Raw genomic sequence first — 68280 nt, forward strand, 5'->3', positions numbered from 1 at the left:
GCATGCAAAGCCATCCTCAACGACGGCCATCTGTAACAAGCAGAGGATAGTGTGGTGAAGGCTTGGTCGCTGGAAGAAAGCTCGCCTGTCATGGTCTCTAGACAACTTTGCCAGATGGGGCCACTGTTGGATTTTATTCGTGGGATGGAGCGTTTTCCTACAATTTTAACGACAAGGACGGACGGCGTTATGATTTTGGGCGGTATACCAAGTGATCGCAGCTGGGAAGAAGTTGCTTCTCTCTCCCCCCTTTCCGTGTTTCTAGAATTGCTCATTGGGTTCTCTTTCAGCAGCGGCGTTTGGTGGGTTCTGCACTAGGGATCTCTCGCTGCTACCTGTGGCAAGGTAGTAGCGAACGTGTAAACATATGAAGGATGCGTTGCGGATGTAAGACGCAAAGGATGACAAGTTCAAAAAACTAGATCTGCTAGTTCCAGGTCATGAAAGCATAGGTAACGATAATCAAGTTACCCCTTCCCCCGGCATGCCACGGCGAAGAGATGCCATCCCAATCTAAAGTTGCGAACCGTTGATTGTGAGGCACATGAAATTACAGTTTACTGTAGGTATCTAGAGAGCTAGGGTTAGCTGGGGTTGTACATATGGGACGGCCGGTGGGTCTCTTGTTTTGCGCATCCAGAGCTACCCCCGTCTGCGCCGCCGTCTGCGGATTAGCGCCGCTACAACACTTTCACGCGATGATGACGTCGTTGTCGCCAGGCCAGTTTACCCCGGATTTTCGCCGTGACCGCAAGCACACTATCGGCGCCGAGCTGACCTCGGTACTACAGAGCTGCCCCATTGACCAAAGGGGATGCCGTATTCAACCTTCATGCTCATTCATTGCGGCTCTTTGCCACTTACATTATAGACGTCTCGCATTGCATGTTGACTACACAGACCGAAGAGAACAACAAGGATCTGCCGGATTGTGCCGACCTGCAGTATCTACCACTTCGTCGCATTTAGAATTACTTCTGCAAAACCTCTTCTTCTCATAATTGAATCAAGTTGGTTCGTCCTACCAAATCGTATACTACTCCTCCATGACCATGGCGCCCGCAGGCGTTCTCGATGCCTTGGGCCACGCCCTCGCAGGCGCCCTTGGAACTGCCCTCTCGACAGCCGCAGTGTATCCCCTCGACCTCGTCACCACACGCCTCAAAGTCCAGCGGCAGCTGCGAAGCGAGGATGCGATTTCCGAAAAGGACCAATACAAGGGTGTAGTGCAAGCCATGAGAGCCATCACGGCGCAAGAAGGCGGCATATCGGCGCTCTACACGGGTCTCGCCCAGGACGTCTTCAAGTCCATCGCGGACTCGTTCCTCTTCTTCCTCTTTTACGAGTACTTCCGAGGCACACGCCGGCGCTCGCGTGGGAAACGGCTGTCCGTCCTGGACGAGCTGGCCGTGGGCGCATTGGCGGGCGCCTGTGCGAGAGCCTGCACGACACCAATTGCGAACGTGGTCGCGAGGAAACAGACGTCGGCAATGATCGAGGGCAAGGAGGAGGGCGGGGACGCGTCGGTATGGGAGATACTTTCGTCGATCCGCGCAGAAAACGGCGTGGCTGGTCTTTGGGCCGGTTATTCCGCGTCGTTGCTGTTGACCATCAACCCAAGCATCACATTCTTCCTCAACGAAAAGCTGGGAAAGACCCTACTCCCGGACTCGGACGAATCCTCACATAACACGCACACTACGTTCCTCCTCGCTGCTGCGAGCAAGTCCATTGCGACCATTATCAGTTACCCCATACAGACCGCCAAGGCCAGACTACAAATGCGCGGTACTGCTTCGCCGCGGAGGAGCAGCGATTCCCAAGAAAGGCCTTGTCCCGAGGACCTCAGCAAGGAGCCTTCTAGCCCAGGTGCGCTGGCCAAGACTAAGGAGGCGCTTGACAATAGCGTGCTCGCCATCGTCTTGTCCATTGCTAGAACTGACGGAATATCGGCCTTATACGCCGGGCTCCAGGGCGAAGTGCTCAAGAGCTTCTTCAGCCATGGCCTGACCATGGTCTCCAAGGGCGTCATTCACACATTTGTAATTCGCCTTGGTCTTCTGTTGATGTCCTTGTCACGGAGACAGTCGCGCGATGTTAAGTTGCAGCACCTGAGACGAATTTTCCTCAGACTTCGATGAAAAGATTTCTGTTCATTTTCTCGTCGTTCCATGGCTATGATGGTTCAGTGCTGCGTGACTGTCTCTGAGAGCCTACTAGAGCATACAAGACAGGCATGCCAATGACCAGCGTGTTGGCGACGCCATATCCAATTCATATGATCCATGGTAGGCAGGTCATGAGTACGACTGTATTAGCATTGGAAAGCGACGCCGCTCCTCTCAACTTTGCTTGCTCCCCGGGCGGAGAACCCAGTACCCTCGGATCTGAGTTCTATCAGCCCAGCAAATTCCTGTTTAGGCTCCTTCTGCTTGCTGTCTGGGCGGGCCGCGGGAAGTCTTGCATCGCAAACATAGCATGCGTTTTCTTGTGGTGTCATAAACTTCACAGCGCAGTTGCGGCAAATGACGTGGCCGCACTTTTCGGCCATGAGAGGTCGCGAGGCATTGCCGAGTGTCTTGACACAGGACGGGCAAATGCGCCGCCTGGAGCTGGTTTTGGTGTCGAGCTCTTCTTTGAATTCGAGCGAAGTGAGGCTCTTGAGTGAGAAGGAGTGCCGGGAGTCGTCTGCCGAAGCCGGGCAGGTGGGTGCAAGCTTAATCTTTTTGGGGACGGCTGCCAAACCCTCCGCCATACGAGCTGCGTTCGCATCTGGTGTTTGCCCTGGTGTCCAGAAGAACGGTATACTCTCCTTGGATGCCTAGATAGAGTTAGCTTGGCATAGCTGAATAATCGGGATTTAGGGCAGATGGTAGCATGCTTTCTCGTCTTTAATCAACTTTTTGGCCTTCGTGCGATCCTCCTTGGCAATTCTGTCCAACTCGTCCTGGTCCAGCACAAACTTCCTCTTGGTGACCTGAATGTTTCTGGTGGTGTCGGGGCCGGCTCCCTCGTCCTTGGCCGATAGACTGGATGATGTAGATGCCGTTGCCGCAGCCGACGGTTTCAGCCCTGCCTGGATACTTTCAAAGTCCTTGACAGCACGTTCTTGGGCTTCAACATCCTGTTGTGCCTGCACCTCCAAGGTCGCCTGCTCATTCTTCTCCCGAACTTTTTCTTCGCGCTTGATCTCCTTCTTCTGCGCGAGTAGATTGGCCACAGCGCACTCTCGGCAGAAGATGTCGCCGTGACTACACGAGACTGGGTCCCTGGCCATCTCAAGGCAGAGGTAGCAGGAGCCAAAGGGGAGGAAAGAATCCCGAGACAAACGGGCCGAGGTGGACGCCCAAGCAGCCTTAGCCATATCACGTTCATAAGAGGTGAAGACGCTCCGCGACGTGTTTCGTTTGCCTAGAGGTAGTCAGTACCATGAACAAATGCACATGAGGGGATAAACTTGAAGGTTGAGGCTTACTGTGTGCCATGGTGTTGATTGTGACAAGGAACTTGGCGAGACAGACAAATGCACCAAAGTTGAACAAAACAAGAAGCGTGGTATGAACGCTCTGTTGTTCGATGACTTTGGGTTCACGAATTGATTGGTTTAAAGGATGAGGTGGTGGATTGTGAAGAAGTCAAGGAGGTACTTCGTATTAAAGCAAGGTCACGAGATAGACGAGTAGGTAAGGAATTTGAGGCAGGTCAGGAAACCATTGTCCAGGCAAAGCAGAAAGACATCTCGAAGTGACAGGGAACATGGTCCAGGCGCTCTGAGCCATATCCGCGGTACGGATACATATGCACGTATCGAGCGCGTCTACCCTCTTAGCGAGATGATTGTTCTATAGCGACCCACTCTAATGTAAGGCAAAGACAGCTTTTTTTTCTCGATTCTCGTCTTGGATCCCAATCGACAGCCAAACTCGGAGTGCCAATGGCCGATACAATCTTCTTCTTACTGTGCATACACAGCGTGTGAATTTTTTATCAATTACCTTTCCTAATCACGTGTTTGTCATTGGCCCGAAGAGGTGGGTTTATGACGCGGTTGATTCGCTCCAATCACCGTGTCATCTACTGTCACCCGGTCACTTTCATCCCTTTCTCTCATTTCACCAGTCCGGGCCGGCGAGGTGGAGGACCGTCTTCCCGCGCGTCACACTCGTAGAAAAGAAACATGACGGCTTTGGAGGAGAGGCCAAGTGAGCCAAGCCTATCATGGCGGATGGCGTCTTCGGCTATAATGGGCCTTACTGGTGCCATTTCTCGAGCCTTCTTATACACCTTTCATGACGTCCAGACAGAGAACCAAGCTCGCTTTTTAGAAGTTCTGGACAAGCGTCGAGCCGAGACCCCTGAACGTGGTCTCATCACTGGTACTTTATCCTTGTTGTATTCTCTCAAAAATGATGAGCTTATAACTGACAACTACGGATTGCAGTCTCAAATCACATCAGCGTGTAAGTTTTTTTTCCGGTTTTTTTTTCCTCAGTAGAGACCCGTCTCTCCGAGCTGATGAGTCTTGAACCAACAGTCTAGATGACCCCTTAATATGGGGTGTGCTGCCGCTCAAATATAATATGTACCCCCTGAGTGCGAGATGGGGTCTGGGTGCTCATGACATCTGCTTCAAGAACAGGTAAAGACTACCGATATTTCAAATGGACATTGAGGGCCCTCCCCTGACAAAATTGCAGCGCTTTCAAAACATTCTTCACCCTCGGCCAGGTCTTGCCGACATATCGCTTGCTGCACTCTCCCTATGGCGGCTTATTCCAGCCTACTATGACCCAGGCGATCCGCTTAGTATCCGGCCCTGGAGCACTGTTCCCCTTCAAAGCCGCCTTTGAAGCTGGAAACAACGAAGTGTTTTCCGCGCCCACTTACTACAGAAGCAAGCACGGCGCGTGGGTTCACGTGTTCCCCGAAGGCTGTACGCATCAGAATCCCGAACGGACCCTCCGATATTTCAAGTGGGGTGTGTCCCGGTTGATCCTTGAATCCGACCCGGCTCCCCAGCTCGTCCCCATGTTTATCGACGGATTCTCAGACATCATGCCAGAGGACAGGAAATGGCTGCGATTTCTCCCACGCATCGGTGCCAAGATCCGTGTCTTTTATGGCGAGGCTCTCGAAGTGGGCGAGGCCTTCAGAGAGCAGCGTCTAAAGTGGAAACGCATCGTGCAGAAAGAAGTGGAGGCCCGAGGCAAACCGTTGAGCGTCGGCGAAGTACCAGAGTCCCTGAAGAACCATCCTGAAGCGATTCAGCTGCGTATAGAAGTCGCTAAGACTGTCAGAGATATGGTACAAGAGCTGAGGATAAGTGCGGGATATCCTCGTGACAACCCGGCATACGCTCTTGCTGAGACATGGGAGCGGGAACCCAAGGACAAGCAGTTTAAGAGTCCTGTAGATGACAGCCTGGTCAACAAAGAATAGCGTCACTTCGACTTGGATGGTGGCTCATGGAGGGCACGCCATATGTACAATCTTCTACACTTTGTAAATATACAATAAGCGGAACTCTTGGATTGCATTGTTTACTACTTGGTTGCGAGTGATACTCGCGACTGTCATAATCACTCTCGATCCCGCAACGATCCCGCATACAACGCCAAAAGAAGCGAAGTCCTCAGTAACGCCCGCAATGCCCCTTTGGCAAAGCTTGCCAACAATGCCATACCCCCCACCATGAAGTTGCCACACATCGCTGCCGATGCCAATAGCGCATAGCAGACACCCGTTGCTGTAAAGGCATAAACCACATATGCATGCGGGCGCCTAGCCACGGTTCGAAGCTCGAGTTTCAGTAATTTTCGTAAGACCCTTGTCCCGGGTAGGCTCTAGCTTGTGCTTGCAAAGCTTGCTGCTGATGCTGTTGCATGACGATATCGTTGAACCAGGGATGCTTGAGGGCTTCGTGAGCACTGATGCGAAGTTCGGGGCGTAGCTGAAGCATTCGCTGGAGCAGATCGATGCCAGTAGGGTCGATCTGAGGAAGAATCTGACGAAGGTCTTGAGTGGCGTACATCTGGAAAGTGGGCTTGTACTCGGGGAATTGCGTAATGCCAGTCCAGGTTCGTTCGGTTGGGGTTCCCATGATGCGGAAAATACGAATAATCTGGTCCTCGTTTGTTGTGCCAGGGAACAGTGGTCTGCCCGTGTACATTTCCGCCATGATACATCCCGCAGACCAGATGTCAATGCTGGTATTGTACGTTCTGCTGCCCAAAAGGACATCTGGTGCGCGATACCACAATGTGACCACCTCGTTCGAGAACGTGTTGACGGGAATGCCGAAGGCACGAGCAAGGCCGAAGTCGCCAAGTTTCAATTGTCCCTTGCCGTTAATCAAGAGATTCTGGGGCTTCAAATCTCGATGCAAAACTCTGTTCTGGTGGCAGAAGTCGATGCCTCTCAGCAGTTGATACATGAACGACTTGATCTGGTGAGGCTTGAGGGCACCTCTATCGCCATGGGTGTCCATGTATTTCTTAAGATCTCCATCCATGTATTCGAACACCAACATCAGCTTATTCTCGGTGTGGATAACATCGTGGAGGGCGACAATGTTTTCGTGCTTCAACTCCTTCATGAGCGAGATCTCTCTTATCGCCGTCGAAGGGGTGCCTTCTTCCGAGTCCAAGTGGATTTCTTTGAGAGCGACAAGCTCCCCTGTTTGCCGATTGCGACCTTTGAACACCTACCAATTAATTAGTCAGTCTCTGTGCGTATGAAGTATAGAAGTAAAAGGGCATACAGTAGCATAAGTGCCCTCGCCAAGCTTCTCAAGCTGCTGGAACGAGCTTGGGTGTCTCTTGCCGTCCATGTCTGCTGAATGGAGCTGGCAATGATGTTGAGATTGTAGGTAGTGCGGAAGAAGTTCGCCGTGGCAACGTGGCCAACAAACAAGATTCCGAGGCTCGACTTGGGATCGTAGAGGCAGTCGTCGACGAGGCTGACTGGGAGAGGAGAAAACCGAGAGCTGCGATGCGCGCCAGCCCAAGACGTGTGCTACGATAGGGGCTCGCACAACAAGTAAAGTTGCCTAAAAACTCTGTATCCGGGTTGCTTGGGATGGATGGCTTGCTTTGCGTCCGACAGCTAATGGTATGACCAAGTAATAGTGCAGTACGGATAACCAAGTGTGTGTTCAAATTGCTGTCGGAGCTGAAAGAAGTGACGACAGAAAGTGGTGCGGATGCGGCGTGGTTAGTGTTGGGTCGCATTCAGCCTGTCGGTCGACCTTGCACCTTGCGGAGACTTGAAGAGGAGACCGGGACCCCACCAAGTACTTCCTAATTTTTGCTACCTACCTTATGCCGGTCTAATACATGGTTTCCAAGCTATAATCGAGACAAGAGTACGAGAAATCAACTTGATTCACAGTTCCCAACAAAGGAAAATTTCCCCCCTGGTTATGCTATATAGTGCTGAATTCAACATCGCTTTTTGAACTGCCAACGTGTACCTTTTTTATGAAAGGCTTGGCGCGCGTTAATATTATACCTTGCCTACCTAGGTAGGTAGGGAAAAAAAACGGCTCTCACTTCAGGTTCGGCGTGGGCAAGGGACTGGTGACCGACCAGCTGCTTCCCGTCGCCCCCAGTCTCCATTATCACCCCGCACTAGTACAGAAGTAGACACCTGCTCCACTTGGGCCTCTTATCGCCTCTCCACCCTTGCGGGATGACCTTATCGCCATCAGACCCCTCTCGTCTCGTCGGTCAACGACACGACCGACCTTACCTTATTTACCTACTCTACTCACAATCTCGGCCTGGCCTTCCGTCAACGTTACTAGATGCATAGGTGGCGCTTGAGTGCCCTACTACGAAACCATTTCCAAAACCAACGTGAACCACATATACGCTCCAACTAATAACGATCTGATGATACTATCGCGTCGACATGCGACCCTTAGCTGGATGCGACTCGCTCCCGGGGAATCTCTCCTCAGGTGATGGGGCCAACGAAAAGCTCGCTTCGGCTTCGCAGAGTACCGCCTCACAAATGTCCTTCATCCTCGCCGACGAAGCTACCATGGAAGCCTCCTTGCCATCACATTCCTTTTCTGCTCCTCGGCCGCGCGAACAGCGGAAACAAGCTACCTCCGCGACCCCCGGTGACGGATCAGCGCAGAGACGTGAATCTGGCACAGCTCCACCACCCACTTCGCGTTATACATCATCGTTGCAACCCCATGATGTCGTATCTCATCGGCCAAATTGTACTAGCAATCCATCGCCGGCGTGGATACAGACGTCTCCTCCACCGTCTCTGTCTCAACCTTTGACACCCATACTATATGGCGTATCAGGACCATGCTCCGCTATCAGCAGTTCTTCGTCGCGGCCCAACTCGCTAGCTGGATCGCTCTCCGAATACCAGGAAAGCTTTGTAATGAGTGCCTTCGGAACCTCGGACGCTGGTCGCCCCCAAAGCACATACAGCGGCGAAGTTGCTCAGCAGTTCATTATGCCCACCATCAACGTCCCTAGCCGGAGACCCTTCACAGAAGCTGGGAAGGGCCTTGGTAGGCTCAAGCTACTCGTAGCTGGTAAATCAGGTATTGAATGATCATTTGCTCCAAGAATGAAGCATTCGCTGATAAAATATGTCTTTTCAGGCGTAGGGAAGACCGCTTTGATCCGAACTATAACACAATCTTGCTCGCACATCGTACACGTTGACCCTACTGTGCCAGTGGCAATGGCGTCTAAAGGTTTTTTGCCAGCAAAGACGATACCGAATAGCCCTCCAATATCTCAGGGCACTTTCCAGATCACAGAGACTTTAGCCAGCACCAAGCCGTATCCTTCCTGGTGGAAGGATTCGGCCTTTTTATCCACTACAACTACTCCGACTCAACCAGAGGACACAATCTTAGATAGAAACATCTGTCTGGTTGATACGCCCGGATATCAAGAAACATGTCGCGTATGTCATACAAGCATTCACATCCCTCATGAGACACGAACGAACTAATAAAACCATAGCCAACGGACACTATGTCTCAAATCTCACAATACGTTGAATCATACCTTCAAAAGAGCCGTCTCGACGGTCTAGAAGACCACGATGTTCTGAAAACAATCAGTGGAAGCGGCGGCTTGCTTGTTGATGCAGTGCTCTACATGATTCCCTGTTCAGGTAAGAACTAACGCTATCATGAACTGAAGGCACAAATACTCAAGTCATCCTAGGTCTGTCTGCGACTGATATACATTATCTCCGTCAACTGGAGGCACTGACAAATGTTGTACCACTCATCGCGCATGCCGACACTTTGACATTAGAGCAGACAGCAGCAACTAAGAAGCACATTGCCCAGCAACTTGCTGAGGCTGGCCTCGGGTTGTTCTCTTTCGATACGTCGACGGATGGCGTGGGAGAACAACATATATATGCTGCTTCTAGCGAGTTGGGATCGGATTCAGAGGTCATGGACGCCAGTTTACTCATGAGCTCCGAATATGTGCAACCTTTCGTGCCCTCCGATCTCTCGCAGTTGTTGGAAAACATATTTTGCGTGAATGGCGCAACATGGCTTCGCCATGCTGCGGCAGCAAAGCTTCTGGGTTGGCGCACTCGTCATCCTGGGTCCAGTAACGTCTCCGGCTTCGCCTCAAAGTCTGAAGGCTCGACGGATATGTGGTTGATGCGTCCCCAGGCCGGATCACCGACTCCCCTTGCCATGAGTCGCGCTCCAAACTATGCTACTTGTGATGAACGACTCTGCCGAGTGCAGCTCACGAACTGGGCGGCAGATCTACAACGCAGCTTGGCCAACGAAAAACGGATGCAAGAGTGTAGGGCATGGGAGCAGGCGGCTATGTTGTCGAGGGAAGCTTGGAGAGATGGTCGCTCTGCATCGAGCGGCGATGGCGCAGATATGGCGTTGACGAGAACTAGAGGACGGGGAGAACGTCGGCAGCCCCACCGTAAGAGGAGACACAGTACAGGCTCTGGCCTAGATTGGGGGCTTGTAAGACACCAGGATCCTTTGGGTCTGCTTCAGCTTAATGCCGACTTTAGATGGCAGGGTTGGAAGACGCTGGAAATGGTTGGTGGCATTGGGATCTTGGGAGGTTTGGCGTGGTTGCTTGTTTAGAGTCGCCGCAGTACCGAATCGACAGTGGCATCTGGACATGGCGTCTCACCCGAAATGATGGCAGCTATTGGGCATACATACCCTATTCGGCATTCGTATGGAATGTAGAAATATTATTCACTCTGGGCACCTTAGTTGATGGGATTTCTCGAAGTTATGAGCTGTAGAGATTGCGTGCACTCGTGCTGCTGCGGTGAGATCCGCCCAGGGCCTTTTGAGTCCTTGACAACCAAACATTGACCGGCACACCGGGCACTCAGTGGCCCACTGTCCAGCATCGAAAGTGGGTGGGTCGGTTTCCCTGTCATTCATTGGCTAATTGAGACCAGACTGCCTTAGGTCTGTTCTCCACTGTGCAAACGCGCCTGCTTTCCCGGGCCACCACTTCAACAACGGGACCTTGCCTGTCTACCTTACCTTACCTACCTATCCGTAAGTTGCCTTACCTTACTCAGACCTTTGTGCCTCGCGTCCCAGAGGTGAAAGGTACTAGGCCTCCAGCTGCGAGGTACTTGGTGACCACCCACTTTGGGTTAAGTTATCAAAGCGACGCCTACTCCGGCTCGGTTGTTTTCGCAGTGGAAGCTTCTTCCTTGACAACCTTTTTCTTTCTCTATTACATCTTGTTTTCCTATCCTCCTTCCATCGCCAAGTTCGCCCAACAGTCGCTTCTTCGGCTAGGCCAGTCCTTCTGTGTTTACTTATCGTATCTATCTCTTCCAAAAGCAACAATCAGTCATGGCTAGCGAGGAAAGACCGTTGGGCGTGACGCCGCCCATCTCTACTGCTCTTCCCACGGAGGCGGAAAATCAAGCGAAGGAAATGCTCATGCAAGAGTTGAGGAAGCAGAATACTTTTGAGAGCGCTGCGGATACCGAAAAGAGGCAAGTTGTCGAATCAAGCCCCCGGGCATTCCCGGTCTGTTCTTGCTAACGGTCTGCGCGGTTGGCCATAGATATGAAGTCATTAAGCACCTCGAGCGGATATGCGACGAATTCGTGAAACGAGTGGCCCGGAAGAGGGAGGCAGGCAACGAAGCTCTCATCAGAGACGCTAGAGGAAAGATCTTCACCTATGGCAGTTTTCGCTTGGGCGTCTTCGGCCCTGGCTCCGATATCGACACCCTCGTTGTGGCTCCGAAATACGTCACACGCGCCGACTACTTCGAAATCTTCCCCAACTTGCTGAAGGAAATGGCGCCTCCTGGCTCAATCACGGATATGGCTGTGGTAGCCGACGCTTTCGTGCCGATCATCAAATTCGAGTTTTCCGGTATCAGTATCGACCTGATCTTTTCTCGCATTGCTATGCTTAAGCAATTGAACAAGGACTTCAATGTACAAGACTCCGGCCTTCTTCGAGGGCTGGATGAGGCCGAGCTTCGGTCGCTCAATGGCACACGGGTTACAGACGAGATTCTTAGCTTGGTTCCCGAGGAGAGCACCTTCAAGCTGGCCTTGCGTGCCATCAAGCTTTGGGCGCAGCGTCGGGCCATCTACGCGAATATCATGGGATTTCCTGGTGGTGTGGCTTGGGCCATGCTGGTAGCCCGCGTCTGCCAACTATACCCCAAAGCCGCGAGCTCTGTCATCGTCAATAAATTCTTCCACATCATGCGCCGCTGGCCATGGCCACAGCCTGTCCTTCTGAAGCACGTTGAAGGCGGCCCTTTGCAGGTCCGCGTTTGGAATCCCAAGGTTTGCTTTCCCCACTTCCCTGGCCCTAGCTCCAGATGTGCTAAATCAAGTGCATAGTTATACAAGGGAGATCAGTTCCATCTGATGCCCGTCATCACCCCGGCCTACCCTTCCATGTGCGCTACGTACAACATTACCCGGTCGGCCATGACTGTGATCCAGCAAGAACTCGGCAGAGGATGCGACATTACTGACAACATCATGTTGGGCAAAAGCCCTTGGGAGCGATTTGTTTGTCAAGCATACTTTCTTCACCAAGGGATACAAATATTACATCTCAGTCATCACTGCTAGCACAGACAAGGAAGCACACAAGATCTGGTCAGGCTATGTGGAATCCAAGGTCCGTGTTTTGGTTCAAGGCTTGGAACAGCACCAATCGATAGCTTTGGCCCATGCATTCAACAAAGGTTACGAGCGCCGGCACAGGTGTGCGAACGAGGGAGAAATCTCCCAAGTTCAAGCTGGCAGTTTCTCGTTCCTAGCAAAGGACAGCGACGTCCAACAAGAGGACTTTGAGGAAGTGGTCAAGGTTGAAAAGGTTGAAACGGCTGAAACGAAGCCCGACTTGAGCAGCATCCCAGGGTTCAAGACGGAACCCACTGACGACGTACCTGGGCCCAAGACTGAAGAAGATGAGACACAGCTAGGAGTGAAGACGGAAGGGGTCAAGTCGGAAGGCGAAGATTCCAACGCTCTCAGCCAAATTCCGAAGCATAACCCTTATACCGACGTCTTCACCACCACGCACTACATCGGGCTGACCCTGAGCGAAGGTAAGTCCGCTGCCGCTAAGGAAACTGAATCCAAACATTGGCCCTTTATGTTTTTACTTCCAGTCTGGGTCAAAGTAGCATGGAAGCTAATTGTCCAGGCGCGAAATCACTTGATCTTTCCTATCAAGTCGAGAACTTCAAGGCTCTATGTACGCAGTGGGAGAAATACGACGCCGCTCTTAACTCGTTGAATGTTCAGCATGTGCGCAGGTAGGCGATACGGACATGTTCCCTTGGGTGAAATTCGCTAAGTTCAGGACAGCTTCAACCTTCCCGACGACGTCTTTGAACCCAACGAAACGAAGCCTCAGAAGCCTCAGAAGAAGCGTGTCAATCCGAACGCGAATGGCGCGGCTCAGATCAAGAAGAGGAGTGCTTCAGAGGTACTGCACTGGTTTAGTTCACGGCTACGCTTGAGGGCTCATCGCAAGACTAGCGAAGCTTTGGTAAGCGCATGGCTGACACGTCGTATAGGAAAACCAAGAACCACCCGCCAAGCGCCAGCAAGCTTCTGTCACGGCTGCCGGTTGAGTATGGCCTTTTGGACCGAAGCGTCCCACGCCATCGACTCCAATAAGGAGTCATGTCTTGCTGCAACCTTTGTCAGCATTGGTAGCATCTTTTGCCTCTGATCCACTGACTAATAGGTCACACCGCATCTCCGAGTTTGACGTCCTCCAACACGGACTGTCTCGTCCCGTATCAAAAACTGGATAGCACACACCCAGAGAGAGAGAAAGCGAAATAGACGCACCAAAAAAAAAGGGAGGGGGGAAGGGAAATGACAGAAAAAAATCCATCGACGATCTGGCATTTCCCTGATGCCAGTGTATCCGCACTTTACCTACAAGAACCCCCTTCCAAAACCGAATTTTGGGTGGAGATCGCAAAAACAAAAGCAACAACATACCCGGTATGTCTTTGTGGGCTTTGGTAGGTTGCTCGTTCTGGCCTGAGACGAGCGGAGACTACTAAAGAGCATCAGGAACAATACTGTCGCCCGCGAGGATGCGCTTTGGGACACTTACGCTTTGTAATGCAGGGCGGATTCATTTTCTCTGTGCTTCTTTACGCATTCACGGGCAGGATCATTGAGTCAAGGCGAAGCCAGCTGTATACTAGATACCATCGATTTAGAGGATTGACTATGCTTTGTCCCCAACCTTCGCCCTTGCCTTGCTCTGATATCTTGTGACTTCATGAGTGCCAAGGCGACCAGAGGTATCTGTACCTATGTGCCAAATCAACCTATGAGTGCTGATGTAACTGAGGCGATGCAATGTGAGACTTAACATCTGAGGTTTCCTCCATCCTCCAGCCCTTTCGCTTGACGTACTGACTAGTCTCATTTGACTAGAGCTGACTCAAGCTACCTCAATCATCGTCATCATCGCTACCACTCGACCATCCTTCTCGATATGCCTCGGCGAAGTCGGCTAGCTCATTGCTAATGTCTTCTCGGTCCTCCACACCAAGAGAGGATGCGACGGTAGTGCGCAGGGCATTCAGCGCGGCAGACACTGAAGTATCCGTGGAAAGACTGGTCTTGACGCCAAATGAATCGTTCAATGGCTTGCCGCTGCCGTCCAGGTAGATCTCGGGGAAACTGTCGAGCATAGGGAAGCCCCTATCGGTGAGATACCTGCCATCAACAGTTAGTTGTCAAATCACGAACAAGCCTTTGAGAGGATAGCTATGGCTGTATTTTCTGAAATACCTTTGCGTGCTGGTCTCTATGAGCGCAGCCCTTGGCCGCTGCCTGCCATCGCCGCCTTCGCCATCGTCGTGTTCCAATACTTGCTGCGAGCTACGTGTAGTGATTGTCTGCCCGAAAAGGTGAGGCTTGCCGCCTCCGCCATTCATATTCCTTCTTCCAGGAGTAGACTTGGGTCTGAGAATGTCAAACAAGTCCGTGTCCAGCTTGGTTACCTCGCCAGGTTCGTCCTCATCCAATCCTGGCTCTGGTGCGCGGATGTCTTGTTTCGTTTCCGAAGCTGGGTCGACGATGGTCATTTGCAGACGGCTCATGGTCTGTCTGCCGCGTAGATTCAACCCACTCACCAGCTCGCCGAGCGTTGCCTGCAGACCACTGCCAGAGCTGCTTGAGTTGAGCCGGGAAGCGATCCCAGCTGTTTCCATGGCCGTACTCAGCAGGGCCGTGGTTTGCCATGGAGATTGCATGTCGATGCTGATGTTTGGGCTCAACCGTGTTTGGGGGAGAGCCATTGGAACCAGCATCGAGGCGTGCTCACACATGTCCTTGAATGTCCTTGCAGTATTGGCGAGCTGGAGGCGTCTTTGGTCCTGGGGTCATCATTAGCTAGACTGAGGGTGTGGTAAGCGCGCAAACGAATGTTCAAACTTACGATGCGGGCAGCGGGTACAGGAGTCTGCAGGCCCCATACCCAGATCGTAGTCTTGCCATACTCATCCCGCAGACGCTCTACATAATCGGTCGCGAAGCCTCCCCAAGCGTCGTCTATAGTTGTCACGATCTGGAGGCCTTGCATCTGATCGGCCTCCTCTACAAAGGGACGGAAGTCTCGGTCGACAATGTCATGTTCCTTGTCTAGAGAATCGAACAATTCCCTTCCCAGAGACCACTTGTCAAAGGGCCTGATGGAGGAGTTGATCTCATAGTCGTAGAGCTGATTGAGAGACTTTGGGTGGTAGTAGACGCGCGAAAAGTCGGACCAATACCGCACGTCGGAGGACTTGAGCTTCGGTGCAGGCGTGCCGAGGTCAAGACTCTTCTGGTAGGCGCTTGGCTCTACCGGTGTCTGTCTGTGTACTTGCGCAGATCCTTCCCTGAGGTCGACAATGGCATGTTAGATGGCCGGTCTAGGATACTTGAAAAAGCCGACGGCTGGGCCAAACAAAGATGGGCGCGTTACGGACCATAAGTGAGCTGGTGCCTCTTCCTGGCTTGCGTCGTACAAGGCGTTGATCTTGCGAAGCGAGCCGAAGCCGCCCTTGAGATCATAGACGACAGTACGCGGGAGGAAGGTCTCGGAGCCATCTAGGGCCACACCCGGACGCCAGTGAACGTCGTGGTTCACCGGGGACTCGTCCTGGTCAGAATAAGTGAAGTAGGATTCCTGGCAATAGGTTCAGTGTGTGTTTAGAATGAAATGCATGGGGTTCTTCGGTGAGGAAGCTGAACGTCTGAATACCTGGGTGTTCCAGAAATGAGTTGCGGCATAGTTGCTCAACTGGCCTAGCTGGAGAGTGATGATTTCGTGCATACTGTCTTGTTCTAACCTGAATTACCAAGGCAAGCACTCAAGACGGTTTCGTCGGACTGCACCAATCATAGATGGTTCGGCAAGGTGAGCCGGGGGAGGGGGGATTTTTACGGACGGATCCCGACACTGGTAGGGAACGGGACGGGACTTGGACTTTGCAATCTCAGTGCCAGGTCCATTTTTGGCCGTTGAAGTGCGTCAAGTGAATCCGGTAGTGGGGTAGGTGTTGGGCGTGGACCGGGCTTAGGGCGGCCGGCGACGGCATCCGACCCCGTCAGGGAACGGATGCTGATGTACCGTCCCATCTTCCATCTACCAGTGCATGCACTCCGTCTTGCGATACCGGCTTGACATTGATCATTGCTCAGGCGCGATTTCTTCCCCAAACACGACTAGCCATTCATAGATGCCCATAAGCAGACAGGTACTTGATTTACGATCAGCTTGTGAATGAACTAATGGTCTTTACCACCAAGGGCGAAATCATGGTGGTCCTTATTGAAAACAAGGGAGCGTTAGCAGAAACTGAGCTGAAGCACCACCCGCAGGCATCTGGGAAAGTTGACTAGCTTGACTGGCACGCATCCAAGTTGTCTCACAGCACGGAGGATTTTAGATTCCAGCAAAAGGAGGAATACGAAAATGGCAGCAGACATTCTCTCCCCCTTGAGTGGGGGCCAATCGGGACTCCCATTTCGAGGTCAAACACAAGTCAGCAGGCGGTCGTGTACATCCCAGTGTGAGTCAACTTCGGCGAGCGAGATGCGCCGCTGCACCAAAACGAGGAATGAGGTGTCGAAATATCGTGCTGGACCGGCCAAGGCCCCTTCAAACATACTGTCAAGGGGTACCTTGGGTAGAAGCAATTGGGCTGATTTCAACTCGCAGTATCGACAGGTGTCCAGGGCTTTGGCTTTAGGCCAAGGCAGGGCGGGCGGCTTATTATTCATAGTCCATGCTCCGGACTTATGTAAGTGGGGGTAATTACGTCAGACGAAAGTGGCTCTGGGCACACGAAGGTCCCTGACCTGTGGACGGGAAGGGATCCAGTCAGCTAAGGTACCTAGGTAGGCTGCTGAAAGTGAGGAGTGTGAGGAAGAGCTGAGGGCGGCAGTGGAGGGCTGGCTCAAAGAAAATGCTTCTGAGGTCAGCCAGGTTCTCGGGGCGCCGCACTGTCCAGCATAGCCTAGACATACTGTACGCGTGAAGTGGTGGTCAAACCAGCAGAATGACCTGAAAACCTGGAAAATGGGAGGGCAGATGGGGGGTAAAGAGGTGCGCTGCAGGGCAAAGAGCACGGGCTGATCAGCTACCTTCCATTACCTAGGTACCTACGAGACAGGGCTGGGGCCGCGTCCCTCTCTTCCATTCACTGAGTTGAAAATACCCGCACAGTGTCGTGTTACCAATTAACGCCTCCCCCTTCTCCCGAAAAAGCGACGCGTTTACCAGAATTTCGCGACCGTCACCAACTCAAACCCTTGCACATCCAATACGGCTTTCACACAACTTCAGCTCCTACCACTCATCTTCCTCCTCCTCCTCACCTTATACCTTCCAGTACGGAAATCCTACCACTCTACTGTCTTCGGTGCTGTCACTTACACAGCTATCACGACATTAGAAATTTGCGTCTCTATAAGCAAGCACCGTTCCTAGTTGCCTGGTTCTACCATACGTCCTGAGAGCGTGTCGCAAGCGCGGCTCAACACCACCGCCCACCCACCTTTCCAACCTCGCGACGTCCATTACCTTGGCGTTTATCCTTCCACAAAGGAGCGCCAAATTTTTACTACAGTCACCTTACCCCCGTCTCACATTGTCGCAGAAAATATATAGACACCATACCTCTTTGTGGCACTTGCCTGCCCCGGACTTTTAGATCCAGCCCAGCCAGCCCTTCACCCTTCACGACTTGACGAGACACGACTTTCCCGTTCCTTCATTCCTTACACGTCTGAGACCAACTACTTCAATCAACCGCCCGCCATTGTTTATACCTTCCCGCGCTTCGCCTTCCGTCCTGTTCTGGCCCTTTCGCACAGAGGTGCCGCATGCTCGAGGCTCCTCCACCATGCCTGCCTCAGCAAAGCGCTCACAGCGCACCCGTCGCGACACTCGCCGCGATACCTCCCCCGCAAGATTAGAAGACAGCTCCCCAACTCGGCCGGCAAAGCGCCGAAAGAAGGTAATTTGATGTCTCTGCTCACTCTTGACAACTTGGTCTTTTCATCATCGATGACACTAACGCCGCTTCGATCAGGTTGATGACCCTCCGCCTACCGAACCCGCCGACGATGACGAATCCAACCTCACTGCCGACCAGTCGGCTCAACCTGTAAGCGACGATGACCAGCTGCTCGCGCAAGTAGTTCAGCACTTCCAAATTCCCAAGGAGGGCGCGCCACAAGCCAGCAAGGATCATGCAAACTCGATACATGAAGCCAATGGCAGCGGTGTCCAGGCCTATGCCAAGATCGCCGCTCAGGACTGGACTTTCTACATCACAAAACTTATCGTCAATATTGGACGCCCATCGGAGGGCGTCACCGAGGATGACGAAGACTTCATTCACATCGATCTCGGCCCGAGCAAGATGATTTCTCGACAGCACGCCCGGATTTACTTCAGCTCCAAGGAAGAAATCTGGTTTCTCGAGGTCAAGGGAAGGAATGGTGTAAAGGTGAACAATGTCCCCATGAAGCAAAAGAGCCTGAGGCGCCTGGAAGGTGGTGAGGTTCTGGAAGCAGGTGGCACGGAAATGATCTTTGTTCTTCCAACCGAAATCAGCCCCTTGCACATTGATCCTCTCTACCTCAAGAGGGCTGGACTGTCGCGTCAACAAATGACGAGCCCTCAACCGAGAACGGATTTGCCGGATGAGCCATCTTCCGCCTTAGGCTCGACTATTAGAAGTTCTCGAGGCTCTCAATTCCGCCAGCCGATTGCGCCGGCTCCAGCAGATTACAAGCGGCCTGGAACCCCCCCTTCGGCAATCCGCGGCAAGCCTACGCCGTCACAACACAAGTCACCACACTACTCAAGTTCAGGCACCTTGTTGCTGAATTCAAACGATATTGATCTCAGCCTTGACGAGAACAAACACATCAAGCCCCAATACAGCTATGCGCAAATGATCACCCAGGCGATCATCAATACTCCAGAAAGGAAGCTAAATCTCAACGGTATCTACAACTTCATCATGAACAACTATGCATATTACAAACACCAGCAGGCTGCTGGTTGGCAAGTAAGGCTTGATGCTATCAGACCCCCCGCCCAATCACATCACTAACATTGTTCAAAGAACTCGATTCGCCATAATTTGTCGCTGAATAAGGCCTTTGACAAAGTTGCCAGATCGACAGACGAGCCTGGAAAGGGCATGAAGTGGCAGATTGTCCCAGAGGCCCGGGAAGAGATGACCCGAAGCGCATACAAGGGGGGTCGAGGCGGTCACAGAGGCTCTTCCGCGCCATCATCACCCAACAACCAGCTAAACTACATTACTCATGGACCAAGGGACGTGAATGCCAGAGAGCCTGCGTCAGCGCGGAAGAGGAAGGTATCCGTAACGGGATCACCTCCGAGCTCCTCATTAGCCGCCGTTCAATCGACTCCAGATCGCAGCACGCGTCGCCTTGCCCCTCCGAGTACTGCGATGACTATCGATGGCAGTCCTCTACCAAGGCCGCGAAAGGGCGGCGCATCTGCATCGAACAGCTTTCCCTCCACCAGCTACCACGATCAATCACCTACACTCACCTCATCATATCTACCAGACGAAGGCGCATCTTTCGTCACACCTGCTCCTCACCGTGTTCATCCCCGACTGGCGCCCCCAAGCACCGCGCAGCGGCCCAGCCAACACATGCCGACCAGTTCTCCAGCGCCCTTCTGGAAATATGCTGATATCGGCAGCACCCCTCTGAAACCTGCTGCTCATTTCGACATGAGTCCTTCTAAGCCGTCTCTGGGCGGAATACCGCAAAGTAGTAGCCCACCTCCTGCGAAGTCGCCAAACCTTAGCCCTACGAGATCGCAACACAAGGAATCGTCACGGGAGGCGCCGAGCGAGCCGTCGAACCCACCCGAGATTGAGGAAGACCAAGGTTTTGATTTAGCAAAGTAAGTCTTGTCAACGTCATATCATACACCTGTTTCTGGACTGACAATCAATCCAGGGGTTTCCAAAGTATTGGGTCATACCACGCACCTGTTGGCCGGGGATTATCAGTAGCTAGCGCCATGAACGGTCACTCATGAGACAAACACGAGCCGCTTCGGCAGGACAATAAAGCCCATGCCCCCTCATAATAATGTGTTGCAGTAAATGTGCGAATTGAGAGCATTCGTGAGAGTGAAGATAGTGTAATTCTCAAGGGCTCCACCCGCCCATGCCACATTCCTACGTGATACCTATATATATTTATATACGTCGTAGTATCCACAGATGCACCAACCAATGCTTTTCCTACTCCAGTCCGATTGTTTACAATTACAGATGCCTGCCTAGCCGCCATCGCCTGAGATTCAACGACTCAAAGATTCAAACGCGAGTGCCTGGTCCATTACAGCTAAAAAAAAACCGCCTGGCCTGATCCTTCATAGTTTGAAGCTGGGAGACGGTTGCGACGTCAAGTCTTTCAATATCATCTTTCCTCTCTTTACTTCGAAGACTTGCCCCTCCGCTTGGGGTTGCCACGGCTCGGTCTTCCCTTGGAAGGCTTGCTTTGGTCAGTGCCCTCGATAAACTTGATCAGCTCATCGATGCTGCGCGAATCCATGCCCGAGGGGTTGCCCAACTGTGAGCTGCTGCTCGGTCCGGCGGACACGCTGGGAGCAGTCGCGGAAGCCTGGTAGGGCGCACCCTTGGGTGTAAAGCGGATGCCTGCGCGCAAGCGACGAGCCTGCGCATCCTTCTGGTGCTTGGCAATGGAAACGGCGTTCTGCGTGAGCTGCTCGAGCCAGCTCTCCGCCTCCTTGGTGTTCTTGTCCTCGGGTCCGAGCTCGCCAAGGAAGATGTTGTAAGACTCGCGCATGCGGCTAACGGCTCCCTTAGAGTCTTGGTCCAGAGCCAAAGCCTGAGCAAGCTGGAACAGGAGGGTGGCGGCGTTGATCGAGTTCTTGCCGAAGACACTCTCGCAGATGCGGAGGGACTCTTCGAACCACAGGCGGGACTCGTGGTACGCCTTGAGGTGCTGAAGCATCACAGCGCCGTTGTTGATGGTTGTGATGGAGTCGGGGTGGTCAGCGCCATAGATGATCTTCCACAGCTTCAGCGCGTGCTTAGCGTAAATGAGCGCACCGTTGCTATCGCCAGCTTGGTGGAGGAACAAGCTCAAGTTGAGGTAGTTGAGCAGAGTCTCGGCAGAGTCAACACCGACGGTCCTCTCAGAGACGACGATGGCCTTCTTCGCGAGCTCAACGGCTGCCTCCTTCTCATCCAGCTGGTAGTACAGCATGGATAAGGTGTTGTAGACGCGGGCGACTTCGGGGTGAAGGATGCCGTAAATCTGCTCGTGCAGAGACAAAGACTCGAGAAGAAGCTCCTGGCCAAGCTTGCGCTGGTTTTGCATAATAGAGATGCGACCGGCCTCCAGAGCCTCCTCCGCAAGAGTGCTGCGTGGGCAAGAGTGCTTCACGATGGGCACAACGTTGACAATATCGTCTGCTGTGAATGTAGTGATGGGAGCAGGAGTCGTGACTGGTGCAGCCGCTTCTTTGGTCGCCGCCTTCTTGTTCTTCTTCTTTTTGTTTCCCTCCCCGTTGATCTGTCCGTTGGTCGCAGGAGTACCGTTGGTCGCAGGAGCCTGCTCAACCGGCTTGTCTGTGAAGTTGTACTCCTTTGCTTGCAGCTGAAAACCAAGTTTGAGGGAGATCTCACGGAGCACCTGCAGAGGCTTAAGGTTGATGTAGAAGTCGGAATCGAGCTTGTACCGGTATCTCTTCAAAGTCTCCTGGGAAATGCTTTCGCGCAGAGACTCCGGCGTGACCTTCTCGAAGGACAGATCGGCATCAGTGTACAGAGACTTCAGCATAGCGTCAGAGTCGGCCACCGGCTTGGGACTCAGCTTGTAACCCAAGAGGCAGTTGAGAAGATGAGAGATGCAAGCTGATGAGAAAGGTGCCGGCAGGTGTCTGAGGTAGTTTGAGGCGACATGCTTGAAGGAACGAGCAACCATGTCCTGAATGCAGATATCTTTCAAGCACTGCAGGCGAGGTTCGGAAGCGAGCTGTGCCACCTTCCCAGTGTACCTGATATTGATGCCTCTCTTGTGCAAGAGACGACCCAGGGACTGGCCATCCATGGGGAAGCTGATGTCGCAATCGGTAAGCTCACGAACGAGGTCGGGAATGACCTGGTCGCGAAGGTACTTAGATGCAAGGCGAACATCCTCCTCGTCCTTCTTCATCTCCTCCTTCTCGGCATCTGTCTGGGGGACCTGGCCGCTGAAGACGTCGGGGTTGAGCGAGAATGCGAACTTGGAAAGGTCGATATGATCTTTCGAATCCGTCGACTCCTTCGGTGCCTCCGCCTCCGCCTCCTTGGTCTTTGGCTTCTCCGCCTTAACTTCCTTTTTGTTGGCCTCCGATTCTTCTTCGCTCTCGCTCTCACTGTCGCTCTCACTCTCACTCTCCTCGCTGTCATCACTTTCGTCACTTTCGTCACTATCTTCTCCCTTCGCAGAGACGTCCTTGCTCTTCTTGGTATCAGCCGGGGTTTCGTCAGCCGCAGCCTTGGTATTCTGTCCACGGCGTGCCAGCTCCTCGTCAACCCAAGCCTTCATCTTCTTCCGCCCATACGAGTCAATCAGCTCAGGGCGAAGGACGGCCATACGGTGAGGGTACTCGACATCACCCTCCTCCTCGAGCCAGTCAATATCAAGAGGCGTCACACGGTACAGGTCGAGGACATATTTACGTCCGTCGGTTCCCAACAAGCCCTTGGTCTCCACGCTGGCTTCAAGTTCGAATCGTTTGCCATCCTTGTCCCAGACAGCATGTTTCTTGACCTTGATAGCCTGAGACAGCTTGGAGAAAACGTCAGCAAATCGCTCGTCCGCCGCAACGTTCTCTTTGCCATCCACGGCACCGTAGTCGATCTGGTTTTCACCAGGCTCCCTCTGCTTGAAGATTCCGGGGACAATACTTTGACCAACAATACGCTTGCCAAGGTAGTCAATAACAACCGTAGCAGGAGTGAAGAGACCATCAATGTCAAGCTGGTTCACTAGCCTGACTCCTGCGACGTCCTTGCCAGTGGCAACACGAGCTGCCTCGTCGCCTCCCTCAGAAGTGAAGGTTTTCACGCCATCAGCACCAAAAGAGAAGAAGATGTTGTTGTAAACGAAAATTTGGGCATCTTTGCATTCCGTAGGGTTCAGCGGAGGGATTTCGCCACGGGCAACGAGTACAGCACCGCGAGTGGCTGCGTCATTGTAGTCGGCGAAGAGCTTGGACATGAGACGCTCACGGAAGACTCGGTCCTGCACGGTCTCACTGGGAAGCTCCCTTGCAGACTGGAACTCCTCGTTCCAGTCTCTCAGTGTGTCGGTGTTGTCGGCGCCTGCAATGAGATACGTCTCCTGGGAACGTGTCCAGTCAGGGGTATGAGCGGAGAGGGGAGAGTTGGATGACGGCACGATCCATGGCGAAGAGGGTATCGCGTTGGTGATTTGGAAAGTCGCCAGAGGGTCCTTGCGGTTGTTGAACTCCTGAAGCTTGAGGAAAGATGCCGAGAAGGACGGCGAAATCTGGTCGAGGAGCCCGAGCAGGGAGTGGTTCGAAGCGGCTTTAGGTGCCGGGCGAGGGAAAGGATCGAACTTGGCATTGGAGGACTTGTTGATGAAGAAACCCCCAACATGGGCTGTGATTTGGTGTTGCTCACCCTCGTTAGTAGTAGCAAGCAGGTACAAGAGATGCCCCTTTTGCTTGAGGTGGGGCGGCGGCGGGTTCCACGGTGAAAGAGTGATTGTCTTGACCGTCTTGGGCGCTTCTTCTTCCTCGACGGGAGGCAACAAGGTCGAGATTGGAACCGGCGTCCCAAAGCTATAATCCTCCTTCGTCTCTTTGGCAGCCTCCGTCTGCTCTCCGTTGGTCTGTTCCTCGGATTGCGGCAAGACACTGTCAAGCAGAGAGAGGCCAGGAAGAATACCCTGCACAGCGTCGGTGCGGTCTCCAGCCGCACCAATGAGCTCTCTAATTCTCACGAGGTGTATACGGGCCTCCTTCTCCGTGTATGGGTCTTCGACCAATGTGACTTCAGGACTTTCGACTAGGCCTTCGATCTCGGATATCGGGAGGAAGTCATTGATGCGTTGGCCGCGGTGCTCCAGGTGGAAGCAAGTGTACTGGAACGCCACAGGGAGGTCGATGATGGACTGTCGAACTTCGTGAACCTGTTCTTGTGGAGACACCTGTACAAAACTGGTCAGTGGGTGTATTGCGAGTGGACTAAGCACAGCTGACCGTAATCTGCATCTGACGGGGTTCGTTAGGAAGCTTGATCGTAAGGGTTACCAAGGCTACTATACATCAGCATTTGACGTTTCAATCCCAGCAAGCTTGCATTACTCACCGTCTAGACCTTGATCGATCTCGCCCTCAGCCTGGAGCTCGGCCTCGGCCTCAATGGGAGGCGCTACCTCCTTTTCGGCATTTTCTAGAAAGACTCAATGTTTAGCTTGGAACTGGTATGGGGTTTCACTGCGTATATTGGTTTTCCTCGTGGATAGTTGGTACCTTTGCCTTTGGGTTGGTCGGATTGGGACATTGGTACTTTGTTTAAGCAGAAATACCAGAAGGAACTGGAGTTTATGTTTCTCGGCGGAGAAGAAAACCCTGGGGGGGAATGGATATATAATCGAAGCTTCGAAGTGGAGAGGGTTGGGAAGAATTGAGCAATCGCACAAATCAATGCAGATACACAATTAATATAGGGTAGAACGGCGTAAGTAGCGGTCTGTGGAATATGGATGCGCAGCTCCGAAGTGACGGGTGGCAGAAAGGAATACTCGGCCTTGGAGAGAATATGAGGTTTCCAACTCAACAGCCAGTTGCGGATCGAAAGGGGGGTGGTAGAGGAGAGGTGAGAGGGTAGAGTGCCTTTTAGGAACGATCGGGGAAAAAAATTCACGGCAGAAAAAAAGTCGCGTTGTCATTCATCAATTGACGGCAATGCACCGGCCCGGCAAAGCTGGAGCTGTCGGTTTTTTCGGGCCCACTCCGCTTGGGGGAGCTCTGTCAGTCGTTGTCGGTTCTCCCTAAGCTGTCCCGGAAGGTAGGTAGCGAGCCCTGACAGAGCCTCCCGTAGCGAGGCCCGGTCCTCATTGAAGTGTACCTTAGGTCGTAACTCTGCGCCTACTTTTTGCCTCTAAAGGGTCAAGCACTCCAGGTTGTATATGTCCATGTGCAATACACTTACCCGCAGCATCTATGCGAACTGATTACTGGAAGCTTTCGGAGACACGTCGAGTTCTCAGGTTCCATGATTTCACCACGGTGGGCACGACCAGAAATATAAGTTGCTTCCCTTCAACCGTTCTTACGTAACGCACTCGGGGGGCCGGGGGGTACTCCATAATTTGAGCTAAGGTGGGTCGTGCACACGTGACCTTCCAATTAGCGTTGCGCCAAGTGGTCTTTTCCATTTGGATGACTTCCCCTGGTTGATGTACACACCATACCTGATTAGGGAGTTTGTAAACATTGAATGTGATGGAAACATCCAACCTCAGCTTCACTCATCAATTAACTACTCAGCATACCATGAGCTACCTCCTCAACATCAGCACACCACGCCCGTATTCACTATTGCTCTAATTGGAAGCTATCTATTTTTTACGAGCACTCGAGCACTCACTTATTACTCAGCTTGCTCTCACACTGCGAATCTGAGCAGCTTCAGTTTTGGGTAGTCGTCATCACCACTTCAAATCGATAACAGACAAGCGACTCAGCAGAATCACTTTACTATCCTCCAATAACACACACCACCGTATTCTCATACGTCGAAACGCATCCTATTCAATGTTTTGAAACCACCAATCCACTACAGAGTATTGGGGTTGACGCGAGTGGAGGGACCGGTGGACCAAAAATGGCGAAGGTTAGCAATGAGTGTAGGAGGACCGAGGTCAGGGCAGAAGTAGACGGTACCCGATTCCCCGGCCATTTCAATCTGCCTTGGACTTCTTCGAGATGCCAACGACTTTTGCGTCCTCTTCAGTCGCGGATTGCTTTGCTACGGAAGGTTGCAATTGCCGAGAGAGCTGCTTGCGGGCAGGATGAGCCTGAGAATGCAGCCCTAGATGATGCGCTAAATCACCAAACGGCCAGGAATCCGAACCTCATAGTCGAATCCTACTCTTTTGAGACACAGCGACATCGCCCGCGCCGTACATATTCCGGGAAGTTGACTGATTCCTCAGAGGACTACGGCAAAATGTCACCAAGGTCTACTATCCAACCCAAGAGCCTTCGCCAAAGACCGAAAAATCATTCTTCCAGGATGCCCAGCGTCTCAACGCCGATTCTTCGCAAAGTCAGACGCCATATTATAAAATCGCCGAGTGTTGGCCCACCAGAATGTCGGGAGACAGGAAGCAGTTGTATGCCCCTAAAGACTACGAGACGCGGGCCACTGGACAATTCAATTTCTAAATTAGCACAGCTCAGAGCCAGACTTCCACCGGGAAGGTACCAGCTTTACGAGGGTATTCTACATGACCTGGATACTCTCCTACGCTCGACGATACTGGACCATCCTACAGGTGGTAAGAAGTCGCTATTGTCGATGTGCCTCAACAAACTGCCCCAGTGCGCGACGGAGATTGAAAATTGGGAGAAATCCCAGGCCGTGAACAACGGACCGGTGTCCTCTATCAAGCGGATGGCTTATTCTTTACGGGTATACGATGAGCTACAGACTCTCGGGGGCACCGACAACGGCTGGAGACACTTGCGCACACTCCTACGGGCACATGCTATTCATCTTCTAAAAGGAGTTATCGGGGAGGGTCTGCTCGATATCTCATTTATTCGCATCTTGATCGATCATTGCCAGGCTATGCAGTTTCATCACGAAGCAGCAGGCCTTACGGAGGCCCTGGTTTGCTTCCTTTACTGCGAGCCCCTAGAATCAAGAGATGCGTCTAAAGCCAACAGGGAAGGCCAGCTACCAGCCTATTTGTTAAGCCTTGCAGAGGATCCAATTGTGGAATCTCAGTTGCTCGAAACATTGTCCTCACTGTTGGTCCATAGACGGCCCCCCTTCGACATGGTCTCAGGGAGAGGTTTTGGAGGCTTATGGAGTATAGCAGCTTCCGCTGTACTCGAGAAAAGAGCGCGCCCTTCCGCAACTGACTTCGCGTCAACCGGACTTGCGATTCTGTGCGTGAATGCCTACCCAAGACGTCAAAGGCGTTCCTCGGCGCTCACATCGGGATCAAAACCTGCCATGCTCACTTTGATGAGTGTACTTGGTGCATTGTCAGCCATGGCTATGATTTCGCAGGATTTCGGAAACGCTGCACCCGGCATCAGTGCAAGTCAGACAAGTCGGACCCAGAGAGTGGTAGTTCATATCCTCCACCAAGCACTGAGACTGGTGAGAAGTCGGGTCGGTAGCAAGGAAGCCGCATATCCCCTCCTACTGGCTTTGTTTCTGTCTCTATCCCCCAGAGCGGCGCACGAAGCCACTCGACTCCGACTGAAGGCGGCGATAGACGGTCTAGGACATGGTCTGGGCCTGGGGAGAGCCCCAAGTACGGGCAACAACGACAGCCAGCTTCTCGACACCACTGTCGACTTCACCAGCTCGATTGCTCACTGTTGTGGGAGAGCCACCGGCCAGCCATCCAACTCCTACTTTGCCAAAGTCTGCGAACTCATCGATACCCTTGAGACGCCAGAGTTTGCAAGATTAAGGGGTAACGGTGCCTTTGTTTTGGCCCAGAAGACGGATGACCTACGCGATCTCGTTTTTGCAGAGACGTTAAAGGAAGACCTAGCCGAGAAAAACAGCATGATTGCAGCCAAGGGCAACTTTACGGGGTTTCGGTGGGAAGAAGGCATCAGCGAATGGATTGCAGTTAGCCCGTTGGCAAGAAGGCAAAGAGACTTCACCCGGGAAGCCCTACCTCGGCGCCGAAGTGGTAGACACAACAGTGGCAAAGATGACGTCCGGGTCCTGGCGGATCGATCGGAGCCGGATCCGACCACGGAAGGAGCCGACAAAGCCGGGCCTCTGGTTATCGCAAGCCCCAGACTGACGGATCAGCCTGTTGGTGACCAAGTGGGCCGACGACTAGCGGGGAAGAGAAAGAGTACACAAAACGAGGATCATGGCAGCCGCAAGAGAAACTCGAGCGCTGGAATCGCTGGAATCGCTGGAATCGCTGGAATTGACGGAGTTGACGAGCTTGGCATGGGTTCAGAGAACTGGCCACGAGTTCTGGGTAAGTCCCGATTGGGAAGCCATGTTACAGGAGCCAGGAGACGGGACGGATGCCGGCGGGTTATCCGGAGCAGCCAGACATGGTCTCGCAAGGTTTTGGCGGACTTGGGCGAGCAAGTAACCCTCAATGGCTGTGGACACAACGACGAGGATGAGCTGGGAATTAATGACGACTGCAACAAGTAGATTGGATTGGCCATGTCAGTCCAGCCCATTGGGCATGGATATGTCAGTAGCTTTTGTGCGAGTCAACAGGATGGAAAATAGCCATCAGTTGCGTTTCATATCCTTGCCAATGTGTGGAGATAAGACTAGGGACATGGCATAGGGTTGTCGCCGATGTGGACCTCGCCTTTCTTCTTCGTCTGTCGCCCTCGCCTCCAATCAAAGTTCACATGAGTTGCTTATCCGACATTCTCATACTGGTGCGGCAGGCCCGTGGCGGCGGGAGCAAAATATCTTGACATTTCAGAGTGATTGGCCATTGGCACATGCGTATAAGCCCTCGAGGCGGAGAACTTCTGACACATCAGCTCGCAGGTAGTACGATTGCAGTCACAGAAAGATAGGAATGTGATCTCCAACGGCGAATGACGGGATGTCAATACCGTTTGTCGGAATCGGACGGTTTGAGATGTCCAGAAACTTCAGACAGAGTACCCGCAGCAGACGTGATGCGTTTCCTGTCAGGGCGATATGTTTTGGTTATGCGCTGGGTTGACTGCCGCCAACATCACGGGGGATAAACGGGCCGTTTGAGTAATTGATGACCATTAGAAACACCAGGAAACGGTTGTAGATCACTGAGGCTAATGACGGGCACCGGGGCCCATTCAGTGGATCATGACAACCTTGCTGAGGGCTTTGGGCTTTGGAGAGGGCAGTATCGCGTGGATTGCTGCAATATGTACAATATTGAAGATGTCCCTACAAACCATGCTGTCAGTATCCGAGTATAATATCGTTCGCTTATACAACGATGACAGAGGCCTAGGAGCCTTCTTGTCCACCTTCGGGTGTTTTGCTCAGAATCCTGTACCAAGGGCCTGAAATGACTATGTCCTATCGCTGGAATTTTGATGATGGGCAACGACCCAGAGAACGTAGACTCAGGTGCCGAGGCACAGCAAGCTGTTGTGACTCGCTCTCAGGGATACAAAGCCTGAGCCGGAACAGGGAGGTAGCGATTGACTAAGCGACGATTCGAGACAGGACTACGACTCTGCATTTGATGATTCGCAATATATTACGCACGCCGCAAGTCGCCTGCTTCTCTATGGCAATGGCATGAAACATTCACGTTCTCTTGATGGTGAGCACGTTTGGAACCCTTAGGGCGGAGATCGACGTGATAAGGCAGCGAGAAGGATGTGTGGATTGGCAGCCTGTACGCCAGCGTTGCGTTGGTAGAATGGACCCGTTGAGATCTCCAGAGTCTAGCACCTCACACGTCTCATAATGCGACCCAATGGCTGCGGCGGCATGGCCGTGACAAACGGTCGATATGTTTTCGCAGACAGCCCGACTGAAAATTTGACTTGCTAGCAAATCAAGTCATCCGCAAAATCAATTTCGCGCTGAGGCTGGGGCGTTTCTTCTTCCGCTGTGTCGTCTGAGTCAAGGCCCGCGCGGGCGAGGACCGAGGCGATGACTTATCCCATGTTCATCGATCATGTAAAATGTAGGAATTGTACCCTACTGAAACGTCATCCCAAGAGCCTAGGGCGAGAGGACTCTGGCGTGTAGTGTACACGCGCATTGCTAGGTGGGCACGCCGCCAGAGAGCAACGAGAGCAAATGGCAATCACTTGCTGTCGCCGGTCAAAATCCGAGGAGTGTCACACTAGAAACCGACTTGGAATTCAGCAACGACACATTTTCGTTTTCTGCGGCTGGATAATGAAATTTGGAAGCGCAGCAGCGCATTTGATTTACACTGAAAGATGAACGGCTGCATGCTTGGCCAACCTAGGTACCCTTTCGATTTCCCCCGAATTTGTGGGCGTTGAATCCTCCGAGCTGAACCTGGAGATTGGCTAGGCGGAAAAGGTTAAAAAATAAATAAACAAAAGAAATTAAAAGAAGCACAAGATAGAAAGGAAAAAGAAACAGGTTGGAGACCAGCAAGATACAGGACTACCGGACGTATTCCCTATCGCGATTAAAGCTTTGCATGGATTACATGGTCACATGCGGCCAGCAACGTAGGCGGCGATGATCCGAAGTTCGCTCACTTACACGGTAAGCAAACACGAAAGAGTCTACCGCAGTGATGATGTACGAAATGTACAGAACGATATCTAGCATTGACTCAGCATTGACTCTCTTGGCAAAAGAAAACATCTTCAGCGGAATACGGGGGAGGTGAGCTGGCAAAGGCATGGCGGGACGGGGGATCTGTGTGACTCCAAAATGACGATACCATGCAGTGGTTCGGGCAGTGATTGAGACCGATCGCAGTTTGTTTTCATTGTTTGCTCGCATCTCGCATCAGCCCCAAAGCTACGCCGCCACGCCGCTCCTTCGGGAGAATGCTGCATCGTGCAGTATCCTGGTATTCATTGGCTTCCGCCGTGCATCAACCCCCACTCTCCCGCCGTGTGGCCGACCACATCCCAGACACGACACGTCGCAGAGGGACAGGTATAGCCGAAGGGATCGGGTCATGTTGCTTCAGACAGGCGTAAAGTGGGCGGCGAGTCGCTCGTTCTGGCTGTTTTAGTCGAATGTGACGATGTTGTGCAGTGATCTGGCGCCTGGGTCGGTGTCAGAAGACCGGACGAAGAGCGCAAAGACAGTGAGCAATGAAGATGCGGATGAGACGCGGACGTGATCGACGGGGCATTCGGTAACTCCTTGTGTAGTGGTGTGGGAGTGTTTCCTGGATGTGTCCTGGAGGCGCTCTGTAAGATTGGTTCAAGCCCTCAGTTTCGGGGCCATGGAGATGTTCTACTGCATCGGTGGTGGTTGTTAGCCTCCACCGATGCTTCCTTGGTGTGACAGGACCGAGACGCACAGGTACCAGCTCCTGCATCTTTCCATTTCGTCTTGCCCAATTGGACGCATGTCGTACTAACAGACTGGCTGTTCGGAGATCAAGGCTGGTAGTGCCAAGTCAGAAGTTTGCGGTGTTGGTGGGATGATGGGGAAGGGTAGGTATCGGTTGTTTACGCAGTACGGAGTACCTGCTGCCTATCTTAGCTAGAGTACCTTAGTCGCAACCAGCCGGTCAAGGTACAGTGTAAGGTAGGTACGTACACTAGCAGTCTAGCAGGGCTAGGTACCTCAAGCAGCCCCGTTACCCGTGGGCAACTCCACCGGGACTCTACCTTGGTCAGCTTAGTGCAACCTTGGTCTTGAGAGCGGCTTGTTTCAGAGGCTTTCTGGAAAAGTGGATCCTCTGGTCGTTTTTTCTTGCCTCTTCCAACACAGGTACTGTGTACTGTAATCTGTCAAGGTACGGAATTAGGTAAGGTAAGTTCCTTCTCTTGTTAGGTTGCCAGCCAGCCTGCGTGCCTGCCACTGAACAGATGGGAACATCCTGTCGGTACATTTAGACATTTCAATAAAAACCCGGGTAGGTGTTGGTTCTAATATACGTACAGACCCAGACGGACTGGGCCGAAGGATGCTCGCAAAGGCCATCGATATCTAGATGGATGAAAAATGACAAGAATAGACAAGACTCATAATAGGTAGCACCATCTTTGCCCATGCCTCTGCTTCGTCTAGACAGTCAAGGTCTAAGAAAAGACACCGGCTACGGCTACATCGTATAAGAGAGGCAGTCCTGAAATCGTCCCCCTGGATGGGCGTGCCATAAGGTTTTCCCTCTTCGGATACCCTTCCTTTTGTGTGCCGTGTCTTACAGAGTATTCCGTACTCTGTACAGCAGAAGTGCTTGTTGATGACTTGGCACACAACTTAAGCCATGTGGTCCGTTGCATGGCTGCTGGCATGCTATGAATAACGGCGAGTCGGCGACACCTTTGTTAAATGAGCCTTGACCCGGTGTGCGTGTGGTGTGGTAACTGGCAATGGTCGATGGCGTTAAGTTAGGCTGTGTGAAGTGTAAAGTGCTAGCCCCTGACTATCCGCCCAGCATTGGCCTCCACGATACCAGCTCACCATCTGCAAGGTACAATTGACTCTCACAGCCAATCAGCTTCACAACCGCCAGGCTCAGCCAGGATTAGGTGCCATTGGAGCCAGAAAAGACACGCATCGTACTTGTAAGGCAGGGCATGGGGGAGACCGACAGACCGACAGACCGACAGAGTTGTGTTAGAGACAGATAAAGGTCGGGCAGAACACCCGCGGCCACGGCATCTTAGAGGGCTGAAGGGGTAGCAGGTAGGGCCCTTGCCTTGCGTTAGCACGTCTTGTCAAGTTATCCTCGTCTCCCATCCCTCGAAAATGGAAATGGAAATGGAAATGGAAATGGTATGTTGTAAAGTGAGGGGAGACTTGGAAGACAGTACGTACTGTGTACGTATGTATCTCCGAGTATGTGCCTTTCGGGCAACCTAAGGTAGGTAACCTGGAACCTGGAACCCCACCTCTTCCGCATGCAAGCCCCTGCGTCGTGGCTCCCTGATCTGCTGCGGTACGCCTGGATTGTACGTACCTTCGGTCATGGTAGCACCTCGTCTATCCCTGCCGCCTGTCGTCCTCTCTTTTTCACCTCAATGTCATCCCGTACCTGTCAGCGGTCCTTGCTGCTCTGTCGAGTTCTCTGCTTCTTCTGTGGCCCTTCTCCTTATTACTAAGAAATCCGATTTCTCAGCTCCTCTGGCCACACACACGCACACACACCACACACTCCCAAGCGCGCGCGCACACACACACACACACTCACCTCCCTTTCAACTGCCGTACGAATGCCGCGTACGAGATGGAAGTCCAACTCCCTTGCCGATGCCGCCCCTGTTTGCCTGTCAACGTGCACCCTGCAATCGCATAGACATGGCCTGCCCTCCATGTCCCGAGGGCCGCGCCTCGTCTCGACTTGACTTGGCCTGAATCTTGCGTAATGTCATGTGTTCTCTGTTCCCAGATTGACAGCGCCCACTGTGAATGTATCCGTACTCCAGAGTCATCGGGTGGAATATCCGTAGCTGGCACCCTGCTCTCCAGGTCTTGTCCTCTTATGACATGTGCATACTTCGTATCCTAGGAAAACTGTGGACGTAGTGTCTCGAGCGACTGGGAAGCGCTTCCTTTCTCTCTATCTGGGGACATCCACATTTGCGGAGAGAGCAGTCCCTCCTTGTCTTGTGGAAAACGGTGTTTTAGTCTCCATCAACTGGGCCGTATCAGTTCACACACCTCCACTCACACACTCTCGGGTGACGGCCCACACGGTGCAGCCCTCCCACAGAGGATCCAGGAACGCACCATCTTGGGGCCCGGGGTCGACTAATTCCTAGTCGGACTCCCCTTTGCCTTGCGCAAGTCCAGTCCAGTCATTCCCGTCCATTAAGTGAACGTAGGTGCCCAGCCTAAGTTGAGGTGCGGAGTACCTAACTACCTCAGTGGTCTGTCTTGTATTCGTGGTACTTACATCACTGATATCTCTCGCCTATTATTCCTCAAATTTTTTGCTCCTTCCCTCCTCTCTCTCTTTCTCCTTCTACTCCACGGCCATTTGTTCCCTTCTCGTCCTTCCCTTTCACAAACTCCCTCGTCTCACCAGACTTGGGTTGTCAGCTGACGTCTCTGACCCAAAGACGTCCAATTTCTCTTTCCACTGACGCCAGTTTTATTTTTGCATTGACTGCACTTTTTGACGCTTCTTTCCACTGGCCCACCCCTTTTGGAAGTACCTATCGTGCCGGCTTCGAGATATATTCCAAAAGACGGGAAAGAAGAACTAGCAACCAAACATATAAATCTATACGACTTAGTGTCTGATCAACTGCCTCGACCACTCTCCGTGTAGGCAATTTACTCTCGACAACGCGCATACGAGTCACCTTCTCTTTCGACTTCTGGTAAACTTGCTGTGCAACTTGGGGGATACTGGAAGTAGGACAACCGATCACGACAACCGATCAACAAAACCACACACACTCTCTTTGACTTCTGGTCTAAGCCTTACATATCTTCGAACTAAACCTTCGTCATGGCCGCTGGAGGCGCAACGAAGTCTCCCGAGGAGCAACAGGCGGCTATCGATGCCGCCAACGAGAACGTCTCCCTCTCCAACTATCTGTACTACATCTGCGCTGCCATTGCCGCAGCCGTCATTATTTGGAGAGTATGGACCGTTATTGTCAGATATGTTCGTACCGTCGCCTGTCTCAACAACGACAACCAGCGCTACTTTGCCCAGTCAGACTCCAAGGTCTCCTGGATGAAGAAGAACATCCTCTACGCCCCGGTCATGAGCAAGCGTCACAACCGTGAAATTCAACTCAGCTCTGCTATCAACGTCGGCACCCTGCCCAGCCGACTCCAGCTTCTATTCCTGACCGGTTACTTCGCCACGAACATCGCTTTCTGTGTCATTAACATCCCCTTTGCCGGTTCTTTTGCCGCCGCTGCCTCGCAGCTGAGAAACCGAACTGGTACCTTGGCTGTTGTGAACATGGTGAGTCGCGAACACCTTATCCTCATGATCGGGTCTCAGATATCAAGGAAACTTGTGCTCTTCAGGCCTGAGAAAACACTCATTCAATAAACACTAACTGGGATGTAGATTCCCTTGTTCCTGATGGGTGGCCGAAACAATCCTCTGATTCCCATGCTCGGCATGTCCTTCGACACTTTCAACTTGTTGCATCGTTGGTTCGGCCGTATTGTCATTTTGGAGGCTCTTGCGCATACGCTGGCTTGGATGGCCAACACTGCCAACAAGAGCAGCTGGCAGGCAGCCATCACCTCAGCAACGACCGTTCCCTTCTTGCTCTTTGGTTTTGTTGTAAGTGGGAAAATGCCCCAAGTAAAATGATATTGAAATAATGAGGCTAACCTCGATGAAAGGCAACTTGCGCTTTCGTGGCCATTGGAATCCAGGCCTCTAGCCCGATCAGACACGCCTTCTACGAGACGTTCAAATTTCTTCACATTTTGCTCGCCATCACGGCTGTCGTTGGTACCTGGTACCACTTGCAGATGAAGGGGTTGCCCCAGCTCAAGTACATGTGGCCCGTAATCATCTTCTGGGCCGGTGACCGCGTCTGGCGTGCCTGGAGGGTGTTTTACGGCAATGTTGGGCACGGAGGCAGCAAGGCTCTCGTCGAGGCTCTCCCCGGCAACGCATGCCGTGTTACGGTGACGATGGCTCGACCCTGGACCTTCGGACCTGGCCAGCATGCCTACATGTACATGCCGTCCCTCAGCTTGTTGCAGTCTCATCCCTTTTCCGTCGCTTGGAGCGAGGAGGCTGAGGATCCTATGGCCGAGAAGGGTTCCCTTAACCGCCAAGACATTCTCGCCATGCGGAAGACGACCATGTCCTTCATCATTCGCGCCCGCACCGGAATGACCGACACACTGTATCGCAAGGCCGCTGCTTGCCCCGAGGGTAAGATGACTACGACGTGCATGGTGGAGGGACCCTATGGCGGACTGCATAGTATGCGATCTTATGGTACGGTTATGCTGTTTGCTGGCGGTGTCGGCATTACTCATCAAGTACCTCATGTCCGCGATCTCGTCGCCGGCTATGCGAACGGAACTGTCGCCGCAAGAAAGGTAATTCTCATCTGGACTATCCAGAGCCCTGAGCACCTCGAGTGGATTCGACCTTGGATGACGGAGATCCTGGCCATGGAGAAACGCAGAGATGTTCTCCGAATCATGCTCTTCGTCAGTCGGCCAAGATCAACCAAGGAAATTCACAGCCCTTCGTCTACTGTTCAAATGTTCCCTGGCCGCCCCAACATTGAGACACTCATCAAGGCCGAGCAGGAGTCCCAAGTTGGAACCATGGGCATCAGTGTCTGCGGTCCTGGCGCTCTTAGCGACGAGGTGCGTCGCGCCGTTCGCGACCGCCAGCACGATTCAGCCATTGACTTCAACGAAGAGGCTTTCTCGTGGTAAGGTGGAAAGGACATGTTCGCGCAACTGCAGCAGAGACGCAACGGGGTTTCAAGTGGTGTTGCGTCAGGCGAGCTCCACATCATGCGGAGCAATTCAAGTCAATACAAGAGCAAAGGGTGACTTATTAGGATGAGGTTACCGTACCTACCTCGCGATCGGGGCACGACGGGTTAGTTCAATGTATATATAGGGGATCGATTTAGACCGTATTTCTATGTATATGTGATATCGCACATTTCATGTACCTAAGAGACACAGTGGGGAATCATGTGTAAGATGCGTCACTGAAACCCAGTCCACCTTACCTAGAGGTACCCTGAGGTAGGTACCGTACGGAGTACATAGTGTGCTGTATCCGTGGCTTGCCTCAGGTGCCTAGCTTGCCTTACCTAAGGTATCATCGGAATGTCACCAGTGCCCTCCCAGTGTCAAATCCCCGGTCAACCATCCCGGCTTGTTCACCGACCCCTCGTTCCACCGTTGCCTTCTGTCAGCTAGACCAGCTGCTGCCTTTCTAGCCCTCTCCATCCTCCGCATTCTTTGATGCATAAGTTTCTTGAATTTGCATCCTGACGGCCTTAGACGGAAACAGCGAAATAGCTAACAGATCTCTGGGCTCAACTGAGCACACAGTCGAAAAGTGACCGAGCCTGGCCCCAGTGCTTCCCTCCGAGGTCCAGCTTAGCCCGGGCCCCATTCCAAGGAATTTGAACGTTGCTGACGTCCGTCACACATCGGACTGGTGATTTCAAGAGGGTCCACGGCGGGCGCGCTTCAGCAGGCTATCTTATCTTTCTGTCTACTTCGCCTGCACCATCACCTCACCTGCTCACCTGCTCACCTGAGCGTTCGCCGCATCCATCCGGCCTGGGCACGTATCCCCCTCCCGTCTCCCGCACACCCGCCTGTCTACGCCCTTTTCCGGACTTCAAGAAACCTAAAAAGTCAACCCGAAAAACCCACCCTTCACGTTATCGTTATTCTATCCTTCGGTCGAGCGATACGAGCAGAAGATCTCTTTCTTCTCTACAACTTCGCAAGAAGTATATCGGCGACAGGACCAAATCCGAAGCTGCCTGCCGCTACCGAGTGGCAAGGCTTCACATCCAGACATAACCGTCCCGTTTCCCATCGTGTCCTGCCTGCGTAGGAGGAGGACTTGTACGCAATGGGGTTGGCATACAACACGTACCTCAATAGCAACAAGGTCTACGGCTGCAAAACATGCAAGGCGCATCTGTCGAATCATGAAGACATCATAAGCCGCGTATGTTGGATCACGATATTTAGCCCTGTATGTACACGTACTGACGAGTGTGTCACCAATAGAACTTCCGAGGCCAGCATGGCAAAGCATACCTGTTCAACAGCGTCGTCAACATCGAGACAGGCGAGCCCAGCGAACGAAACATGACGACCGGACGACACATCGTACGCGATATCACCTGCAAGCAGTGCAAGGAGACCGTTGGCTGGAAGTATGATAAGGCATACGAAGCTACGGAGAAGTACAAGGAGGGCAAGTTCATACTCGAGGCTGAGCTTCTTTGCAACGTCACCTAGATCTTTCGCGTGACAAACAAAGCTTCCCTAGGGGAAAGGGATACTATGTTGAGATATGGCGTTTGAGCTTCAGTTCGTCGGGTTTCTTTTGGGGGGCAAAGGCACCATGATGCCTTGCATACGGGCGGCGTTTCTTGGTGTATAGGACGGTCTTCATTTGGTGGCGATCGCAGCGCCTGACGAGGCAATCGGGTTTCATCTTACTGCGTGAGAGTGACATATACCTGTCAGTCGGCTGTCAGCTGATCCCTCGATTCTGTCAGCATCCACACCCGCTCAATCAAGAAGTCAGGAGATTTTTTAAATAGGGTTGCTGGGAAACATGGCATTAGGTTTCCTCATTCAGTCTTAGTTGGGGCAGAATAGAGACGATTCGTGTAATGCAACTAAACCATGTCTTTGAGTAACCAATTCTCGTACGCCGACGATACAGCCGCTTCCATATCCCTGAGCTAAAGCAAGCTACAATCTAAAAGAAAAAACTCTGGCCACAGGACGGAGGGAATCACACCCCCGCTGACCAGAACATACCATGCCCCTTCTCTTCACTGGTGTTCGATGGGCTCCTCCGGAAGTAGTTCCTCCACCTCTTCGTCAGGGACAAGAAATTGGAAAGGGGGTTGCACAATTCCGTTGAAGAGGAAGGTAAAGTAGACAAGCAGGCCAAATCCAACGACTTGCAGCCACTTAAAGGTCTCCCAACGGAGCCCGAGGGAAACGATCCAGATAAAAAGAGTTCTGCACGTGTCAATCGTAGATCTCGAGGTAGCGCTGACGCTTCTGGTGACGGAGAGGCCAAAGAAATTGAAACCACTGCAACGGAGCACATTAGTAAATCATCTGCTTGCCAGGCAAAAGTGGATCAACGTACCCAATACTGATCATGATCAGAATGCTGGAAATCCCGATGGCTCTGTTCTGCGTGAGTTGCCTCCAACCCTCGGCCATGTCAAAGTATCCGTAGCGTCCAGCATCGGTTTTCCCGATAGCTAGGTGCAGGACAATCATGCCAATGACGGTGACAGTAAAGCCGAAAAGACCTTCGAACCCAACAACACGGATGGGTTCGATGGATGACCTTTCCAGAATCCATTCTTCCAAAACAAACTGTGTCGCAGTGAAGATCTGAGCGCCGGCAATGAGAAGAACACCCACAACAGTCAATAAGGCATTAGACTCGGGGGAGCCTTCTTCGATGTCGGCCTCGTTCGTGTTCTCATGGTAGATGGCACCAGCCAATCCAACAATTGCGACGCCCGTGACAACGCCGACGAGTGACAGCCATTGGAACAAAAAGAGTCTACGCTTGAGGAAAATGACGCTGAACACTCCAACGAAGAGAACGAGAGCGCCGCGAGTCATTTGGTAGATGGAGGCTGCAACCAACAAAAGACCAATGTTCATCAGCGTTGTACCGAGGATATCGCAGATGGCTGGGAGCGCCAATAGCAAAATACGAGGTCCGCGCAGGATAGCACCGCTTTCCTCTTCTTGAGGTTTCGGGCGTCCACCCACGTTGCCGACAAGAGGGGCATCTGCATTATCGGCATCATTCGTATTGACGGCCTCGTAGCCGTTAGCCGTTGGGTTTGCTCCGGGTCCGTAGCGACGATAAAGGTTCATCAAACCGATAACCAGCCAACAACCCATCTCTCCAACAAACATCTGTGCCGTCTGGAGTACAGGCTGGTTAAAGTATGCCCGTTTCGTGGGGTCCTTCGCATCACAGTTGCGGACGCATTGCATATCCTATTAGGGGAAGCCGAGTCAGCGTCTGGTTTCCAAGAACCAAGGAGTTCCAACGTACCTGATACTTTGTGAGAAGGGTATTGCAGACGCCTGTCAACAGCATCATGCCGACGAGAAGGGGGATAAGGGCTCGGGAAGCCATGTTGAACGAGCTGTCGAACTTGACCGGCGAGACGACTATGGGCAGGTAGAGTTGTGAGAGACGAGATGCTGTAGAACCAAATGTATCCTTTTCCAGTCACCCCTCTAATTGTGATTTCATACGAGACCACTGTGGAGAAACACGCAGCCGGGAAAGGCTGGAGGAAGGAGGTTTGTTCTTTGGACGAGCGTAGTAGTAGCAGTCGTCGGGATGAAGGTTGATGTAGCGGTTATAATCGTCTCTGGATGTGGCGGAGGTGTCGAGCTGAGCGATGGAACAAGCCGCTTATCAGTGGGTGGTAAGGTGGACGCTGATGGCCGAGCTTGTACCTCGGGTACCTCCATTGCTGTGCTCAGGTGTTAGAATACCTCAGCAAAGCCAATGTGACTTTTAACTTCCACAGCCCACCCAGCTCCCCAAAATGGATGCCCGTGGCCCCGTGCCTTTGCACCTTCTGACCTCGCATTCCGCGTCCAGGTTAGGTAGGTAGGTACGGAGTACCTCAGGAGGCTTTTGGTTGTTTAGCGTCCAGAATTGGTCACGCGTCCATGTGAGACTCTCTCAATCATCAACGCAGGTTGGGTCATGGTAAGCCAAACGAGTAAAGCAACCAAAAGAAAACTTTGTCACGCAATTTTCTACCTCATCAGTGAAGGAAGAGAAGGAAAACCCCAGAGTCGTTTGAAAGTGGTCAGTTACGCATTGGTCTCATTGAGTCGGACGAGGACAGCAAAGTCGCTCCAACCTTGCGTGGAGTTTGATGTAGGCCTTGCAAGCGACATCATTCAGAACCACACTATCATCAGTTATTCTCGACATCAACCTGCCCGCTGGGATCCCCACATGGTACACCATAATGGGATTCATCTTTCGCTCCAGACCATTGGCCGCAATGATATGGCACCGCGGGGAGGATAATTGTCACTTTCAGCAGACAGAGTTAGTTGTCATTGCGTATTGTATTACTCTTCGTGTATAGGTATCTCATCTGTGGCTCCATCCCACGTGCTCCCCTACTTCTTTTCCTTGGGCTTCTTGTCCTTGATGTTGTTGTAATGGTGAACCCCCATTTCCTTATCTTTTGCCAGACGCTCCTCATCTTCTTTGCTGAGCGGCACGCCTTCAATGCTCTTCACTTTCTTACCCTCGAAGAACATCATCAAGCCTCCTATGGCAGCCGCCAAACAGGCGAGCGCAACGAAAAGACCGGTGGACCAACTGGGTCGATCGAATCTGTTCATTCCCCACATGAAGCCTGAGAGAACACACTGCAAGAATGTGTTCCACACATTGAACCAGATGACAAAGTCCATTTTCCAGATTGCCGTTGGGGGTGCTCGAACTCCAGTGAGGGGTGCGTTTGGAATAGCTTTCTCGGGGTGCGGGATATGCAACACAGGCCGTTCGTTTGCCAGCTCCGCGACGTTTTCGGGGCCAATGTGGACGGGGAGTTGGTCAGACCCGGGCAAACGGAACCATCCGCGGTGTATACCCGCAAGCCGGCCAAGAGCTTCAGGTTTCTTCATGATGCGATATTGCATCAAAAAGTATAAATCACGGAATCTCCATGGTGCTAATCCGAAACCTGTCACGCAGAACAGAGCGTTCAGAATCTGCGAATCCCATTCGATCCATTTGCGCCGGGGAGAGTTGATGTCATTGCATGTCGGATAGCACATGGCCGGGGAAGCATTGCAAAGTAGCAGAAACAGCATGCCGCCCCAAGCAACGACGTTCAAGCCGTAGAGAACGACAAAGAAGCCGAGGGGCGTGCAAGTGTAATTCCAGAACGCTTTTGCGCCAATCTTCATGGACTGCGACTTGGTGTGGGCGGGTGGGAAGTGGTAGCCGTTGTCGTAGGGTTCGTACAGTTCGTGCTCTGCGGTGGCCACAGTAGCGGAGGCGGCACTAGTTGGTATTCTCCCTTCGACATCTTGTTTCTTGTCTTCAGTATGATTGTTGTTGTTGCTGTCGGAGAACTTCGTCTCGGTTGTGGATTGATCGGAATTAGGGTGGTCCAGGGGCGCGTTCCTGTCCTTCTCGCTGCTGTCCAGCGAAGAATCCTGGCGAGACATTGCGGCGGATTCTAGAAGATTTCGGTGCTGTGTGATGTACAGGCCTTTGGGGCCTTCGGTCCCTCGAGACGTATTTCCGCTGCTGAGCCGGAAAGAATAGCAACGTGTTTCGGTATAGCCTGCTGTAGATTGGTGCAAGTGCGGTGTGTGTTTTGTACAGACGGTTCCCGAGTTTGTTCGAGTATCTGATGCTGGGTCGAGTGCCGGCTAGAATGATTGACGACGATTCGACAAAATAGCGTAGGAAAGAAAAGTCTGGTGCGGTAGGTCCTACTCGAAGTGGGTTTGTCGAATCACGATATGCCGCTGGTATTGTCGTGGTGAGATGAACTATTAAGGACTAACACAGCAACCCGCAAGACCGAGTAGTTGGCAGAGAACTGTTCCCAGGAAGCCGCGACGAAAACCGGCGGGGGTAATAAAGGGTGTCTTTGAATATCCGTCCTAGTCAACAGACATAGCAGGTGGCGCGGCGTGGGAGGGGATGAGTGCTTCGGAGAATTGAATCAAAAGAGATAAAATAAAACAGGGTACGGCGAGTGTCAAAGACGTGTGATGTGGGGGTCGATATCGAAAGGTAAAAAAAGAAAGCAGGAGAAAAGGAAGAGGAGCAAGCCACAATGATGAGCCAGGGTGGGAGGATATAACAAAGTGTCAAAGAGTTTTTGGGGGAAAGAAACGGGCTGAGTCTAGACCTTGAATGGTGGAAAGGGGCGGAACATGCGAAATGCGTAATAGAATTAGACGCTAATAAGCACCGACCTTGGGAAGGAAGATTGGACTTCCATTGATGGACGGATGGACTCCCCGTTAATGCCTGCCCTGCTGGGTGGTACGCCTGTGCCTTGAAGGAGGGGCGGCCCAAGTACTCCGTCCAGGCGTGACAGGCTGCTTCATTGTCAGTCTGTCAGAGACTAGAGCCCGTTTGCCGTGGGCTACGGCCAATAGTCGGTGGTCCGCATGGAAACGCTGGTGTCCATCTCCAGTGATCTGGGGGCAGGAACCACTAAACAGCCGTCGCAAATCTGGACCCTTACGTCAATACGCGTATGTTGGACCGGGAACACACTTTGTTAGGTACTTTGCTCGACCACAGCCACTGCAGAATGTGTGACAATACGCGCAGTGAGGTCAGCGACACAAACACACAACCTGCCTCTAGGTACGTACTCATGACGGGATCCGAGAGGGATGTGCACGCATTTGCCCCAAACCTTGGCTGCTGGTTGGCTCGCATTTCGGTCGGTTACGTAGGTTGACCAGGATTATCAGAAGTGGACCGTGTATGCCGATGAGCTGTGCTTTGCTCTGTCGGTTTTGTCTCAACTCTCAAGGGTATTCAAATTTGAGTTGCCGGCCTGCCGATGGAGTCGCTCAGACATTCAAGCTCCCACATTCTTGTATGAATGACGATTACCACTATAGCTCTCACTTTCAAGTGGTCGGGAGAGAGGTACAATATCTTCTGCTCAGGAATACCGCAGAATGGACCAATATTGCATTCATCGACACCAACCATTCCATTCTTGATTCAAGCGAGACAAGCCAATTATGACGGGTAGAGAACCGTTGCTGTGTGCCTGGCTAATAAAGATCTGCTTGGCCCGGGAGAAACAACACGAAGATGCACAAGCCTCAGAGCGGGGCTGAGAATGGGAAACGTAGGTGTGGCTTTGACAAGGCATGGATGTTATGCACACTTCGGATCGTTTCGCTCCTTATTTATGACGATGACCACATCCACCCGACAGTGAAGTTGTGCTGGACTACCTTAACTACAGGTGAGTAAATCTGTCAGGCCAACCGTTCTCGTATGCTCCCGCCTGCATCCAAAGGCTAGGTCGGGTGGTCGGTGTACACAGGTAAAGTATCCGTAGGACCTAACATTATTGAGATACTGAAAGTACGGGTAGATGCCTACTAAATCCGATGGGCTCTGTGAAGTGCCTGGGGCAAATACAGCGGACGACTCATGGAGAAAAAGCATCGGTACATGCATGAAGATGTTATTCAATATATATGCACATATCGAGGACCCAGCGAGTTGTTGGCCAATTGGCATACAGGCAATCTTGTTGTAGCCACTCACCTTGAGAACCTTGAGAACTCTTCAACGACAACCGCAACAACTTCATCGGTGACTTTAGTCTTCCTAAACACCCATTACGCCCTAGAAACTTCATTCCTTCAACACCTCGTCCCCGATTGACCAGCGGCAATGGCAGCCGCAGAACATCTTACCAACCTTACCGATCTGGTCCTTGGCAACCTTCGAGATCAACATGACTGGACTGATGTCGAAGTTCGGAGTGACGGGACAAGCCGACCGCGTCCCATCATCACCGGCCTCCCGCCTAATAGGCTGTACATACACCCAGACGAACAAATTGAGGCTTTAGAGATGGAACAGACCGCCGGCAAGCGCTCGAGCCAGGCCCCCGAGTACGAGTGGGTTCTCCCAGTGCATCTGAGCGAACAATGGACTCTCAGCTCTTTTGCTACAATTTTTGACTCCATCGACACTCTGCCACGAGAACTCGATCCAGCAAGCACCATCGACGGACCCCAGAAGCGGGATTGGCGTGGCACAGGCCGTCAAAAGAGGCTACTCCTTGCCGTGGTCCACGATGATTCGACAGTGTCTTATTACCTCATTCATGATGGTATTGTCAAGCCAAGACAGAATTAAGGCATTGATCCTATGTCTATCTCAACGTTCCATCGTCGCAACCACAGCCTCCATACTTCCCCTACTGCCATGTTGAGTAGGGAGGCGACACCCTTCTCACTACGAGTTTTGTGCTCTCAAAATTAAGGAGTGAAGATAACCTTTTGGACCTTCATCTGATCGAACAATGCATATCCCTCAACCGCCTCGCTCAATGGCATGATGCGGTCGAACATAAACCTAACCAACGTCAGTTCCCGGACGAGGACAGGCATTGAGGGCGCGAATTTGTGCTTCAATGGCGCAGGAATAACCCTAGCCATTGGACATGGTCAGCACTCACCCAAGTTTGTCCTGCTTCTTCTCCAAGAGGGCGAGAGCCTCGGGGAAGATGGCCCGGACAGGACATCGACCCATCTGCAGCCTCAGGTTCTTGCTATGGAGGCAGTCAGCACCCTTCATGCCACCAATTCTCCGAATAATTGTCAATATCACACTCACCCATACGCTTCGGTACCGGTCCATGGAATCTAATCATGTGTCAGCAAAGCGAATCGCAGCTTCAAGCTTAAGATCGATACGAACCTCGCCATTGTGGACACCAATGCTAGCAATGACACCAAATGGCCTGATGATGTCGAAGGCAGTTCTGAGAGCTGGGCTCAGACCGACAACCTCAATAACGACATCAGCTCCACGGCCATCAGTCACCTCCTTGATCCGCTTCTCCATGCCTGCACGATCAGTCTTGAAGTTCAAGGGCTCGGCTCCGAGACTTCTGGCAAGCTCCAGGCGACTGTCTACGCTGTCAATGGCAAAAAGATGCTTGGGACGGTACTCGAGCGCCGAAATCACGGCACAAAGGCCGACGGGTCCGCAACCAATGACAACGGCGGTGGCATTTGATCTTTCTTCTTCCTTGAGCAAGTTGAAGCCAGATTTGGCGCCGAAGAAGCCGGTGGGGAAGATATCGGCCATGAGAACCAGAGCATTGTCAGAGATGGTGGTTGGGGCCTTCATGGCGGTTCCATCGGCATCAGGGATACGCACGTATTCGGCCTGACCGCCATCCAGTGCACCGCAACCAAAGAGCTTGCTACGAGCGCAACGGGATGTGTACCCGTTCTTGCAATAGAAGCATTTCATGCTAGAGAACCATGTTGGAGGTTTATTTCGGCATGGGAGAATGAAGAAGACTTACCACGATGAGGTGAAGGGGGAGACAACCCTGTCACCAATGTTCAAGGAGGTCACAGAGGCGCCCTTCTCGACAATCGTACCGGTGAACTCATGGCCCATGATGAAGCCTGTCTCGGATGGCTGGTGGCCGCGGAAAACATGCAGTTCTCTGGGATGTGTGTGAGAAGAGAGGAAAAGGAGCACAGTGGACTAGGGAGTGCCTCACGAGCCGCACAGAGCCGTTGCCTGCACCTTGACAATTACGTCGCCATCGTCTCGGACTAGGGAACTGGTCAGTGACAACTGAAGGCTGACATGAAGCTCATCGGGGAGCAGAAACATGTACAAACGGACCGGTAGGAATGGGGCGTTGCTCGACGGATACAGATTGCGGTCCATTGAATACAACGGCGCGCATGGTTCCTGAGGTAGACATTGCGGGGGGTTGTTCGGGTAGATTTGGAACTGGATCACAGTGAAGGCGTTGATGGAGATACGAGAGCTCTCGGATGAGAATGTTCGAAAATCCCCAGGGGTTGTGGCAATCTAAGCAGAGGTAATGAGGAGCAATAAGAAGCCGAGGCACGCAGCCAGAAACACAGTCGTATTGGTCCTCGGTGATGTTGGATGATGTGGTGGTGAGGTGTGGTGAGGCACAGTTTGTATGCACGCCGGGCCAATCACCTCGCCCCCGCTCCCAATGCCGCTCATCGGAGCATCACTGTGCGAGTGAATGTGTACACAGGGCGGGCAGTCGACGTGCACGAATAGAGATGAAGTGAAAAAGAGGAACAAAATCTGCCTACCCCGCGCAATTACCTAAGGCAGTTTTGTATCGGAGCAATTCGCGCTTCGCCAGACAAGGCGTGGGAAGTAAGGTAAGGTAGGTGACGGAGGGGACACCTTTCATGGCAGCGAGTGTTGTAGCGTGAGACCGATGAGGCATATTCTGAGTACGGTTTCTCGTTAGAGCTCGAGCAAAAAAAGGAAAGAAAAGAAAAAGCAGTTAGGAATGACAAGTGCGGATCGCAGGGTAGAGGTATGCAGGGCTACGGTCGCTCTGCTCTGTGCGGATATAAGTCCTACGATATGATGTCTGACCCGATGATGAAGAGGTTATTCAACAACCCCGAGATCTCGAGGACTATCTCAAAACAATAGTGTTCAACAGTATTGAGTAGATGCTGCAATAATGTGATTATTCGTTATGCAATTGTGTGGTTATTTTGCTTCTATTTTTTTTTAGGGATTTTTTTGCCCATTAACTTTTAAGGGGCAGAGGCGCAGACGATATGATGTCTGACCGTAGCCCTCTATTTAATGCGTCAGATTGTTCATCGTCAAAGAGAGACAGAGATGGAAAATCCGCGTTGACGAAAATCGCAGAGGGCGTTAGGTTGATGGCTGCGGCTCATATTGATTGGCTTGGCGGGCAAGAGAAGCACGCTGCGTTAGATCTAAGTTGACCTGCCGCGGTCCCGAGTTTAAGAGCCCGGCACCGCAATGACAATAAAACACAGGGATATTATTTATGCCCAGGAGAGAGTCTCGCGTTATTTGGGCGTTATTTGGGCCGATGTCCAATGAGGCTTCCGACAAAGTACCTGCGGATAAGGTAGGTAAGGTAGTGCACATGGCCAATGGACCTACACTGCGTACACCCCAAGTGGAAAGTTGACAGGCCGGCCGTCTGACAGCTCACAACCTCGAAGAGGGTTGGAATGGTTGGCGCATTCTAGAAACTTATTTTGGTTTTCTGTCTACTCGGTACCTACACTACACTACCGTACCTAGGAGTGTCTAGGGTTGGTGGGCGATGGCCCTGCCACCCTGAGCCAGATCCCCCGCTCGTACGTGCCACCACCTCTGTCCAAAAACCGGGGACCACTTTGCTGAAGAACCCCTCGTCTGGGGTAAGACGGGTAAGGTAGGGGACAAAAGTCCCTCTTGTCGCCGGTCGGGGAACAGAAGACGCCCTGGGATGCCGACGTCTTGGCCACACAAGACGACGTGACGGGCCTACAAAGTCGGTTCGGTCCTGTTCATATTGCTTGAGTAAAGAGAAAAAAACTGCATCTTTTTCCGTTGGTATTTGGTGTAGTGATGGTGTCTATTGTGGTGACAGATGGACGATCCTTAAGTTGCCTTGAAGTACCTATGCACTCAGGTATACCTTGAGTTGGGAAGGGACGGTACCTAGGTAAGGGAAATACCGAGCCCAAAGTTTTCATATTACATCCGACACCAAATGTAATTTAGCAACTACCAATTCAAGAACAAACTGGTGCCATTTTCTTGTCGCAATTCTGGCATGTCATTATTTCTTCTATCTTGCGCATGGTGTCCTGATTCTTGCAACGTGAGGTAGTGAGGAGACACTGAGCTGAGCTGGGTGGAATGTTGTGACTGGTAATGGCCCAGTGTTAAGGTAGCTCTTCCATCCCAATGAAATCCAAAGAGAAAGGTATAGGTACTTGACTCCGCAAATGAGAGAAGTACCTCTGGCGAAAAGAAGGGTCCCCTTGCTTGACCGCCTTGAACTTGGCCAATAAAACAGCCCGAGTCAAGTGGTCCTAGGCCGATTGCATTGGTATAGATGATTGAGGCTTAGAGGCTTAGCGGCTTGGATGCATGGATCAATCGTGGGCAATGGTGGCATGGCAAGGAGGGCCCTAGACCATCCTGGCGAATGATTGGACAGACCAAAGGAAAGCGGGTACCGTCTAGGTTGATGCAGCGAGTGACAGGTCTTCGATGGGAAGTTGGTGAGGGGTTAATGTTGGACTTGGCTTCCACCTACACCACACTACATACTGCGTAGGTCGGAGAGGAGCACATCGAGTGTGGGGTAATAACGAACGATACGGTATCTACCGACCTGCCGCGAGGTACTGCGCAAGATATACGCCCAAATAGTTGCGCACCAGGCCGAAATCTTGCCCGATCTGCACCATTCTACCTAAGCAGCAGACGAGAAATATTCCGGCCGATCGGTTGATTGAAGATGGGGCAAGGTTTGAGTTGTCGAAGCGGGAGGGGGACAGGATAACAGAAAGAGAAAATAACAATCACCCACACCTGGGATTGCTGAGCAGAGTTCGAACTTGCAGACCAATGAGGTGAGTGTGGTTAGGAGCAAGACTAACGCGCGGGGATGGCTCAACGCCGTCAACGGATGACTTGATGTTTTGGTCAAGTGTTTGTTGATTTGGACACACACAAACAAAACCCAACCACACTTCCAAGCGCCCTCTGGGCCCAAATCGTTCCATTTCAGTCCCACGATCTGTATCTTCTCAAACAAAGGCTGATTTGCCACGGCACTGCAATGCGGCTATTTGGAAAAGCTGTTTTACGGAAACATTGCCGGAGCATTGCACAAGAAAATGAAGACCAAGAAAGGGTGGGTGGACGGAAATCGTCAGGTGTGGTGGTGACTCGTGAAGTGATCCAGAGTGTAGTGTACCCATACGGAGTACTACGTGCCTCAGAATAAGGTCCCTAGGGCTTCCAAATTCCAGCTTGGGCCTGGCCCGACGGCGACCAGTGACCAGCGACCACCGCTGACCAGGGACATGGCCCCCATGCCTCGGATTGAGCCTCCACTTCCGTCCCGTTCGTCCATCCATTACATTGGGTGCGGCTAACTGTCATTGACATAGGTCACTCCCGCCCGTAGTGTGCAAGTTGTCGCGAGCTTGCAAATTACCCAAACCTACGCAAAGTACTTCGCCCAGGAATACAGAGCGTATGGAGTAGGTTCTCTGTCAATTGAACTGTGTGAAAAATCCACGGGCTTCATTCTCCATGTACGGATACCTACCCAAGGTTCAATGCTCTGAGGCGCCCAAGAATACTCAACCTCATGTATGGAGTACCTCCAGGTACTTCGTACGCAGTACGGATACCTGCTGTGTTCCTTGGGGTAGCCCTGGTCATTGTCAGCCCTCATTTCCTCTACGATCCATCTTGTGCTCGTCCACCAGCCACCGGCTTTCTGGTACATCCATCTTACCTTACACAGTGGTCTTGTCTCGTTCCCTCTCGCCCTTGCGCATGATGGTGTTTTCCAGTGGATCATGGACTTGCGGTGCCGTCTTTCCGCGACTCTGCATTGCTGAAAATCAAGCATGAACACAATGATCCAAGACTGACTACCTACCTGAGTGTCCTCCCAATTTCCCGAAGGAGGGAAGTGATGCTGTTTTCAAGCTGAGGTACAGTGAGATGCAGAAGGGGCACAAAAGTAAGTAGTGCCGTGGGAATTTCCTTATCCGATGTTATTGCTGGGTTTTGCTAGGTACCTTACCTTACGGAGAGGACATGGAAGGATGGCTCTCCCCTCTTTCTCCAAGTTTTTTCCATTGTGATAATACCTACTGCCATCCGATCCCCCCCAGACTGTTCCATCCCATCTTGATTGACCCTTACTCCGTAATCGACATGAGGTACCAGTACTCCGTTCCCTTCTGCCCATGCATGGACGGAGTATACGCTAGTTTCCAAGTCCCCTCCCATGGAATGAAGGCTCCCCAATCCGCCTAGTGTTCCCGCCGCGGTATTCATATCCTTGAGCCCCTCAACAGGCGTCTTGGGTGCGTGCCTGAGTGACCATTGATACTGGGTGACAATCTGACAAGTGTAACATGGAAACCAGCTCTCTCGGCTGCTTGTCACAATGTCACTTGATCAGACTAAAAACCCTCTCTTTCCCCGCCTTCTATCACGCCCCCGCGCTCAACACAGATAAAGCAGTGCATACTTTGCAAATTTGTGGGAAAACTGCTGGTCCAGGTTCTTGGTAAACTGTTAGCTCGGCGCTGAATCGATCCTGGGTCGTTCCTTGCCGAGATAAGCCCATCCGGCATGCCTACGACCGCGAAGAAAGCCGTCGGCGCCCAGTCAGGACCGTAATGATGCTCGGAAGGTGCTCAGGTCGGTAGCACAGGAGTGCGACGAAAATATACCAGACTTGGCAAAATGATACCCTTGTTGAACAAGGCGCCGTGTCTTTTCAGTGAACATGAAATCGATAAAGAGGCACGTCAATCTTACTCTTGCACGTCTCATCGCATGAGGCATTCCCGCTCTTCAGCCTGCCTGGTAGCGCAGCCAGCCAGTGGATGCTCATAGCAGCATTACCCTAGTGGTCTCTCGGAACCGGTGTCGTGCCTCGCCTTTCACAGATCAAACACGCTTCCCAGGCCTGGAAGTGAGGCGCAACGGGTAGGCACCTAAGGAAGGGGCCGGGAACGAACGAATGAGGAAGACAGAGACAGAGACAGGGAAAGAGAGAGAGAGAGAGAGAGAGAGTAGAGAGAGAGAGAGGAACAAAAGTAGAGAGGGAAAGAGATGGAGAAAGAGGCACAGAGAGACTGGGCAAGACTGCGGAGGAGGCAGGGAGGGCGGCTGAGAAAGGGGACAAGGTACGTAGACTTGCACTTACTGCCCGTGTAGCACCTCCGAAATATCTCCTAGGACCTAAGGCATACTACTTGTCTCTGGGTACCTGTACTTTCTATTATGTATGTAGAGTAATTTATGTACCTCGACCTATGGATCGGTGCTCCTGCGGCCTGCCTGATCTTTACTTAGCCTCATATTCCAAGGAATCCTTTCCCTTATTTTGTGCTCACAACCTTAGTAAGTATCCCTACTCTTTGAATACCCAGGCAGATACTTCCCTTACCCCGTCTTGCCGTCTGAGGTGTGCAGTGTGCCCCCAATCCCTATGCGCGCTTCCGCCCATCCCATATCCACTTTCTTGGTGACTCGGCTTCTTCATCTCTTCTCGCCTCCACGTCTCCCCCCTCCTCCTCCTCCCCAAAATCCGCTTTTGTTCATCGCTAGGGTCACGCGGTCCCTTGAATCTATCTGTGGCACTGGGCGAATCTCTCACACGCTTCCAAGAAATTATGCGCTAATAGTAAAGGACAGCCTTCCTCCCGCTAAATACCTAGGAGAAGCAAATGGGAGACCTTTTTGCAAAATGAACAACTCGCTCCTGTTTGACTTTGAGGTGCTGTTGTCGTTTCCCTCAATCTCTTTGCTGCTTTCATCTCTTGCCTTACCTCGTTGTCAAGATACACGAGACTGTTCATCTGTACCTCACCCATCACTCTCACTTGCCGTAGGTACGGATTCTTGACCATACCTCACCGGTACCCCGTCCGACGACGGGCCTAGATACCTACCTACCTACCTAGGTATCATCCAACCCGTCCGTCCTACCGCTTCCACTACCGCTACCGCTGCCGCTCATTCTACCTGTATTCTATACCCGACTATTGCTGACCCTCGCTCGCCCTGCCTGGTGCATCCATCTGCATGGTTGCCGTCCCTGGGCGCCCTCTTTTATCCGTCAAAGAATCACGCACCCGACTGACTCCCGCGCTTGCTCCTCATTCTCCCCACCCCCCCTGCTCGAGGCCACACCGACCTCCGTCTTTGACATCCAAACGTCGCCGCATCCCATCCTCCAACTCCCGGCCGCCCTCCATCTTTCAGTCCGCTCTCCCTCCAAGTCCTCCCAACTACACCTGCATATCACCTTCTCGACTCCCTCATCGGCTGCTTTCTTCCGGAGTCCACGACGGCGGCGATAGCTGTCTCGGGGCCGACTTCTCGCGACGCGCATCACCCCCTCCATCACTTTCCGACCTCATCGTCCTCGAAGCGACGCTGTCTTTGTCGCTCCCCTCGGCCCCAACAGCTGCCGCCTTGCGCAAAAAGGGAACATAACAGCGCAATCTACTGATACCCCTTGGCGTATCGCGACAATCGTCTTTTTTTTTCTTTTTTTTATTACTGTCCCCTCCAAACTCGACCCTCCTTCGCCGCTGCTGCCGCCAGTGTTACGACAACCATTGTGGCCGTCTCTGTCGCCAGTCACCCGTCGTTGCTACGACCCTTACTTCTCAACTTGCCCCATGGCGGCTTGATATCGCTTGCGCTGTGAGCCACGACACTCTCCGGTAGCGACAACTATGACTGCGTCGGCTGTTCAAAGCCTCCTGCACCATACAGCTGCGAGCGACTGTTACGACCCCGATGACGTTCTCCCTCACGATAGCCCCCAAATGCAAGCTCACCGCCCCAGACTACAGCCCTCACCCAGTCCTCCGCCTGCTCTGAGCCCTAGCCGAAAGTCACTCCACGGTCGTCGCAAGGTCGAGCCCATTCAAGGCGATGCCGTGTTAGTGGCTCATCTCGGAAACGGCCGACAGCCAGACGTCGCCCAGGCCGCCGCTCTTGAACCCCTTGCCTCTGACAACGGATCCGAATCCGAGTCTTCTTCTCCAACCTCTCCTGAGCGCGACATGAATAAATCAAAGGAACCTTTCGATCTCAAGATCCTCGCTGCCGGCGCCTTAGCTTTCACTTCACCTGGTGCTCCCGAGCCCTCTGTCCCGGTTACCAATCCCACTGCTGGGGCACTCAAAATCGATCAGTCGCGCTCGGGAGAAAGGCACCGGGTTCAACATGAGGCACTGCCGTTAGGACCCGGCAGCCGGGAGTTGCCCATTCGCGATGATCGGCCAAGTTTAGGCTTAGCTGCCCCAGCCGTTGTTTACTCTGCCGGGGACAAGTACACTTCTCGCCGTTCCGCACCTAGTCTTTGCCAGGCCGAGGTCACGTCCCCGATGAGCCCTCCACAGTCTGCGCCCAGCGGTCTTCCTCCACTTCTGGACTCCCCCAAGTCTGATGGCAGCGGTCATGGTCCATTGCCATCTATCAGATCACAGCTTGGGGACTTGCAGCGCCTGGCAGATACGGCTAGAAGTCCTGAGCATGATCTGGGTTCTGCGCGACACACAGCTTCATATCCCAGGTCGCCACCAACCAATATGCCCCGACTACCCTCGCTCGCTGGGCTCCCAATCGGCCATGCATCACCTCCGATCTCGCCCAGTGAAGGCTTTCGTAGAGACCACCCATCGCCCGCGCACCCTCTAGCCGTTGTCAGTCCCTACTACTACACATCTTCATCGAGCGGTGGCCATCAAAGACAAAGTACCGACTATAGTAGTGGTACAGCAGAAACCCCAAGCACTGATCAGACTGCTTCAACGCCCGCTACGTCTGTAGCAGACCGCATGAGCATCGACGGTCTTACGAATCCTCAGGCAGGTTATGTCTGCACCTTCTCGGGTTGCAACGCGGCACCATTTCAGACGCAGTACTTGCTCAACTCGCATGCGAATGTTCACTCATCTGCTCGACCACACTACTGCTCTGTCAAAGGCTGCCCTCGGAGCGAGGGCGGCAAAGGGTTCAAGAGAAAGAATGAGATGATCAGGCACGGGCTTGTTCACGAGTCCCCGGGATATGTATGCCCTTTTTGTCCTGACCGAGAGCACAAGTATCCTCGGCCAGATAATCTTCAGAGGTAAGATGATTTCCCTACGGTTATCATACATCCTGATCAACTTAAACCCCCGACAAATTCGTCGTCGCTGTCAGGCAACTGATTTCCGGATGGGGACTCAACTAATCGAGTATGCAGGCATGTCCGGGTACACCATGTGGATAAAGATAAGGATGACCCTGCTTTGCGGGATGTGCTGTCACAGAGACCAGATGGGCCAAATCGCGGCCGACGACGCAGAGGAGGACCTGTCTAGTCGGCTGTGCAATGTGCCAGCTGACACTCTTCACGTAAATACTTTTTTCTTCTCCTTTCCTCTTTCCTGGGCTGTTCAGCACCGACGACGTCTTGTCAATATGTCGGTATGAGCACGCCGAACGAGGTTTATTGTACATATTTGATGGATATTCGGAGCGACCGGATATCACTGTGATTCTTGGTTCTCTTTCTTCCCCTTCTTCTTTTGTCCTGAGAGGAGGAGATGAGCGAAGATTGGCAAGGTCGTTGACGCCAACCTTTCGTCGGTTGTGGGATTTCTATGGTCGGGGGTTTCATTTTTCCCTTGAATCTTGCAGGAGGCGGTTGTCTTGGGCTGGTACTTGTTTTTGAGCTTGTTTGATTTGGCACGGCACGAGTTCATGACGGGGGATTGTTTCTGCCTTTTTGTTGCGAGGATTCTGGCGTTGCGGTGGATCATATACCACATTGACGAGTCGTCCGCGTCACGTCACGTTTTGTCCCTTTTATCTTTCTCGCGGTATTCTCTTCTTCCTCCTTTTCGCTTCTCTCTTGCTTGGTGGGTGGTGACTGGCTAGGAAAATGCCACCAACTCTCGAACTGTCTTTCACAAGAGCCGACATAGCCATTGTCTTCGATTAAAGCGGCAATTCATGGGAAGATCCCTTTTTTATTTTTGGTACTCGGGCATCTACTTGGCTTGTGGCTTTTCTCCTTTGCTTTTGTCTGCTTTTCAACCTGTCTACCCGAAAGATGGGCAAAAGAGGGAGGAGGCAAGGGAGGAGGCGGAGGAGGCGGAAGGTGAGGATTAAGGAGAGGAGGCATCGCCGATTCGTAGTAAATTCTATGAGCAGGGCTTAGGTACCTACCAGGCCATTACAATTTCGTCTTATACCTGTGGCGACCAACAGAAGCCTTCGGCTAGCCTCTCACCCGTGCCATGGCTACTAGGAATCGGCCATTTGCCAGCCGCCAACGTGAACAGGGTTGTCGCTCAAAACCTCTACCTCAATGCTCTGACGACCCTGCTGACTCCCGAGCCGTTCCACAATGAGCCATAGTTTGTCTTGTCGAAGACGATCGGGCTCTAGGTCGAACTCGGGGGTCCTGATAGCCATCGTCAGTTCCCGGAATTCGCCGCCGCCTGACATGGCGAGTATCGACTCCTGCGGCCCTCGGCCGTAGACGAGGGAGACGCGAACGGCCGTGGTAGAAATGGGCTGGCTACTTCGTCCCGTCTGCAGCGGGCACCGCGCCACGACTTGGGCCCGAGACAATCGCGATACCGTGACCAACGCTCGCCTATTCTCCTCTCCTTCGCTGAAGATGAAGGCTGGCGCCAAAGTTCGTAAAAGGCCGGCTCTGTCGCTTAAAACGGGTTTGATTTGACATTCCACCTGAGACCCTACGCGCATGCCAAAGTCGGCAAGCTGCCCCGGCTCCCACGTCGAGCACACAATGGTGTACGTGCCCGGTTCCACCAGAGGGACTTGAACAAGAGCGTTGCCTCTCCGGTAGTCGCCAGAACTAGCCACAACATCCTTTACCCCGATCGACGTCACTCTTCTTCCGTGTGCCCATACCAGGTCGACGTGAATGGCTACCTCTCGGTCTCCTGATGAGAGAAGTATGGAGAGGGGTGTGGCTCGGGCAACAGAGATGCTGAACTGCGGATTTTGGGAGTAGGTGATGGACGACGCATTGCCTCCAGCAGTTCTCCTGGTCCAAGCACTCGACAGCTCTTGATAGTGGCTCATGGCTTCCTCGGCTGGCTTGACTTCGAGTGGTGCCTTTGAGAAGAGAGTAAACGTACACGAGTATTGGTCCAGCGGGAGGTCTTGATGGGCCATGACAATGGTGTAGGGTGTGCCGTTGCGAAGTTTGAACTTGGCGAGCGTTTGTGGCGAGTCAACATATGGGCCTTGGTAGACAAAGCCCTCCCTCACCTGAACCTTTTTGCCTTCGCTCTCGAAGATGAATATGCTCGTGAAGCCGAGTTGTCTCGATACCGCAGCCAGGGAAGCTGATTTGTTCTTTGCAATCTCCAGTTCCTCATCCGCAAAGTGCCGACTCAGCAGAATCCATACGGTCTGTTCCGTATGTGATAGTACTGAGTATTGCGGGTTGTGGGCAAGAGAGGATGTCATGTTTTTGGTGGGCACGCGCCACGTGAAGTGGTGATCCTGCCTATGTGTGAATAGATCCGGATTCCAGTTGAGATACATGGATTCAAAGTTCTGCGCAACGTCTTCCACTGATATCCAGAAGGAACCGACGGGTCTGGTATGCTCGGAAGACCTTGGCTCGATCGAGAACAATGTGTCTGATAACGACACGGCGGCCGTTTGCTCAACGATTCCAGATGAACCAACGCCTTTCCAGACGAGGCCATCACACCACGGGTTTTTGACAAGTAAGCGACGGGCCCCGGGCGAGCTGTCGATCTCCAACACGGCATAGTCGTGCTCGCCAACAAGACCCAAGGCGTCTTCTTCCGATTGGGTCAAGCGACCGGTTCCTAGGGTCATGATCAGATTCCCAGCATGGTATGCCTCTTTGATGGAGTCCCATTCGCCCTCAACGTCTACATCTTCGCTACGTCTTGGCGTTAGTCCTCGCCGATTGTCGTCTCGCCCTGGACCGGGCTTCATCTACATACCTCTGTAAGAAGAGCTGTTCGGGAATCCACCCGGTGATTACCCATAAATCGGTGCCCGAATTGCTGCCAGGGAAGTCGTACCCTCCGCGTACCTTCAAATAAGCCTTTTCCAGCAAAGCTGGCCACAAGAGATTGGGGTTCTTGCGGTCGACAACGAACAAGGTGCGATTGTTTCGCGAGACAGGCAGCCGATCATCCACGACGACTTGTCTGAAGCAGCCATTAAAGTGCATGCGAAATATGTACTTGCCACTCTTGGAGATCATGGGCCGCCCCTTTTGGTGATTGTAGGGGTACATGATTGAGCCTAGAATCTGATCAGACTGGTAAGCAGGCGCGGTCAACGGCATTCTGCGTACCACTATTGACTGACTGATTGTTTGCTGCCTTGTAGAATCTTCATAGCGGCACATAGACTGGCTACAACCGAGCAGTCGGTCGTGACATCCTGTACGAGATCGCAGTCGCTTTCTGAGGCCATAAAGTCCTCGTCTACGGTATCCTCTCTCGCTTGGTCCACGGGCCGTTGCCAGGCCTCAAGAATGGATTCTTGCCTGGCCGACATTGTGTACTCTGCAGGGTCTCTAATTTATGAATGAGTTGGCTGACTGATTCGGCGGTTATGCAAACGTACGAGAAAACTTTCTGGCCCTGAGATAGGGAGAAATTGTCAACACCAGGCTCAGCCTGCCATGGCGGGAAAATGTTGCCATGCAGTCGAGATGAGCGCAGCAGGATGGTCCTCTCGTTGGATGGGACATGGCGCACATGGCAGCTAGGATTGGACGTAGAGGTGATGGTTGCAACTGTCGGCTGAGCCAAAGATGGGCTTGCGGTCTTGGGAGAAGACTTGAGCTTTTCGGCAAGAGAAATGAGTCCTGCGCACTTTCTCCTCAAGCGAGAGCGGTCGGTTGGTGAAATAGCTTCGTGTGCTGCCTTCATGTACAAGTCGGCCGCGGTAATGGCATGATTCAACGCTTCACGGTCTGTCGATCTGGCCACAAGGGCCTCCTCTCTCTGAAGGCCGAGGTCATTCTGGTCAGCTGAGGCGAATATTTGTGCTGCGTCGCGCCGTGACTTAGAAATTCACTCACAATGGCTTTGGCTTCCATGCTTCCAGCTAATAAGCAGCTAATTGAAACTGCATTTAGTCGTTAATGTGAAGTCAAGGCAAGAATACCGGTTGCGCGACGGGAATTGATTCAGGGAAACTAGCTTCATGTACAAAGAGGCGGAAGCAGGACCTACTGTTGTCGCATGTCGAGGTCACGAGTAAGGTAGGTAGGTATTCGATGCGATGAGACCCGACACGGCGGGAAACGAGGCGAGATTCGAGAAAAGCGAGTGGAGCGATGACAGGTCGAGTAGAATGGCTTGCCTTTGTTGGTCGTGCCTCTTTAAACAGCCTCTGGCTCACTCCCTGATCACCGCAACTTCTGACACACACACACACTCTCTCTCTCTTTCTCTCTCTCTTCAATATTGACTCTGATTCCAGACCCAATTTTGTGTCGTTGTTATCATGGGCGCGGGCGATTGTGGTTAAGAATGGGCGCGGGGAAGCAGTCGCAGTCTTAGCGTGAAATGCATTCGTCGTGGGGTAAGACGAAAGAGAGCGGGCACCAGATTGAGGCTGTGCAAAGCAAAACCCAAAAACGGTCCAGAGTCGGTCGGCCAAGGGCCGGCCAAGGGCCGGCCAAGGGCCGGCCAACTTGAAATGTTGAGACGGACCCTGGGTAATTGCTCTCGAGACCAAGCCTGCAAGAAGCAAGACAGCCAGACTTTGTCGACGAGATCGGAGCGCAAGAGCGCAGAATCGCATGAGAGAACAGTTCAGTTCACACATCAAGCGTACCTAGTTAACTATGTTGGCAGGTATGCTGTGTTGAACCAAGCCAGGCGCCAGAGCGAGCGGAGCAAACGCCGGGGAAAGAATCAGAGGTGTCGATATCAAAGCTTTAGAATGAGTTGGGAGTGTAAGGCAGATATACCTAGATCTGGGGAGCACAGAAGGTAGTGCTCATTCATCTGTTTGCTGATGACAACAGGGCTGGACATTCTTACATAGCATTTATCAGAGTGGAATGTACAGATAGATAGATGCCGTAGAAACGCAGTATGAAGGTCCTTGGCTTGCTTGAACGATAGGTAAGGTGTGGTAAGGTAGGTGGACAGTGACCATATCTTACGTAAGGCACGTCCTGTACCCTGGGTGTTACTCGGAAACTGATCAGGACTTACACGAGCTTGCAACCTACATCATGGAGGCCGGCACCTTGGACATTGCGACACTGCACTGTTCCGTCGGTTATCGAGTTCACCTCGTCACTTTAACCCTTGGTGGGTTTCCCTTAGACGGATTCTGGCAGGAAGATGGGGGCTTCGTGTAGATAGAACATGGGCCAGGCTGGGTGCCCGCGGTGCCGTATCTTCGAGAGTGGACAGCCTTCCATACCTGGATGTGTCGGCCAAATGAAACGCTTGAAGACAGACAGGCTGTATCACCTCGGCACCGGGCCATCGCCAACCTGCCTCTCTTGTCATCCACCTCTTAACCGCTGGCCCTGTTTCCCCGGCTGCTCCGCTCTCGCATGGCCAATTTTAGCTACCTTAAGTCAAATGTCTCCGGCCACCAGTCTTCAAACCCAATTACACATTTGAATTGCGACTAACACGTTGGTACGGAACCGTTATGCTGCTTCGCAAACATTAGCTCCCCCGGGGCATTTTCTCACACAACCTTAGGTACCTTACTCCGTATGCTGCGCTGGTGCCATTGCGTGCTGTGACCAGACTCAAGGTCCTTACCTAAGTATCTTAACGGCACCTTGGTGTGCTTACCTTGATACCTGAAGGTAGCTTGTACGCAGTAGTGCGATGGTCTGTCGCTAAGAAATATTCTCTAAAGTACCTTGAGTTAGGTACTTTGTAGACATTGATTGTGCCGAAACCCCACCAGGTGACCTCACCGGTTAACCGAGCATATGGCGGCCCAGGCATCTAGCGTCATCTCCAAGGGCCGAGGTCGTCGACTCAAGTGCCAATCCCGGGACCCGCGCAGGTGCTGTGGCCGGCACGTCAGTCCCCATGGCCCATGGGCATGAAGCGGTCTTCTTAGTTTGGTTCATTCGTCCCGACCAGCGCTCAAGACCTCGAAATCATATATCTATTCATCGCCAATAACCACTTGGACCATTCTTCGCGCTCGCGGATTCTCCCAGTTGTCGCTGGTGCTCACTGCTTGTCCGCTGCTGCCTTCCGACCTGACTGACCACTTCCCTTCCCGCCCTTTGCCTCGGATCTTGATCGGTGCAGAACTCCAACCCCGACGCCGACGCCGATATCGTCACCGTTACCGACTTTGCGCGCGACGATTCCCTAGTTGTGGCCCGATTGTTCGATCAAACGCCTTACAGAGAACTCTGATCCGTGCTTCTGTTTATTGCTTCTTCAATCTGAACACGGCAACAGTACAATGGCTGCGCAGTCGAAATCGGCCTCCATCTCACCTTGGGGCAAGGCAGTTGCTGGCGCGTCCGGTGCTGTGCTTGCCAATGCTTTAGTCTACCCGCTTGACATGTGAGAGAAACGTTGCTGCCGCGATACCCACACCCTCACATTTTTGTCTTCCCTACCGCCTCAAATCCACTCTATACTGTTGTATTCTTTTATAGAGATCGCCTTGTGCTAACCTCTACTTGTTAAAGCGTCAAGACGCGCCTCCAGGTCCAAGTGAAGTCGCAATCCGGCGCAGTAGCGACTGATCCCTCCGAACCCATCGAACCCCATTATTCGTCTACCTGGGATGCCCTGAGCAAGATTGTCGCTGACGATGGCGTCAAGGGCCTTTACGCCGGCATGAGTGGCTCTCTCCTTGGCGTCGCCTCTACCAATTTTGCGTACTTTTACTGGTATTCTGTCGTGCGCGCCCTCTACCTGCGTTCTGCTAAAACTTCGGCACCCCCTTCGACACTCGTCGAGCTGAGTCTCGGAGCGATCGCCGGCGCTGTAGCCCAGCTTTGCACAATTCCCGTCGCCGTCATCACGACGAGGCAGCAAACCCAGCGCAAGACCGAGAGGAAAGGGTTTGTGGATACCGCACGGGAAGTTATCGATGGAGAGGACGGGCTGTTCGGGCTCTGGAGGGGTCTCAAGGCTAGCTTGGTGCTCGTGGTGAATCCTGCAATCACTTACGGAGCTTACGAGAGGCTGAAAGAAGTCATCTTCCCTGGCAAGAATAATCTCAAGCCCTGGGAGGCATTCCGTACGTTGTTGCATCCTCCTGGCCTGTAAGGGTTTGACTGAGCCGGGTTTGGCTGATTATGATATAGTTCTTGGTGCTGCCTCCAAGTCACTCGCAACGATTGCCACACAGCCTCTCATTGTAGCAAAGGTAGGTTTGCAGTCTAGGCCGCCACCCGAAAGGAAGGGCAAGCCTTTCGGCAGCTTCATCGAGGTCATGAACTTCATTTTGGAACGAGAGGGTGTGTCTGGTCTCTTCAAGGGCATGGGACCACAGATTCTCAAGGGCCTTCTTGTCCAAGGCATCCTTATGATGACAAAGGAGCGGTAAGCACGGTGCCATTCAATCTGAGATATGGTAAGGGTGCTAACTTAGGAATAGCATGGAGTTGTTATTTGTCCTCTTCTTCCGCTACCTCAGGACGTTGAGGTCGAAGCGGCTGCAGGCTTTTACGCGGAGTCCCGAAGTTCTTCGCAGCGCATCTGCCATCAAACCTCTTTAAAAGAATGGTAGCGACATGCATACATCTGCCTAAGCAGCCTCGTCAAGGAGCCAGTGACGGCGGGCCTTTCAACATCATGAATAGCGAAATGAGGTAATCGCTCATAGAGCGTAGACTGTAGACAGAGTCGCGGGCAAATTTGTGGACTAATCTGTATGGTAACGAGGATAGAACACGAGAGCAATGCGTGGGCACCACAAGAGGTTAGCGTGAGAGAGATGACAATCGACAACTCGAGGTAGCTAGGATAGAGTAAACCACGTTTTAGTTCCCCCGAATTTTGTTCTTACTATGTGTTTCTGCGTGTTTTGGAAATACCTAGATGAGGTACCTTGGGTTTTTCATGATGACAGCCCAAAGTGACATTAGAACATTCCAACTGATGAGAGGTAGGTATATGCCTAGGTAAGGTGAGCGATGCTCCATGCAGTCATATCGGCATTCTTGCAGTGACTTATCCGCACTGAATACCTACTGAACAGACCTGCCTTGCCCAATCATGAAATCTGAGGTGTAATGTAGTACGGATTGGAAAGTCTGACACACTGTGCTCCATTCACTCATGGAAGGACCTACCTCAGATGGTGGCGCCATGGCGCGACATGACCCAGCCACACCGTGGCTCAGCAAGTCCATTAGGGCACAGAATTTCGACCCACAACACCAAAGAGCCTAGCATGCACCAAACCACCCCACGGCCAGCCTCGATATCACAATACTCGAAATCCCCCCGACCGCATCACGAACTCCAGGCTTTAGTATTCAACGTTAGGGGCACCTTCCGACCGCAGCAATGGCCAGTATGTCACGACGATCTGTTTCTGCGAGCCTTGTTGCCCGCACCAGGAGAGCTTAGCTAATTTCTGAGCGCAGAGTCCAAGAACTCCTCGCAGCACAACCAGTCGCGCAAGGCGCACCGCAACGGGTACGATTTCAAACCTCCTTTCTAGCCCATGCCAAACGATTTCCGAGGTGTACTTTTACTGACGATTTCTCCCTTATCGTGTAGTATCAAGAAGCCCAAGACGTCGAGATACCCTTCCCTCAAGGGTACTGACCCCAAGTTCCGCCGCAACCATCGTCACGCTCTGCACGGCACCATGAAGGCCCTGGTACGAACTGCCCCAGATAACATACTACAAGGACATCGTTATTCCGACCTCCACCGCGACGCTTGCTGACAAGTTTTACAGAAGGAGCTGAAGGAGGGCAAGCGCGAGACGGCATAAACAGGAAATTGGACGCATGGTTATTGGTCTCTTCTACAGCACGGCTGCGACGCATTGGGGCATTAGGGAATTAAATGGAACTGGCAATTAGGTTGAGAGAGCCAGCAAACGAATCAACCACGGTTTAACCCTCTCGGAACCTCCAACAAGCTGCGAAAATTGGGCATGTGCTGCTTCGAGGTCCGCACGATGACGCCGGCAAGAGAGAAAGAAGACTCTGCTAGGGGCATGGCAACGGAGTTATAGATGCAGCGAGGCTCTACTATGTGTCCATCAGCCGTGCCCCGATGGGTGAACTATGATGTGCCATATCAGGCCAGGTCGAGGATTACTACCAAGTACCTTAGACGAAAACCCTACGCCAACCTTCAACACTCGCCCGACATTGAAAGTGGTTAATGAAAAGCGGTCGACCCAAATATCCACAGTCCCACGGTGGCTATGTGCCCCAGTGTGCGATCCAATGTGTTCGGGTAACAAGCCAGATACTTGCTTGAGATATTCAGGAACTTGCCTTGCTACGTTACGATACTCCCCCGCAAGTCCCGGATGGCAGGTAGCCCAGCAAGTTGTGAGATCGGATCGCGGGTCTACAACTTCAGTTTCGCTACCTTGACTGTGGTACTTTTGCCTGTACCAAGGTCATAGGCCATAAATGCTCAACATGGCTTGATTGCGTCCATGGTTGAGTTGCAAGTCAGTAAGTCAATACTCATGAAGCTATTGGACCCTTCACGGCAAAGGGAGGGGCGTCAATCGTCGCCGGGGGCAAAGTCGCATGCTGGCAACTTATCCAGGCAACTCAACAAAGAACTTCAAAGAATCATCGCCGGTCACCCTTTATCCTTCACTCAGTGAGGCGTTCCGACAACTCCATTCAACGACCTCATTATATACCTACGCATCAGTGTCTATCTGATGGATCGGATTCTTGCCACGCCGTTCCCTGTTCTCTTTTTTTTTATCTTAATTTTTTTTTTAAACATGTAGACACAGGCAAGTAAGGGGATTGATAAAAAGAGCGGGGGAGACATGATGCAAGACGCGTACCTCCCTGAAGTGTATCTAAACCTAAAGTTGAGAATACCCGCCAGTTGCGCCTTAATGACTGGGAGACATGGAAATAACGAGGTCCACAAGCTGCAACCTGGCTGTTCGTGAATAGGTATGCTTCCCGATGAGGATCATTGGTACATCCGCGACAAAGACGTGTGGATTTGTTCACTGTTCCCGGTGCGATTAAAGCTTCCCATGCCTCCTCCATTGCCTTCGAGGTCGGGTACCTAAGGTACTCCTTGCGATCTATCTGAGGCAACGAAGTACCTGAGATACCTCCCAAAGAGATAGGTTTGATAGGCACCTAAGGCAACATACCTAGGCCCCTGCTGCATGCTTTACCTCAGGTGGTATGGTTGGATAAACTGCGGCCGACCAGTGACTAAGCAGCGGCCACGCCACGTTGCTGAACCCTTCTTTCCCTCCTCCCGCTCGCCAGCCGTGGTGCAGTGCAGTACATGAATGAGTACGTCTCCTGCAAATTCGAGAAGCGGATTTCGTTCCCCTTTTGTTCCCACCACCCCCTACATCTGGGTAATACTTTCAGACGACGCCAGCCTTGAACATCGTATTACCTACCTGCCTGGAAGCAGCATTTCTTGAATAATTCCTGCCCGCTTGCCAGAAGTGCATTACCTTTGTCACTGCTCTCCCACCACCCCTAAGCCCTTCCGGCTCCGTTGTCGCCGTCCACGCTCCTCGCTGCGGTAGAACACACAAAAAGCAGAACAAAGCACAACGCGACTCGCCTCAACTCCCATATCAGCAACTTCGGCTTGCGTCACTGGCCACTGTCCCTTTCGACCCTTCTCTCTCGTCATTCAACCAAAACCCAAAATTCTGGCCCGATAACCAGACCCTGCCATCCGCTGGGAGAGACATGTGTTAAGCAGCAATTCCTCCTTAGAACTAATCCCCGACTCCTTTGAGGTCAGCAGGTTTCTGCAGGAGCTTTGGGCAGCGAATACGTACCCTACGATTCACTACTTGCGCCGTCTGAGCTCTGCCGCAGCCAAAGACACGGAAGAAAAAAAAAGAACAGGCCGTTCGGGGCTATTGTCTTCACTTGAACGAACCAAGTCAACAAGTCCCTTGGGATCTCTTGACAAGCGACCGTGATCGCTAACGTGGATTTGCACCGTTTCCTGCTGTAGCTTCTGTCCGTCTCTTCCACTCTTCATTCAAGTTACAGAGTCAGAGAGGCTAGGCTTGTTTGCTTGCTGATTCGATTGACGTTACCGTCATTCGAAATCTCGAAACAGCGCTGGTCCCTCCTTGCCCGGGCCGACCCCCCTTCCATTATCACACAAAGACACGACACCCTTCACTGGTCGTCGGCATCGTTTCATCTGCCACCTGCCAATTTTCTACCGTCTTCACGACATCAACTTCGCCGCCGTCACCAGCGCGATTCCTGCCTCGCTATCATTGCGCTGACTGTCGACAATGCTCAATATGTCTGGCAGCCACATTGCGGGAAACCGCAATAGCACCCCAGAGGCCAACACAAACCCGTCTCTTCGCCCCCCCTCCTCGAGAGTTATGGGAGCCAACAGCCACCTTCGAGCTTCTGCCGACATGGCTGCGCTCTCCAACGCATCTCCCTCAAGCCGGATCCGCCCGTCGTCTGACTTTTACGGCTCTCAGCAGGGTCAAGGCCATAGTAATTCCGAGACCGATCCCCAAGACAAGATCGCCCAACAGTGGATTGCCGATATCGATCAGTATGAGACGACTTTGGAAGAAATGGCCGCTGCTACCCTCGACCAGGACTTCAAGGACGAACTGAGTGCTATTGAGCAGTGGTTCAGGGTCCTCAGCGAGGCCGAGCGCACTGCTGCTCTGTACGCCTTGCTGCAGCAGACCACCCAAGTGCAGATTCGATTCTTCATTCAGGTTCTACAGCAAATGGGCAAGGGCCATCCCATGTCGGGCGTCTTGTCCCCGGCTAACTTCGACAAAGGTACGACTGATATTACACTTCTTGCCATCCTGCTGTACGTCAGCTAATGTGTCTATCCCAGATCCAATGTCGAACCGCCTGAGCGACGCCATGAACAAGCTGAATGTTGATTCGTCCAGAAACTCCCTCGCCCGCCCCACGAGCACTGCGACCGGCAAACGGCAATCGGGACTCGACCCTTCCACCATTAACGCAATGTTTCCTGACGCCGCCGCAGCCATTGCGACCGAGAAGGCCAAGTTCACCCAGCAGACGGGCAACCCTCCCTCGTCCAACCGGAACAGCGCTGTGGGTGATTCTCGTCAGTCTATGACTGCTCCAACAATCGCGGGTCCTGCCGACAACCACGACGGCAATGGCCAAAACCAGTGGACTGGAGGCGATCAGTCGGTTCAGGGATCTAAAGCCCCGGGCGGCCAACCCCCGATGGGTCAGTTTGTCCAGCCGCCCCCGTCGAGTGGTTTGAGATCTCCTCGCCCGCCCCAGATCTCGGGCAACCAGAACATTCAAAACACCACTTTGACGACCAATGACAAGCCGGCAGACCTTCCTCTCTTGTCCCCGTACAACCCGAGTGGTGGCAACTGGGCGTCGATGGTCAATACTCCGCTCGTGGCGAATTTCAACGCCAATACCAGCGGCACGCAGGCCGACATGGTCGCAAATGCCACCGCGATGAAACTAGCAGCTTTGTCGACCGTCAACAACCGTTTCGCTCTCGATGATGTTCGCAAGTATCGCCGTGCCCGATCCAACGATGCCCCAGGTGCTCCAGGCCAGCAGGGTCTGCCTCAGAATGCGCAGATTCCCAACACCAATGTGGTCATGATCAACGAGCATGGCCAGGTGCTTAGTCGCGATCAGATGATTGCTTTGCAGGCACAAAACATGGGGTTTGGCCAACATCGATCTCGGCCCAGCTCGCCTGGCATTGCAATGCAGCCTGGAGGCTTCGGGCCTATGGCTTTCGCTTCTCCGCAAAACAATGGCTTCCTCAGCGCCTATGATGGCGCCTCTCCTCTTCTCAACAATGGCATTCCTTCAGTCAATGTGGGCCAGTTGGGAGTAGGAAATCACGAAGGTTACCTTTCAGACCACTCCGATATGGTCCGTGGCCGATCTCCCCGAGGTCGTCGGGGTAGCTCAAAGCCACCTGAAGACCCAACAGACCCGACCCTTCTTCAGGATATTCCCAGCTGGCTTAGAAGCTTGCGGTTGCACAAGTACACCGAAAATCTCAAAGACATGAAGTGGCATGAATTAATTGAGCTCGACGACAAGGCTTTGGAAGATCGTGGAGTTAACGCTCTCGGAGCTAGGCGGAAGATGCTCAAGGTTTTCGAGCAAGTGAAGGGTAGGTACTAATCTGAGCTAGCTCTTCTGAGGCACCAGCGCTAACGCCATGTGAACAGAGGCCAAAAACGATGGCAAGATTGCTTGAAAAGGGATTTGACGGTTGATGCAAGGAAGATGTGTGCGGTTGTTGTTACCCCTTTTGCCACACCACGGACACAGAGACACATTTACGCATTCACGCGCCCACAGGTCCCACTGGCCTCTGTGTTGTTGGATAGACAACAAGCATAGTAAGGGGGTACGAGCATGAAATATTGCGAATGTGTATTCAGGTAGTGGCCTGGAGGGCAGGTAAACTTCTACCAAGGGTTAGTTTTCGCTCACTCTGTGCTTCTGTACATATATAAGAAGATAACACTACGTGTCCGGCTGCGCGCAAGGAAGCGCCTCCACATTTACAATACGTGGCTGATGATTGTTCGTGAGAGCCTCTTAACGGTTCGAAAAGTTAGTCGCGTTGAAAAAGAGCGATGATGTCTTGTGACGGCTGCTCGCGCCGGTTGTGCTCGAGTCGAATCTCCAATCGACATCTCCATACACCTGGATCTGCTGATCAGCAATTATGCCGCACGATCAGATCGATTTTGTGTGAAAAAGAGGTATCAACATACATTGGCAAGAGATTAAGTGTGCCATTGGTTTCGTAGGTAACATTATTCGCTAGTATTGCTACTCGCCAGAAGGGGCAAAAAAAGCTGTTAGGCGAGGACATGTCGAAATTACCTTACAGACAAAACTTGAGTGGGGAACCTTGGAAATGCAAAGGTGAGGTAATTGGGTAGGTAAGATGGTGCACGACCCGTTGCCTTTCTTTCTGCCTTTTCCCAGGTGCTTCATCAGCTTCATACTTAGCAGCTGCGACGACCTCTTCATTCAAATCCTTGCCATTTTGACGGTTATTGGGCACTTTGCGTTTCGGGCACACCAGGCTGTCCGAATTTTCCAGTCACAGC

At 52.5% G+C, this 68280-nt stretch overlaps 16 protein-coding genes across 16 annotated transcripts; 8 read left to right on the plus strand and 8 right to left on the minus strand.

The window, feature by feature from the left end:
* Window positions 1-401: 401 nt before the first annotated feature.
* N0V96_008639 (uncharacterized protein) lies at window positions 402-2141 on the plus strand (the record flags this gene model as incomplete). The annotated part of the gene is made up of 2 exons (XM_053199166.2): window positions 402-408; window positions 1012-2141. The coding sequence occupies 2 exons, from the start codon at window positions 402-404 to the stop codon at window positions 2139-2141; spliced, it is 1137 nt and encodes a 378-aa protein (XP_053043374.2).
* Window positions 2142-2860: 719 nt separating this feature from the next.
* On the minus strand, window positions 2861-3375 carry N0V96_008640 (uncharacterized protein; the record flags this gene model as incomplete). Its single annotated transcript, XM_065758411.1, is given in 2 exon segments — window positions 2861-3355; window positions 3370-3375. 2 exon segments carry the CDS (start codon window positions 3373-3375, stop codon window positions 2861-2863), a joined length of 501 nt encoding a protein of 166 aa, XP_065613166.1.
* A 1205-nt stretch (window positions 3376-4580) lies between these two features.
* TAZ1 (Lyso-phosphatidylcholine acyltransferase) lies at window positions 4581-5439 on the plus strand (the record flags this gene model as incomplete). Its single annotated transcript, XM_053199168.1, has 2 exons — window positions 4581-4639; window positions 4698-5439. The coding sequence occupies 2 exons, from the start codon at window positions 4581-4583 to the stop codon at window positions 5437-5439; spliced, it is 801 nt and encodes a 266-aa protein (XP_053043376.1).
* A 367-nt stretch (window positions 5440-5806) lies between these two features.
* On the minus strand, window positions 5807-6829 carry PHO85 (negative regulator of the PHO system; the record flags this gene model as incomplete). The annotated part of the gene is made up of 2 exons (XM_053199169.1): window positions 5807-6703; window positions 6761-6829. The coding sequence occupies 2 exons, from the start codon at window positions 6827-6829 to the stop codon at window positions 5807-5809; spliced, it is 966 nt and encodes a 321-aa protein (XP_053043377.1).
* Window positions 6830-11071: 4242 nt separating this feature from the next.
* On the plus strand, window positions 11072-11868 carry PAP1 (polynucleotide adenylyltransferase; the record flags this gene model as incomplete). The annotated part of the gene is made up of 2 exons (XM_065758412.1): window positions 11072-11076; window positions 11163-11868. The coding sequence occupies 2 exons, from the start codon at window positions 11072-11074 to the stop codon at window positions 11866-11868; spliced, it is 711 nt and encodes a 236-aa protein (XP_065613167.1).
* Window positions 11869-14788: 2920 nt separating this feature from the next.
* Window positions 14789-15414, minus strand: DML1 (mtDNA inheritance, partitioning of the mitochondrial organelle; the record flags this gene model as incomplete). The annotated part of the gene is made up of 2 exons (XM_065758413.1): window positions 14789-15371; window positions 15407-15414. 2 exons carry the CDS (start codon window positions 15412-15414, stop codon window positions 14789-14791), a joined length of 591 nt encoding a protein of 196 aa, XP_065613168.1.
* A 2492-nt stretch (window positions 15415-17906) lies between these two features.
* On the plus strand, window positions 17907-19964 carry FKH2 (transcription factor; the record flags this gene model as incomplete). Its single annotated transcript, XM_053199172.2, has 3 exons — window positions 17907-18020; window positions 18096-19082; window positions 19140-19964. The coding sequence occupies 3 exons, from the start codon at window positions 17907-17909 to the stop codon at window positions 19962-19964; spliced, it is 1926 nt and encodes a 641-aa protein (XP_053043380.1).
* Window positions 19965-20499: 535 nt separating this feature from the next.
* CLU1 (Intracellular distribution of mitochondria) lies at window positions 20500-24377 on the minus strand (the record flags this gene model as incomplete). Its single annotated transcript, XM_065758414.1, has 2 exons — window positions 20500-24262; window positions 24370-24377. The coding sequence occupies 2 exons, from the start codon at window positions 24375-24377 to the stop codon at window positions 20500-20502; spliced, it is 3771 nt and encodes a 1256-aa protein (XP_065613169.1).
* Window positions 24378-34416: 10039 nt separating this feature from the next.
* On the plus strand, window positions 34417-36338 carry N0V96_008647 (uncharacterized protein; the record flags this gene model as incomplete). The annotated part of the gene is made up of 3 exons (XM_053199175.1): window positions 34417-34884; window positions 34993-35214; window positions 35277-36338. The coding sequence occupies 3 exons, from the start codon at window positions 34417-34419 to the stop codon at window positions 36336-36338; spliced, it is 1752 nt and encodes a 583-aa protein (XP_053043383.1).
* A 1168-nt stretch (window positions 36339-37506) lies between these two features.
* On the plus strand, window positions 37507-37901 carry N0V96_008648 (uncharacterized protein; the record flags this gene model as incomplete). Its single annotated transcript, XM_053199176.1, has 2 exons — window positions 37507-37605; window positions 37668-37901. The coding sequence occupies 2 exons, from the start codon at window positions 37507-37509 to the stop codon at window positions 37899-37901; spliced, it is 333 nt and encodes a 110-aa protein (XP_053043384.1).
* Window positions 37902-38446: 545 nt separating this feature from the next.
* Window positions 38447-39792, minus strand: N0V96_008649 (uncharacterized protein; the record flags this gene model as incomplete). The annotated part of the gene is made up of 3 exons (XM_053199177.2): window positions 38447-38714; window positions 38773-39650; window positions 39709-39792. The coding sequence occupies 3 exons, from the start codon at window positions 39790-39792 to the stop codon at window positions 38447-38449; spliced, it is 1230 nt and encodes a 409-aa protein (XP_053043385.2).
* Window positions 39793-40805: 1013 nt separating this feature from the next.
* Window positions 40806-41867, minus strand: N0V96_008650 (uncharacterized protein; the record flags this gene model as incomplete). Its single annotated transcript, XM_053199178.2, has 1 exon — window positions 40806-41867. The coding sequence occupies one exon, from the start codon at window positions 41865-41867 to the stop codon at window positions 40806-40808; it is 1062 nt and encodes a 353-aa protein (XP_053043386.1).
* Window positions 41868-44874: 3007 nt separating this feature from the next.
* Window positions 44875-45834, minus strand: N0V96_008651 (uncharacterized protein; the record flags this gene model as incomplete). Its single annotated transcript, XM_053199179.1, has 4 exons — window positions 44875-44971; window positions 45037-45065; window positions 45121-45682; window positions 45737-45834. The coding sequence occupies 4 exons, from the start codon at window positions 45832-45834 to the stop codon at window positions 44875-44877; spliced, it is 786 nt and encodes a 261-aa protein (XP_053043387.1).
* Window positions 45835-55266: 9432 nt separating this feature from the next.
* Window positions 55267-57543, minus strand: RIM13 (cysteine protease; the record flags this gene model as incomplete). The annotated part of the gene is made up of 3 exons (XM_065758415.1): window positions 55267-56914; window positions 56979-57292; window positions 57352-57543. 3 exons carry the CDS (start codon window positions 57541-57543, stop codon window positions 55267-55269), a joined length of 2154 nt encoding a protein of 717 aa, XP_065613170.1.
* A 2910-nt stretch (window positions 57544-60453) lies between these two features.
* On the plus strand, window positions 60454-61271 carry ANT1 (ADP/ATP carrier protein; the record flags this gene model as incomplete). The annotated part of the gene is made up of 2 exons (XM_053199181.2): window positions 60454-60557; window positions 60686-61271. The coding sequence occupies 2 exons, from the start codon at window positions 60454-60456 to the stop codon at window positions 61269-61271; spliced, it is 690 nt and encodes a 229-aa protein (XP_053043389.2).
* Window positions 61272-65586: 4315 nt separating this feature from the next.
* On the plus strand, window positions 65587-67336 carry VTS1 (Flap-structured DNA-binding and RNA-binding protein; the record flags this gene model as incomplete). Its single annotated transcript, XM_053199183.2, has 2 exons — window positions 65587-65971; window positions 66033-67336. 2 exons carry the CDS (start codon window positions 65587-65589, stop codon window positions 67334-67336), a joined length of 1689 nt encoding a protein of 562 aa, XP_053043391.2.
* Between the last annotated feature and the right edge of the window lie 944 nt (window positions 67337-68280).

Source organism: Colletotrichum fioriniae (assembly GCF_027942845.1).
Source record: "Colletotrichum fioriniae strain IMI 355084 chromosome Unknown scaffold_10, whole genome shotgun sequence".
Classification (NCBI taxonomy): domain Eukaryota; kingdom Fungi; phylum Ascomycota; class Sordariomycetes; order Glomerellales; family Glomerellaceae; genus Colletotrichum; species Colletotrichum fioriniae.